The sequence below is a fragment of the Ziziphus jujuba genome, chromosome 2, assembly GCF_031755915.1.
Source record: "Ziziphus jujuba cultivar Dongzao chromosome 2, ASM3175591v1".
Classification (NCBI taxonomy): domain Eukaryota; kingdom Viridiplantae; phylum Streptophyta; class Magnoliopsida; order Rosales; family Rhamnaceae; genus Ziziphus; species Ziziphus jujuba.
Genome location: NC_083380.1, coordinates 13,101,657 through 13,173,745, shown reverse-complemented (window position 1 = coordinate 13,173,745; position 72,089 = coordinate 13,101,657). Strand labels below are relative to the sequence as shown.

The 72,089-nt window shown below is 30.9% G+C and overlaps 6 protein-coding genes across 7 annotated transcripts; 2 read left to right on the top strand and 4 right to left on the bottom strand.

Annotated features, from left to right (window-relative positions):
• Positions 1–15,235: 15,235 nt before the first annotated feature.
• Positions 15,236–15,964, bottom strand: LOC125422532 (Bowman-Birk type proteinase inhibitor). The gene is made up of 2 exons (XM_048474548.2): positions 15,825–15,964; positions 15,236–15,667 (listed from the first exon to the last, which is right to left on the bottom strand). Exons 1-2 carry the CDS (start codon positions 15,949–15,951, stop codon positions 15,423–15,425), a joined length of 372 nt encoding a protein of 123 aa, XP_048330505.2. The 5' UTR covers positions 15,952–15,964; the 3' UTR covers positions 15,236–15,422.
• Positions 15,965–26,576: 10,612 nt separating this feature from the next.
• On the bottom strand, positions 26,577–27,826 carry LOC107418542 (thaumatin-like protein). The gene is made up of 2 exons (XM_016027246.4): positions 27,638–27,826; positions 26,577–27,346 (listed from the first exon to the last, which is right to left on the bottom strand). Exons 1-2 carry the CDS (start codon positions 27,702–27,704, stop codon positions 26,664–26,666), a joined length of 750 nt encoding a protein of 249 aa, XP_015882732.4. The 5' UTR covers positions 27,705–27,826; the 3' UTR covers positions 26,577–26,663.
• Positions 27,827–38,603: 10,777 nt separating this feature from the next.
• On the bottom strand, positions 38,604–41,560 carry LOC112491581 (WUSCHEL-related homeobox 1). Its single transcript, XM_048473097.2, has 4 exons — positions 40,619–41,560; positions 40,204–40,518; positions 39,946–40,022; positions 38,604–39,340 (listed from the first exon to the last, which is right to left on the bottom strand). Exons 1-4 carry the CDS (start codon positions 40,809–40,811, stop codon positions 38,783–38,785), a joined length of 1,143 nt encoding a protein of 380 aa, XP_048329054.1. The 5' UTR covers positions 40,812–41,560; the 3' UTR covers positions 38,604–38,782.
• Positions 41,561–46,152: 4,592 nt separating this feature from the next.
• LOC107418539 (tubulin beta chain) lies at positions 46,153–49,550 on the top strand. The gene is made up of 3 exons (XM_048473399.2): positions 46,153–46,825; positions 47,867–48,136; positions 48,640–49,550. The coding sequence occupies exons 1-3, from the start codon at positions 46,432–46,434 to the stop codon at positions 49,317–49,319; spliced, it is 1,344 nt and encodes a 447-aa protein (XP_048329356.1). The 5' UTR covers positions 46,153–46,431; the 3' UTR covers positions 49,320–49,550.
• Positions 49,551–49,829: 279 nt separating this feature from the next.
• On the top strand, positions 49,830–53,899 carry LOC107418556 (uncharacterized). 2 transcript variants are annotated; one of them, XM_048473398.2, is made up of 7 exons: positions 49,830–50,502; positions 51,046–51,287; positions 51,646–51,801; positions 51,904–52,020; positions 52,138–52,320; positions 52,562–52,703; positions 53,255–53,899. In XM_048473398.2, the coding sequence occupies exons 1-7, from the start codon at positions 50,040–50,042 to the stop codon at positions 53,434–53,436; spliced, it is 1,485 nt and encodes a 494-aa protein (XP_048329355.2). In that variant the 5' UTR covers positions 49,830–50,039; the 3' UTR covers positions 53,437–53,899. The 2 variants fall into 2 exon arrangements, with proteins under 2 accessions (XP_048329355.2, XP_015882744.3); XM_016027258.4 differs by having other exon boundaries at positions 49,833–50,502; positions 51,646–51,768.
• An 844-nt stretch (positions 53,900–54,743) lies between these two features.
• On the bottom strand, positions 54,744–58,983 carry LOC107418540 (phosphoethanolamine N-methyltransferase 2). The gene is made up of 12 exons (XM_048473397.2): positions 58,735–58,983; positions 58,522–58,640; positions 58,024–58,161; positions 57,773–57,910; positions 57,280–57,423; positions 56,613–56,723; positions 56,384–56,525; positions 55,929–56,209; positions 55,415–55,576; positions 55,259–55,312; positions 55,085–55,159; positions 54,744–54,987 (listed from the first exon to the last, which is right to left on the bottom strand). Exons 1-12 carry the CDS (start codon positions 58,754–58,756, stop codon positions 54,889–54,891), a joined length of 1,485 nt encoding a protein of 494 aa, XP_048329354.2. The 5' UTR covers positions 58,757–58,983; the 3' UTR covers positions 54,744–54,888.
• Between the last annotated feature and the right edge of the window lie 13,106 nt (positions 58,984–72,089).

Sequence of the window (72,089 nt, the reverse complement as noted above, 5' to 3'; positions counted from 1 at the left end):
AGTCTATTGCATAAATGTAACACCCTGTCCCGAACCATGTCGGAATTTTTGCACGTTGACTGTTGACCGTTGACCGAAGGGGTCAAAAGTTGACTTTTTGACCCGGTTGGAATTCTAGGTTGACTGAGGTACTGTTACGAAGTACACGTTGGCACGAGTTCGTAGACTAGTAGCACGTTGAAAACGGAGCTACGGTTTGAAAGTTATGAGCAAAACAAGGTGAGGTCCAAACTGTCCAAGGGGTGCCGGAGTTGACTTTTTATTCATGCAAGGTTGAGCTTTGACTCATGCATGGTTGTGAAGTGCTCGTCGATACGAGTCCGTAGACTAGCGGCACGTCCGATTTGGACATGTGGTTTGAAAGTTATGGACCTGTAGAGTTTTTCAAACATCGTATTATTTTAATATTATTTTTAAACGCGTAACGATGTGCCATGTGTGACTTAATGAAGATGACCATGTGTCACCATGTTGAGAAGCCACATGTCAACCATGTGTAATATCAAATTATTTTTATTATTATTTTAAATAATATTATTATTATTTAATTATTAATTATTTTTATTTTATTTTCCTTTTTCTTTTTTCTTTTTTCTTTTCTTTTCTTTTTCCCCACGTGGGAAAACACCTTTCTCTCTTTTTTCCCTTCCTTCCCTTCTTCTTCCCCGAGCCCGACAGAGACAAAACAAAACCAGCAAAGACTTTTTCTCCCTCTCTCTCTCCTTTGACTCTCTCCCTCTCACTGTTTGACCGGCCGTTTGGCCGGATTTCAGTCGCCGAAAAGCCACACGCGCTGGCCACCGGTGTAGCCCATCTCCTCGCGATCTCGGCCTCCAAATTTCCAGGCCAGTCGCCGCCGGACGCGCCCAGATCGGGCCGGTGAAGTCGGCGGCAGCCGGTTATGTTTTTCCGGAGATTCTCGCCGTTTCCGACCAACCCAGTCCGACCCATACCTCTATCCCACCATTTTCGACCCCTATGAGTCCATTTCCGGGGTTAGATTGCCCAAAATCCCCACTGTTTGAAAGATCCCTCAAGTTTAAATTCGGCCGAAGCTTTCCGGCCAAATTCCGGCCACCTCCGGCGGAATTGGGGTCGATGGAGACCGGATTTGTAATCCTCGTCGCTCAAGATTCGATTTGGTATGTTATTCGCCTATTTTGGATAACGTTTGTATTTGACCCCCCGGGTACCGGGTATTATTTACCCGATTAAAATATTAATTTATTTGACTGTGTGTGAATTTTGTTCTAGGAGCACCGGTGAGTCGTGGAATTGATCCCATGGTGGATCATGGTTTAATTGCGTGCTCCAGGTGAGTGACCCACCTTTGAAAATGTTTTTGGGGTAATTAATTGTATTTATGTGGTATTAAATTGATATCTGTAATTGATGCTCATGTGGTGTACTTTAAATATAATCGGGAAATATATATTTACCCGTTGGTGCTAAATGGAATTTTTGGGGTCATTAAGAAATTCCCGATTATTATTTTATTGTGATTAAATGGTATTTATTACACATGAGCGAGTATTTTCAGTAATTTGTTGTGTTTGGATTTTATATTATTTTTCGGGCATAATTGGGTTAAATATTTTATGAAAATATTTGTTTAAGTTGGTGGTTTAATTTTATAAATTATGCCCGCGGTATTTCAATTGATGAATCTCGTATTACGAGAAAAGGTATGGTTTTATTTGTTATCGAAGTTTTCGTACCGGTTTGTTAAATAAAAATATGTGGGATGGTAAGTGTGAAAATTTGGTATATTTTCCACGGTAATTTTGGAAAATGGTACGGTTGGTTTAATAATTATTTTAGACGCATTCACACAGTATTGGTGTTCTGGTATATGTATATGTGGTTCAGCGCGCAAGTATTATTATTTCACCCGTGAGTTGCCATTGGACCGTGGGCAGGCAAGTTTGTTATTGCGCACAGCCTGGCAGGCAAGTTTGTTATTGCGCACAGCCGCCCCCCTCCTTGGCCGGGATGATGGTCTCAGCAGCGGTACTGTCGGGACGCCGAAATGCCGTTTGCAAGTTTCTCTCTTTAACCCCCATGCCAGTCGGTGCTCAAGACGCTGGGTATCGGAGAGCATCACTGGTATATGGTGTGGTGCGTCAAGTCAAGTGTAATTGTCAAGTGTAATTTTCAAATAAAGTTTCAAACCCCAAAAAGTACAAAATTATTTATTATAAATTATTGCAGTTTATTTATATTTGGGGTATTTATTTATTTATTTGTTGTTTGTTAAATTATTTGGTCCCTTGGTTTTTGGGAAGTACGAATATCGGGTTTTGTGAAAATGTTTTAAAAGGGGAACATTTCCAACAGAGTGAATAGTGAGGGTTTTGAGAGAAATTGTTACTTCAAATGTTTATTTATTTATTTATTATTTGTTCGGTATTCATTTATTAAATCCTTTTATTTGGTATATTATTAATATTAAAGGTGTACAGTAGATAGGGTCATTAACTGAGATGATTAGCATCTTACACTCTTAAATTCCGTTCCCCTAGGTCCAGGTTGGAGACGTTGATTGTCCGGGGCGAGCCCGACGTCTCAGTTCATTGCCGAAGGTTCAAGAAGTATTTCTTCCCTTTTTCCTCTCCATCCTGTATTACTTCTTATATGTCATTGTATAAATTCCACACTTATCTGTATAATGCTCTGTATACTGTATTGGACGTGTAGTTTTTATTTATGCACTGGGTTGCTGCTGTTGTTATTTGAAGTGCTGTGAATTTGTGGAATCAATTTGTAGTATTGTGGGAGGAATAAGGGGATGTTTATAGAAGTGTGTTTTCAGTGCAGGTAATTTTTTTGGTTAGTCTTACCCTTAGGGGAGGTGCTGCCGGATTTTCCGTTGGAAGGTTCGGTGGTATTTCCCAGGGATCAGGGCTTGTCTAGGGTTCTGGGGAAGGAATTCTGGACGGGTCCTGACAATAAATAAAACATAAGTGTCCCAATAGTATACAGAGTTTTAAGAAGTGCTAATCAACAGAAATACAACAAGGATGAAATAAATAATACACTTAAATGAAAGAGTACAAAAGTACTTCTCGAAACTCAATAGCAGTGGAAAAATTGGTTCGCTTCGGAAGAACGTCTACCACCACTTGTACCTAAGGGAACGGAACTTAAAAACGTGAGATGCTAATTATCTCAATGAGTGACCCTAACTACTGAACACTTTTAATGATAATAATAATAATAATAATAACAATTAAGGGAATTGAATAAATACCAACAATTAATACATAAATAATAATAAATAATAACTGTTGGAAACAATAATTTCCCTCAAAACTCTCACCAATCACTCCGTTTGAAATGTTCCCTTTTTAAAACAATTTCACAAAACCCGATGTACGTACTTCCCGAAAACCAAAGGATTAAACCATTTGATAAACAATAAATAAATAAATACATACATACCCCAATATAATTAAAATGTAATAAATTATATTAAATAATTTTTTTGAACACCTTTGGGGTTTGAAACGTTATTTGAAAATTACACCTGACGATTACACTTGACTTGACGCACCACACCATATACCAGTGATGCCCTCCGATACCCAGCGTCCTGAGCACCGACTGGCAGGGGGGTTAAAGAGAGAAACTTGCAAACGGCACTTCGGCGTCCCGACAGTACCGCTGCTGAAACCATCATCCCGGCCAAGGAGGGGGGCGGTTGTGCGCAATAACAAACTTGCCTGTCCACGGTCCAATGGCAACTCACGGGTGAAATAATAATACTTGCGCGCTGAACCACATATACATATGCCAGAACATCAATACTGTGTGAATGCGTCTAAAATAATTATTAAACCAACCGTACCGTTTTCCAAAACTACCGTGGGAAATACATTAAATTCTCACACTTACCATCCCACATACTTTTATTTAATACATCGGTACGAACCATCGATAACAAACAAACCATAACTTTTTCGAAATACGAGATGCAACCATAAAAATACCTCGGGCATAATTTATAAAATTTAAACAAATATTTTCATAAAATATTTAACCCAATTATGCCTAAAAAATAATACTTAAAACCACGTACAAATACTACCGAAATACAATTTGCTCATGCATGATAAATAAATTAAACCACAATAAAATTCATAATTAAATCGCACCACATGAGCATAATTTAAATACCAATTAAACATAATTAAATGCCCAAAATAATTTTTGAAGGTGGGTCACTCACCTTGAGGGCATAAATCAACTAAGATCCGCCGCAGGATCAACTCCACCACTCGTACGCGCACCTAAACAACCACAGTGTACCAACCAAAAATATTAATATTTTATTCGGGTAATTCCCAAATGGGTATACCGAATCGAAGCTCGAGTGATGAGGATCACTGATTCGGTCTTACTTTCCGGTGATCGGACCCGACGGGGTTGGAATCTCGCCGGAAAGCTTTTCGGATTTCGACTCCGCAATTCTCCCAAACCGTCGCGAATTGGCGGAAACGGATGCCGGATTCGGGTTCAGGAGATCGAACACAGTGGACAGGAGCTGGCGGTGGGACTGGGTACTCGCCGGAACAGTAACTTCCGGCGAGCCGTCGCGGTCGCCGGCGGCGGCGTGTGCGGTGGCCGTTGGCTGAGATTTTTTGCAGATTTGTAGATCGAGGGGAGAGCAATCCAACGGGACCGGCGATGAGGCAAACGGAGGCCGGATGGCGGAGAAATCACGGTTTGAAGATTTCCGGCCCCTCGCCGGAAAACGCTTCTATCCCGGCGCGTCGATGGTCCGGTGGCCTTGAAATTTGGTGGGTCGGCCGGACTTGAGGAGGTGGTGTTGGGTGTCTGGTGCGTGTGGCCAGAAAATGGCCGGAAATGGGTCAATCGGCGGTGGCAGGCGGTGGAGGGAAAAAGTCACCGCCGATTTTCGCCGCCTCGATCCGGGCGCGTCCGACGGCCAATGGCCGTGAAACTTTGAGGTTTTGCCGGAAATGGGGAGAGGAATCTTTCTGGCCGGCGCGTGTACAGTGAATCGGCCGGAAAATTTGAAAAACTCCGGTGGCCGGTCGGACTCTCTCTCTCTTTCTCTCTCCTCTCTCTCTTCCCCGAGATTTTTGTCAAATAAAAGCCACTGTGTGACACTGTTCATTCCACGTGGACCAATCAAGTGACGACACATGGCATTTTACTGTTTATCGACTCAAAAATATTAAAATATTACTGTACCCGGCAAACTTCACTCGTCCATAACTTTTTAACCGGATGTCCATTTTAAGCGTGCCGCTAGTCTGTGAACTCGTATCGACGAGCACTTCACAACCATGCATGAGTCAAAGCTCATTTCCCCATAAATGAAAAGTCAACTCCGGCACCCCTTGGATAGTTTGGACCTCAACTTGTTTTGCTCATAACTTTCAAACCGTAGCTCCATTTTCGACGTGCTACTAGTCTACGAACTCGGGGCATCGTGCACTTCGCCACGGTACCCTGGTCAACTCGAAATTTCAACTGGAACAAAAAGTCAACTTTTGACCCGCTCGGTCAACGGTCAACCTCGGTCAACGTGCACGGATTCCGGTGCGATTTGAGACGGGGTGTTATAGTTTATTTATAAATTATTAATAGATTAATTTTATGTTGAAAGCTTAAAAATTATGAAATTTTCTGAATTTATTATGATTAGTTGTATGCAAATTTATTTTAATTGTATGCATTAGGTAATATAAACTTATATAGATTTAAACTTTCAATTTTCATAGTATGTACCTTTTTTTATTTAATAGTTTTAAAATAATTAAAATAATAATAAAAATAAAAATGCCTGTCTACTCTTAGATTTCGCCTAAGTACGCCTAGGCTTTTAAGTGTCCCTTTTTTTTTTTTTTTTTTTTGGAAGATATTCTAAGTAATACCTCTTCATACAACTTCTCTATTTTTATTTTATACAGAACATAACGTAATTTTTATTTGTTTAAATTATTTGATGTAAGTTTTTTTTCTTTTGCAATTTCACTATTATATTTATTTACAAAACTCTGTAAACTTTTATTTTTTGGATGAGCTCACTTATCAAGACAAAGAACGACACCACTATTATATTTATTCGCTAAACTTTGTAAACTTTTCCAAATATTTAATACATTATCAAATTAAGTCATAATCACGAAATATGTCATTTAAAATAAAATCATGAATGCTCTAAAAACATAAATAATACAACTAAATCATACTAAAAACATAACTCATAGGAAATATATTAAAAAAAAAATTGTATTCATAGATTATATTATATGTAATCCCAAATGTAAATATTTTTTTCAGAATACATAAAATAAGGTCTTAGATTTTAGTCTAATCTACTTTGGGCATCTTATCAAACTAATACAATACATTCATTTTTTTTAAACTAATAGAATATATTCTTTTTTTTTTTTTTCCCCAAACTTCCAACCGATCCTAACTTTTCTTGATCACTTTCCATATCCATCCATAACTCCTAACTTTTCTTGATCACTTTCCATATCCATCCATAACTCACTCAATATATTCTCTCTTTTTGCAAAAGGTATTACTTATTATAAACTACAAGGGATTCTTATATATCATGGGGATTCGTCGAATCTTTGTATAATTCTTAATTGATGGTCATCTATGCTTTGTCTTCTCTAACACTTCTATTATTTTATATACTTCTTCATGAGTTCGATCCAAATTTTCTTTAATACTTAGTTTTATATACAATTAAACAATTATAAAATCTTCACCAAATTAAACAAACAATGCACCTTTATGTATTCGTCTCGTCTTTCATCTGGCCAATCTAATGCTTGGCATAAAATTGTAACGTCTTGTTGATGTTATCAATTTACACTATACGCCATACTGTTTTTTCATTTAATCGTACGCATTTTTCACTTGCTTTTGACTGAAACTTTTCTTTAGTTTCGTCTTCAATTCTTCTCAAATCCTAGTTCAAGCAACTGGTTTTAATATCACTTCTACTGTTTAGAATCACCTTAATTCCCTCTACAAAAACTTTATTGTTTTCACTCACATTTATAAAAGAAGAAACAAAAACTATCCATAAAAGAAAGGAATCAAACTAGTAATTAATAATAACAGAAATATATGTTTATAAAGTTACAATCATGTAATTGCAAATTCGTAATAAAATTGAATGCAGAACATTCCATTCCCAAATCAAAAGCAACCCATAATCAGTATTTTCATATTCAATAGGATAAGAATGGGTGGCTTGTGTGGCTTTTTCCATTCATAGTAAAGAATTTAAAGTATGTAATTGGACACAATTATGAACAAGAACCCTCCTCAGAAACAAAAACAATCTTCTTTTTGTGTTTGACCTCTTGTTCATGCAAAAAGGAGTGTACGTTGGCTACTTCAATGAGTCCAAAGGCAGTAGCTAAGAGTTTTCATAATTATGTTACTTTTTTTCCCCAAAAAACAAACCCAGACTCAAAAGCAATAAAGTGATGCCTCAAAAGAAAATTGTTGAGAGTGATGTCCTAAAATAAAATTGTATGTAGATATGGCGGGCCTGCCTAGCTTAGTTACACTCAAATCCTCCCACAGACATGCTTTGTTAAATGCATTACCCCTTGACTGTTATCGATTTTTATAATGCCAATAATCAGCATTGAGATTAGTATGTCTATGTTACTTACAATAATAAGAAAGTCCATTCGTTTAATGTGGGGTTCAACCATCAGCATGTATATGTTACTTACAGGATGAACTTGATTATATATATAGAAACCCTGAAGCTGATAAATATATATATATATATTCCATCTTATGCATCAGCAGGTAAGCAAAATTTGGCACATCAATCAAACCATATGTATATTGTAATATTTAGATGAATTGCTGAGAAAAACATGAAAGCAATATTCCTCAATCACTAATTTGATACCAAACAAAAGAACCAAGAAGCAGCAAGAATTTTAACGTACAACTTGAAAGACCCATAAATTTCATCAGATTCAGAAAATAAAGGGCCTTAATTTTTCCTCATCTTAAATGTGAAGAGGGCAACTACCCTTTAAAGCAAAAATCCCTTGTGGCCAGTTGATGGATCGTGCTTCAGTACCATTTGCCGTTTGATTTTTGCAATTATCATCAATTTTTTTTATATATTACCCCATATATATATATATATAGCCTATACTAATATTCAGACCCTATAAATAGTAAATACATAATGCACTTCTCCCACCGCGAAGTGAAGAATCTACCTTATTTGTTGGAGTTGTACTCCATTCTCTCAGTGGTTAAAGACAAATGACAGCATCAAAAGAATGAATATAAAAGCAAATAATATTAGAGACATAATTAACAAAAATAAAAAAATATTCTAATAAAACCAATAAGCCAGTGGTTAAGGATTTTCTACGCTACTAAATAGTAAAGCTGTCACCAAGAACATTTCCCGCCACTTCTAACTGGATGTGAAACCAATTAATAATCATTTAAGATTTAACACATAATATTGTGAGCTTCTAGTTTGGTTTTTTATATTTGGTTTAAATAAAAATGAAGAGGAATATCCTCTGTTTGTTTCCCGAGAAAGTCAATAGCAGAAACGAAATAAATTCTGAGTAATTTGATTTTCATGAATTGTCTTTTTGCCTCTGATTTCTGCTCTTCGCGCTTTCGGTTTAGTTTAGCAATTTTGGACATTTTCATTTCGAAGGAACTCAGCTCCAATTTTCTGTGCTCTGTGATTTGTATTTCGATTTTCTCTGCATTTGACAATTTACAATAAATTTCATCAATTTCTTTCATTAATTTTTACAAAATCATTTTTTTTTTCTTCGGTTTCATTCCCTTCTATGCAGCTAAAACTATACACTATCTGGATTCTAATTTTTTTTTTTTTTATTCTTTGTATGATGTTATTCTTGTTCAAGAATCAGCATTTGTTTAGTTAAGAATCTCTAATATTATTATTTATAAAAAATAAAAAAAAGAAAAGATAGTTAAATTTATTTTATTGAATGCCTATTTTGGAAAAAAGGAATACGATAGTTAAATTTGTTTATTGAATGCCTATTTTGGAAAAAAGGAATATGACGTTTATTTATGTTATGCAGGTTCACAATCGGTGAAGTGAAGGAATATGACGTTTATTTATGTTATGCAGGTTCACAATCGGTGAAGTGAACTAGGTCCAATACTCTGCTTCTTATTTTCTTTTATTTTTATTTTTTTAATAGGTCATTGATGTTACATATGAAATAGTAGATTCTTTGCTTTTTGATATATAGAATAGATATATGGGGACAAACAGGGGCATGTTCTAAATTTATATTAGAGGGATGTCTGTGTACAGAGAAGAAACCAAAAAATAATTGAAGAAGCTCTAGCTTTAATGATCATTTTCTGCATTCTTGATTCACATTTGCTATTTCCATACTATATTGTTGTAATAAAAAGTTCCTTGTGCAGCCAAGCATTTGTAACGACGTCCGGTCCCTTTTGGGTCAAAGCAGTCGTAGTAGGTTTATAACTGCTGCCTAAGTGACTCACAAATTTTCATATGCTGAACAATTTATTTGAAGCAATTTACAAATGGCATTATCGAATAGAGATGCTGATTTTGATGTTTCTCTCTCACTTGTTCATTTTCTTATCTTTGAGATGTATTTAGTTGACACTTACACTATGCTTATAATTAATATTTCTTGCCTTTTTCTTTTTTTTTTTTTTTTTTCCTTTTTTTGGCTTGAACAATTTTCATTGATTTACATTTTGGTTGCTGAGTAAATTAGGCAGATGGTTATCACAACGTTGACATCGTGGATTTTATGACCAGTTTAAATTATCTTCTTGCTCAATGAGAGATTTAGAAATCTGAAAATTTACAATAACTTCATACTTTTGCACATAGAAATAAACAGTATATTTCTTGATGCTATTGGAACAATCCAATTTAATCTAAATGGGAGGATCCCTCATAGGAAGCACCAAAAAAAAAAAAAAAAAAAAACTTGGGTATTTTCAATTATGATCCTTTTGATTATGGCAAATATCATGTAATAATGGGACTTGCAGGTTTCAGCTGACTGATATGTAAAACATGTACAAGAACGCCCTAAGTATATGTTTGAAGAACAGGCTGCGTAACTGTAAGACTACGATTTTGACATGTTTATGGAGTGGTATAGTTTTAAACGTGTGGTCAGCACCAAATTATTGTTTTAGTCCTGGGGATGTTGCTTCTATATTGTGCCTCAATGAGCATATCGTAGAAGCTTTTTGCATGATATCCTTTAATATTTGCTCTTATCTTGCAAAAATTACCTCAAACTGTACGCATATAATGTAGGAATGAATTGTAAGAATACTCTGAATTTTTCCACAAAGTGTAGTTTCGGGACTTGGATAAATTTAATTTGTTGTGCACTATTGCTTGGAGTTGGAGCTTCAAGAGTTCTTTTGCTGAGCAGTGGTGGGTGGGATTTAGAGCCTAAAGGGAATGAATAGATTAATGGTTTCTCCATTTTCTGACAAATTAGTCATAAATCGTAACATGAGCAACACATTTTATTTTAAATGTTTTGTTACTTCATGTTTTGGTTGCATATGAAGATGCTGACATATTAAAGGTGACTTATCCTAAAATTACTATTTGTTCTCTTGTGAAGACTACATGAGTTTTAAATTCTCTTTTCAGGTGGTCCCTGCTCCTATATTGCAAAATAGTCACTGCTTACACAGGTTTGTAGCTTTTAGGTTTTCGTAGTTTGTCCATCATAGTCTGTAGCTTTGAGGGTTATCATAGATTAATGTGTTTTTCTCTTATGCCTTTCAAAACTTATGTGCACTGTGCAGTCCAAAAGATTAGCTTTTACCTTAATAGTAAAAGCAATACTTTATTTGCTCTGTTATATTTTTGCTGTAAAAGTAAGTCACACTTTTTGATCTTATATGCAGGGGTCACTGCTAGATTTATTGTCAAAACTGGTTAATTCACTTTCTTCGTCAACTGAGGGGTACATGTTATTTTTTATCTATTTATTTATTTATTTTATTTTATTATTATTTTTTTATTTTTTTTTTTGGGTTTATCATCTATATACATTAGATGACACTTTCATGTTTCCTACTTGTTATAATTATTTTCTTTTATATATTTCCTTTTCTGTTTCTTTGTTGGAAACAACTGGAGTTCTCTTTATATATGTTCTTTTTTGTTTTGTTTTATTATTATTATTTTTTTGTTTTTTTATATTCTATAGTTATTTTTATTTTCACTTTACATTTTTCTTTTTCATTTTTCATTTCTTTTTATCTAATTGTAGGTCTCTTTATACTTCCTTTTTGTTTGAATATCCTTGAATCTTAATAGCACATATGCAGGGCAGATGCTGCAGCAATGGCAATAACAACAACTGACCATTTTAGCGAGAGTGTCACAATTGAATCTCAGGTATGCAGGAATTTGTTTCCCATATCATTTTTCTAGTATCATGACTTTGACATATGGATATTGGCTTGGACTCTTTCCCTTATTCATTTACCAATAGTTGAATGCAATATGTGTATATATATATACAGGGCTGTTATTATAGTTAAAATCGGGTGCCATATGATAGGTAACAACCGTATATAATTGTCAGATTTGTATGATATGCGTGATATGGTAATTTTGAATGGCTGCTGCGCATCAAGTAGTGGACAATTCGCCCCACAACAGCACTTTCATATATTTGGGATGAGGGTGTGTGTGTGTGTGTGTATGTGGGGCAGAGATAGGTGTGAAAAGTTCATATAATAGCTTCATTTCATATCTAAAGATCTCGAGCTCTAGAGTACTAAAGATGTTGGCTTCTTGTGATTGAAACTCTTAGGAATTCCTTATTAGAACTCCAGCTACCAGCCTAGTCTATGATTTGTGAATTACACAGGTTGCAGGAAGAAGTGCAGGAATTGGGGGACGGCAAAGGATTTTGGAATGATTCACCCAAAATATGGCTACCATGCAGTGTCATTTTTTTTTTTTTTTTATCTTGTCGATATAATTCGAAGTCATTGCTGTGGCAAACTGAAAATATCCAGCTTCTTTGTCAAAAGAATCATACAAACACTGCACAAAGGCAAAAGTTTCACAGGCAAGAATATATCAAGTTTTTCTAATATTAGAATGCTATATAAACAACCTTAGAAAAGCAGGTGCAAATGACTATAATGAGCAAATTAATATTCAAAATACATGCAATAAACATTCAGCAAGTTAAATATATAACACATGCTGGTATTACAATTCTTGCACTCAACATTTATTAGATCAAATGACAGAGAAATAGCAACAAAAATCTAAAACATGATAAAGAAAATAGACAAAATAGGCCCGATTCTCGACGAGATTTTAGTTCTTCCTTAATAAGTAGTCCACCTTTATGATACAACATATCAAATGCGAATATGCAGACATCAACCTCGATGTTGTTCAAGTCCACATTTTTTCGAGGTCGAGGGATGAGTTTCTGCTAAGAAATCTTTGTATGAGATACGTTCTAACTCAAGGCAACGGCTATGTATCAACTACCATTTCGAACAATGTGTAAGTAAAACAATCTTTCATGGAAAAAGAATCAATGCATTTGATGTACTTAATTCTTTCTTATATATGTATATATATATATATATATATACATATATAATATGGCTTCAATGAGGATGCTAATTTAAAGAGATTATGAGGATGTATATCCTTTAATATATTACGGAATGTTGCAAAATATGTATTCTCAATATATTCTTAAATTAATATCGTTATTGGAACCTGACTATATATGTATATATATATTGGATTTGATCCGAAAAAAGCCAAAAACAGTAGGGCAGATTTTTTTTAATTTTGCAGTCACAAGCAATAATGATCTTACAGATAAATTCTTTGACCCGTAAGATACCAAAAAATATTGAAAAACAGACCTGAGACAAACATTAGAAAACTGCTATATGTTCGCTTGCTACATTAAGAGCTCTCAGGAGAAAAACAAAAGAGCCAAGAGAACACTTCACATAAATCAGCATTGTAGCAGAGCCTGTGTCTTGATATACACACACAAACATACGCAGAGATTACTATACTTCAAATATTAAGTTGCACATTCCACAAAACCTGCACTCGAATAAACTTGTCTGGAAATTCCAATTCTTAGAATTTTAATATTTTACTTTCTCTAGTGTATTGATTTTAATGTTCTAGTTGAATTAATGATGATATAATACAACAAAAATTTCCACAAGCATTGTGAGATTGGATTAATAACAACCTGATGGAAAAGGATATACAAGGTCCATTCAAATTTGTTTCATACCAATGATATAAACTCTGGCATTATTGTAGTTAACAATTTTCCGCAGCAAGTCTCACACAAATAATCAAATTTAAAAGGGTGAATTGCATAAACACTCCTTGTCTTTTATAGTTTTATCACATACACCCTTTTGTTTTTTTTTTTTAAATAAAAATAAAAAAATATTACAAACAATTGCCCTTATGTTTTAGTTTCATTGGCAAAATACTTTTATGAAAATTTATAAATAAAATTCTAACTTGAAAACAAAAATTAACAATACTTAAAAAAAAAAAAAAAAAACTTTTTGTAAATACAAATAAAAAGTACAAAAATATTTACCTTCAAAAGTAAACAGTTTAAAGTTGTGTTTGAAAAATCTAGCTTAAAGTGGGTAACTAATGCTATAAATAATTTCTTTACAAAAAAAAAAATATATATATATATATATATGTTATAAATATTTTAAAAGGTGAAGATCATTTCTCTTCGTGCACACTAATTTTAACTTTTAAATGAAAATATATCGATATTAATGATAATAAGAAGACAACGATAACAGTAATAAATTATTATTATTATTATCCTTAACGGTTGTGTCCAACCCATCCATGTGATGGGTTTTTTCATCTTCTACATATGTTTTACACTGCCGCTGCTACAAGTCAACAAGTTTTAGTGTTTTTTTTTTCTTTTTTTTTTTTTTTTTTGGTTGTTGTTGTTGTTGTTGTCACGGTTATAAAATTGGTGATAATATCGATAAATCTTGGTAAGCGATTGGAATTTTCTGTTCATTTTTTATGTTTCGGACCCTATCAAAATGAACACGTCACTTTAAAATTTTTCTCAATTTTTTGCGGGACCCACCGCATTAAATGTAAAAGATTTTGTTATCTGTTTTTTTTTTTTTTTAAATTTTTAACCTTTTTATTATTTATTTATGCACTGTTCCTTTAGACAGCTAGTTTCTTCCATTTTTTTTATTTTCTATTTTTAATCTGCTAAGGCAGCTATTAAGATTAATGTGAGGGTTTTTGTTTCTCTTTAATGATGTAGACACATTAAGTCCTTAAAAAGAAGAAAAATATATAATACTTAATTGCTTCCCAACTTCCCAAGGGACCCCCAAGTCACATTAGTTAACGTACGTCGACCTCGTTGCAAGCTCAAATACAACCACCTACTCTCAAGGTTGGGATAATACCTTGCCACCACTTCAGATTTCTGATCTACCAATTTCCATTTATGATGTAGTACTATCTTACCCATCCTCGTTGGGCCATGTGGTTAATCGATTTTTGAATTTCATAAGAACTGATTGATCTTTTTCAAACACTACCTTTGATAGCTTGGAGGAGGAAGAATTATACATCATTTTCTCTAACAAACTAATGCTTGTATGTGTAATGTGGGAAGTACTTTAAGACTTCAATGTTTTAGAGAGAAACAAAATCCCTCAAGTTTAACCTTAATCCCTGACCTAGCCAAAAAGGGGAAGCTTTAATTGCTGCCTCAGTCTTAACATAAATAAATAAATAAAAGTATAATAGTTACGGAGTTCTGAGAGAAAAAAGAGGGTCTGAGGAAAAAATTTAAAAAAATTTAAAAAACAAAAAACAAAATCTTTCACATTATTTGCCGTGGGACCCAGAAAAATTTGAAAAAAATCAAATCCTGGTTGACCTGAACGACTGTTGAGCTATCCAGTGAGTGAGAGAGGAAACAGTTAGAAGAGCTGAAATTTTAAAATTACGTTTTTATTTTTAATTGATAGGATAAGATTGGAAAAATAAAAAATAAAAAAAAAGAAAGAGATAAATGATCCGATTGATGAATATTAATTTAGAAATATATAGGCAATAAAGCAAAGTTGAACTTTTAGAACCCAACATTAATTAATTTTTATTAGTCGTACATGTTTTTTTTTTTTTTATTTATATAGAAAATTAAAGCCTCAACACCAGCCAGCCATTGAAGCAAACAGAAGACATTAAACACTAGCTAGTAGATCATGGAGCACATGATCATGTAGCATGATACATAACATACACATATATATACATATATATTAACGTTGGGTTTATTAGTCTCCGATCATGTGTGTCATGCAGCCACTTGTTTGATGATCTGAACGGTAGAGGAGTATGAGCATGGTGGATCGCAGTAGTCCTTAATATCACGGCACTGACACTGCGGTGGGAAGCTGCGAGTGCATCTGCACTGTTCACAGTTCTCGCACCGCTCGTCGCCAGTAAAGATGTCGGTGCATCTGCACTGCGGTTGTATGCTCTTCGTGCAGACGCACTTATCACAGCACGCTGGAATGTCTGGTCTTTTGTAAACATCCACTGTTTATAACTATATAAAAAATAAATAAAAAAAATTTAAAAAAAAATTATAACAAGTAAATTAGTCTAACTTGGTAAACAATTCTGATTTTATAGAAGTATATATATATAATATATATATATATATATCTATATACATGTGAGTTTAATATTATACCAGATTTTTTATCGTTGGAAGTGAGAAGCTTGAAGAAATCCAACCTATCGGCTTTTGCGGACACAACTAGTACTGCAAGAACTAGCAGTGCTGCCTGCAAGACCATAATTTTCTTCAAGGCCACCATTTCTGAAGATCGATTTGATCTCTTCTTCTTAGCTTTTTTTTTTTTTTTTTTTCTTCTTCTTCTTCTTTTTGAGTGGGTGTGAGATTATGGAGAACTGGTTTGAGGGTATTTATCTACACAAAGGAGAGACAGCATCTAAAGAGATGAACATTATGATAAAACTAAAATGATACGTATTTCGCGTGTTTCACATTTTGTTTGATTGTTTCACTAAATGATACATTTTCCAATGACGTCAAAATCTTTTTTCATTTTAATTTTTTTCTATTTGTCACAAATGTAGTAATGGTTAGTACGACAGCTGTAGTCATAACTATAATTAATTGGTTTTGTTTAAAATTAAAGCATCAATCAGTTAAATAGTCATGTCTCTTGGATTCATTGGTGATATAATGAATATATGTTAAAATGAATATATTTTAAGATATAATATATATGAATATTATATTATCAATGTGATAAATGGCAATTTTTTTTAATGCAAATTGATCATCTCTCTACCATTGTATCTCTAGATCCAATGTAACTACCTCGTTGATACAAAATGGAAGTAATATTTAATGTTTTGTTCTTTATTCTTTTTTTCTTTCTAATATTTATCGTTTTATTAAATAATTAACCAAAGCATATTTTCACATTTTGTCCATGTGAAAATATGGACAAATTCGACCCACTTCTATTAGTTGATTGAGCTTGAGCCTTATAATGACCTTGATCAATCTAGCTATCTTCATCAATATATCAATATGATTTTGTTTATATATATCTGGATAGGTCAGTTCACTTTATAAATAAAAAATATTATTTATCATTGTTAATGACAAGAATCAATTGTACCGATATATTATATAGTGGTTTAATTGTTTGCTATGAAAAGGTAGATTTTAAGCATGTTTAAACATAAGACATGGAGAAAAAGTCTTGCATATGAGCTAGGCGCTAAAAAAAAGTGATCAACAATGTTTTGACCATCAAAAGGCAAGCCTAGACTTGAAAATGTCCATGCCTTTCCAAAATATATATATATATATATACATATATATATATATATTTTTTTAAAAGTTGATTTAATTTTTTTTTTTAAATAAAAGTATGAAAAGCTTTGATGCTCAAGTTGAAATAAAAAAGTTCAAAAAATTGATTTTATATCCGATGACATTGAAAATGAGTTAGATGAAAACGATATTGAGTTAGAGTTAAATAAAAAATATTATAAGAGATAAATTATAGTAATATTTAAATGGTCTAATTGTAAATTATTAAGAGATTTGTTTTTTTGTTGAAAACTTGAAAATTATGAATTTATTATGATTAGTTGTTTTTAAATTTAGTTTAATTGGATGCATTAGGATAATATAAACTTATACAAATTTTAACATTCAAAGTATGTACCTTTTTTATTTTTATTTTTTAATGTTCTTAAGATAATTAAAATAATAATAGAATTTTTTTTAAAAAAATGTCTTTTTATGCCTAGGTTTCGCTTAGGTATTCTAAGGCTTGAGGGTTGATCTTGTTGTCTTGCCACACCCCATACGTTTTAGAATCTTACTCTGAAATGATTCACATTAATATATTAGGATTTTAGCATTGACACTTGAGCTTGATTTGCTGAGGTCTATGGAAATAATCTTAGTTTCAAAGCAACCCCCAAAACATCTTTATACTTTGTCATATCACAAATCTTCAAAAACCTTTTCAAATAAGCATTGGAATCTACACTAGCTAAACCATAGAAAGGTTTCTTAGTAAGCAAGTTCATAGTAAAGCACTCTTTATTTCCAAATTAGGAGCGGCATTATCCAGAGTCCTTACGCAAGACACAGATCATCAACACTCACAAATGGGAAGACCATCTTCTCCTTGATTAGCCATGCATGATATCTCTTTTTTCAATTTCCCAACGCCTATAAACACGATCTTGTAGTTCCCTTAATTCTTGTCTCTTTTATGCTCTTAATGCTCTTTCGGAAGTTTGCACTTGTTGTTACACACTCATAAATCAAAAGTAAGCTCCTCGTAAAACTCAAAGAGAACGTTACTGTGAGAGTTAAAGTTTAGCAAATCAGCAAATCGAAGCAAGTAAAGGAACAAAATAACTAGAAATTTTTAAAATTAAATAAATAATGCTGAACTAATTTAACAACTTGTGAAAACACAAAGCTAAATCACCTAAATCTAAAGCAAACAGAATTCAAAATTGACAAAAATATCTTCTTTTTTTTTTTTTTGTCAATATGAAGTGCGGCTAGAACAAATAAAATAAAGACAAATAACTTTCGAAAGAACAAAATCTAAAATCCTAACTCTAAATGAACCTCAGACTTAAGCTAGACAAAGAAAAGAATTTTTCTATCTTATTTTATCAAATAATTAATAACACAGCATGGAATCCACCTCTAACTAATCCAATTTAATTACTAGTATGCTTATTTTATTAACCAATATTCATTCAACCACACTTAATTATAATATTAATCTATTTCATCTTTCGGTTCTTCATTGTGAACCCCAAATCAATTTCCAATAGATAATTGCCAAATAGATTTCATGTAAGCACCATGTCTTCATTCTTCGTCATTCCCTTCAACCAATCTTTAAGCCATCTTTTGGACATCCAAATCTATTTATTTTGCCTTGATTTTACCTGGAAAAGTTATCTATATCTTAGCTTTCCAAGCATATAACATTTTAAAAATTTTAACATTGTGAAAGGCATTTGAAACTCAATTTTTACATTGGATTGCAAATCAGCTAAACCGTGCACTTTCTTCAACTTTAAAGAATAAACTGTACTGGTTGGTTGGTCCGAATGCAATAAAATTTTCAAAGGGTAATTCATGTTGAAAGTTTTTCAACTAGAAGCACTTCAAAATTCCACATAAAACTCCAAATATAATAAAAATATATATATATTTATTGCATAGATTTCAACTTTTTCAGTATTTTGCTTGATATCTTTTTTTTGGCCTAAAATTTGAAAAAACACAAAACTAAGTAGTTTTCCATATAAACTGAATATAAAACAAATAAATATTAAGTATAAAAGATAATATAAAAAATCGCAAAATTTTAAACCGATCAACTAGCACTAAAATTCCATTCTTCTTCAATTATTTCACATAAAAATTAAAAAATTAAATAAATAAAAAAAGACGTTTTTGTCTGAATCTTGATTAGCACACATACTGTATTTAAATTTAAAAGAAACCACATAAGTGAACGACACCATAACCTTAAAACCATAAAAAGGTGAAAAATTTTCGATACCCCCTTTAAATTATATTTATTACATATATATATATATATATATATATTGGGGTCAAAGGAAATAGTTTATTCAAAAAGAAAAGAGTACATCAGGGTGAATCATTCTTGAGAATAGATACAAAATCATGAGATAAACTAGAGTTCCATTCAAGGAGAAGACATTTATTTCTAGCAGATTTTGCGATCCAATGGGCTGCTTTATTGGCTTTTCTAGGCAAAAAGTTAACCTTCCATTGATTTACCTGACATAAATATTCCCGCATATCTTCATTGATGCTTCACAAGTCCATAATAAGCTAGTATCCCCCTTCGTGAAAAAATCCACAAAAATTTTCGAATCACCCTCGAAAATGACTTTTTCCCATCCCCAGTCTATTATACACATGCATACAATGCTAGAATGAAACGGAGTAACCTGAGGCATGCAACGTAAGAAATGACCATTATTGCGCCGAGCAATACACCATCCCTGCTTCTTTGTTTTGAATACCCCCTTTAAGATTTCATAAGAAACGTGTTTCATTGTTTTCATAAAAAAGGCTTAGTTAATGTAATACACAAAAAAGGATTGCTACTCAAGCATTTTTAGAAGGACAATTTAACTTCAATATATGGACGATGATATAGATGAAAATGAGAGCAGCAAGCTTCAGGCCCGAAAGGTTAATATATAGCATTCAACTTATATGCATTGGATAAAATGACACATATGACAAAGAAGAAAATCTAGCACCAAGGCAAGGTTGATTTTAAGAACCACACAAGATTTAGTTCAAGTGTGGTTACAGCACTTAAAATACAGCAAGTCCCAGGCAATCGCAGAAGGAATATACCAGAAAGTTTATCACCATGCAACGATCTAGGCAAGAACAAAGATAAGATGATTCTTAAATCAAACTAAAGCGATGGCAATATACATCAAAATCAAGAGCAATCATATAAACTGCAAAGAGCATTCAATGTGGCACCTTTCAAGAACCCAATATTATTGGAATCTCTCCGATCAGCTGGTTATAGGTCTAATCCCTCCCAAGCAGAAGGTATAAAATATGATCAAAGAAGTCAGAGGACATACGTACAGGACCTGGTAGGAGGTGCAGTTCCCTATACTTCGACGAATGCTGGCGGTCAAACTGTTGTTTCTTATTCCAGTGAAAATAGGTTTAGGATATAAGTTTTGAGCACATTTTGAGCTTGACAAAGGGACAAAAAAAAAAAAAATTCTGATTTTGTATTGAGTGTTTTCTAGTTTCAAATCCATGAGACTAAAATAATATCATTCCCCCAAAAAAAAAACAATAATAATAATTATAGGAATATCTCATACAATTAGCAGTTATAAATTCTTATAGCTGAGATTCCTTGTTCAATTAGAGGTGAAAAATAAAAGCCACACGCTCTTGAGTTATCTTAACAATCTTTAAACATCATTTTATCTTCGAAAGGTCCATAATCTGATTTGATTAATTTCATTTTGATTTTATTTGAGGGACTTTCTATTAGATTTATTATCTTGCTTTTTTAGCTAAATATGGTTTCCCAACAAACAAAACGGCAATCACGCAACTAAATTGTACGGTAAGTACAAAATAATTTTGATCTTCAACATACACTACAAGGAATTGGGTTACCAATATTTATGTATAACGAACGCTATACTATCTGTAAGACTCACCCTAAGGTCACAATTGGGTTTATATATTACCTTATGAAGCCCTCCTAACACACAATGAGCAATAAACATTTTCAAACTAAAAGTTTTCAAGTGGATGATTCCTTTTTAAACCCCTCTATTGACATAATGAATGGGATCTAACTTTCATAAAATAAAAAAAGTCTAAATTTCGAATATAATCCTTTGAAGTCATGTTAGAAAATGCGTTCCATAAAAGTCAATGAGTTAAAAGAACAAAGCATGGCTATATCATATCTGCAATTTACTAGTTTTGCATCCAATTCAGTCAAAACCTCACTTACTGTGTTCATCCTTAGAAAATAGACAAAACATTAAGAAAATGAAATAGAAAGAAAACCAAAGTAAATACTATATATACATATATATATTAGATATATATATATATAGAGAGAGAGAGAGAGGTACTAACCTGTAAGGAGAGATAGGTCCAAACAGGGGAAGTCACATAAGTTATAACGAATATGAAAAAAGAATCTGCCCAAAAATCCAGGAGGCAGAAAATTTAAATTTCAACATTTAAGGGACCAATCGAGTCAAATTTTCTGTTATTCCGCCTCCTTGGCCCAACCAAAACATCATCTACAAATAGTGGCACATGAATGAAACAATATGCAAAACACAGGCATCACGCAGCTACAATTCTAGCAAACAAGTTAAGTGCCATAAAACTTTTTATCATAGATAGTTAAGTGAGATTTTTTTTTTTTTTTTCTTCAAAATAAACCATTACTCCTTCAAATAAGTGACAGAAACCATAGTTATGTCAAATAAATATACCAGACATCTTATATTTATGTTAAATAGATCCATAATGTCATGAAGGAGCCAAATTCATTGTTCCAGCTAACAAGAACTCCAGGGCCACAATTTATGACATAGAACAGAAAGCATAGTTCCATAAGCCACTTAAAAGTACAAGGTAGCTATACAAGAGCATCACTGAATAAACAATAACATCAATAGGACATTAACAAACCATTTTAAGGCAGGTGTTATATATACAGCAGTGCAGAACTCATTACTGTTGCCAGGGGAAAAAATCCTGCAAAAGAAGTCACAGAAAAATTTACAAGACACACCAAATTTAAATGCACTAAGGCAAAGAACATTATGCATTGTGTAATTATCGTTCACCAAATTTAAATGCACTAAGGAGAAAGAACATTATGCATTGTGTCATTATCGTTCACCATACATATATATATACAAACATACATTTTACTTCCCAACACTATCAAATCCTTTTGTATCGCGCAGTCCTCACTCCAGTGGGGTGTAATAGGCAAAATACACTGAATCAACACCCACATAATACCCAAAGTTAAGCCATTTTGTATCCATATGCATTTTACCTAAATAACCTGAACTCAGAATATCAATATCATGGCAATAAAAAGGGTAAACAAGGTAAATCACCTGACATACTTCCAAAAAGAAACAATACTATTTAATTCAAAGAACGAAGGCTAAGTGGTAGTGGTAGTTATCGAGGTGGGAGTTAGAAATAATATAAATTGAACAAAAACGAAGGCTAAGTGGTAGTAGAAAGTAAAATAAATGAGAAAAATACCTGTTATTGTCTTTTTAATGGCCAAAACAATTTACCTGTGACAAATCGGACAACATCTTCTTTAAAAGACATCGTTTGTTTGAGAAGTCAAAAATAAGCGGCAAACATGACATGCGATCCGACCCACCTGGCCCACAGATTCTTGGGCCAACCTGATTCGCTTTTCATGAAAAACAAGAAAAATAAAAAATAAAAAAAACAAGAACAAAAATTTTCCCACTGTAAATATAATATAAAGCCCGTGTAGCAATACATAAAATACGAACCATGAATTCACAATAACTTACGAAACTTGATCGAAAACATTATTCTAATGAATTTTCATCTAAATGGGAAAAGACAAGCCTAAGGGGGTGTATTTTTTTTCATTGAAATTAAAAATCTTTTCAAATATATATAGAGTGAAGTAAAAAATGCAAAATTTAGATTGGAAAGCAAAATAGTGTGGTAAAAACCAATAAGTGTTAGCTATTTGTAATCAATGATGATGGTGATGTTCACGAAATCATTATTAGCAATAACAATTAGTAATTAATAATATTTATTTATGTATTAATTTTTAATTTTAAAACTTTAATTTGGAGAAATAAACTTTTTTAAACAACCATTTAAATTTATTAAATAATATATGTATCTATATTAATTGCCACCTTTAATTACGAATAACATTTTTCAAAACAAATACCGCATGGTAATAAAAGATAAAAAATGATTTTGTAATGGCCCAATCAACAACGATTACTTCGAGACTTGATGATGAAAATTCTCTTTCATCCCTAATTTATAAAAATAAAATAAAATAAAGCCTGGAAAATGAATTTTTGATCCCAATTAAATTGGAGCTTTCAATAATAAAAAAATTAATATTATAGAAAATATGGAAATTAAGTAAATTATTCTATATAGGCTTTTTTTTTTTCCCTTGTAAATAATACTAAATGTGATATTAGTACTATTTGACACCAAATACCTTCTTATATAAATGAACAAGGAATATTAAAAAATTATTAAAGTGTATATTATAATACACAATTAGTCACGATACACAAGATGCACAATTTGTACAATAATTCGGGTTTCTACTCACGGTTTTGACCACGAGGTAAAGTAAATGACATTAAATCTTGACAAACATTAGAAGCAGAAATTTTTCAAACCTTTCTTTAAGATTGTTAAGATAAAATCTGGGTTTCATTGTTTTATTGAAAAAGGGCTTAATGTATAGGACTGCTATTCAAGCATTTTGTAGAAGGACATGGAGCCTGACCTCATGACCTTATGGAAGATGATATCGATGAGAATGAGAGCAGCCAGATTCAAAGTTCGTTTTCTAATTATATGCTACAACCAAGATTATTAAATTGGCCAATACTAATTAAGCTGATCAAATATTTTTTTTTTAAAAAAAATTAATTAATATGTGGATAATGGTGATGAAAACAGAAGAAGAATGAATTAAAGCAAAAGCCTAAAATGCAAAGAAAAGAAAAAGGAAACTTTCTCTTTTGTCAGTATGCATCACTTTGGATCCTTGGCATGGCTTTGAACATGGAATCATAAAATATATATATGAACACAGCCAGCATATTGTTAGTCAAAAGCAAGGACAATAATTTGGAAAAAAGAATATATATGTATATATATATATATATATACACACAAAACTTTCTTGCCAAAACATATTCAGAAAACAAAAATAAATGGGGATAAAATAATAAAATCGTCAATCACAGAAAGAGAATTAGGGCAAAAAAAAAAAAAAGGAAAATGTTACGTAAACAAAGCCAACAAATTAGAAACAACAGGACCCAAGGCAAATATTTAAGTGACATCAAATTCAAAATCCTCAACAAACTTAGGCAAAATTTAAGAATGGTAATCTGAAAAATTAAGCAAGGACTTGAAAGGTATATTTTTAGCTAGCTCTAGATCTGATTGAATCCAGAATTTGAAAATTAACCCAGTGGTAATTGTCAAATTTTAAAAAGTCAGTGATAGTTTAAGCTAACATAATAATAATTTTTTTTTTCAAATAGTGAGCCTTATTGATTCACATCCAACGTCTCCAATTCTCCAACTTTACCATATTAAACCTTTTTTTTTTAAAAAAAAAATTTGGCCCTTAAAATTCATCAGTGAAAAAGAAAGGGAAGAAAAAGAAAAAGGGCATATAACGGATAATGAAATGTCCTTCAAAGGTTTAAAACAACGGTAAGCTAATAATGAAACTTTAATATTAGAAAATAAGTAGTTAGTAAAAAGGGGGAAAAAAAATCACATGCATAGCTCCCACCAGCTTTTTCCGTGTTTTACCTTTTGAAGCATAGACAATTTCCACAATGGACAGTACACAAAATGGAATCAGGAAACAGTAATATGATGGAACATTATAACACAAATTGCGAAGCATATATATATATATAATATCTTATATGTGTGGAAAATATTTTAGAGTTTACAAAACATAAACAGTTAAATTATCTTCTTCTTTTTTTTCATTTCTTTTTTTCCTTTTTTTTTTTTTTGGGGTAAAGTAAACAATGAAATGATCAAAAGCATAAAAACTGGACTATAAATATGGAGCAGGTTTTTTTGGTTGAAACACTAAATATAATAGGTTGCAGTATGGCCGCAAAGTCCAGCAATCAAATAATGGTATCCACCTTCCATGACCCACCTGTGTAGCCCTTTATTTATTTTATTTTTTTTTCAAGTAGGGGAAACAATTTATTTTTAGCATGAGGGTGACCACATCGTCTTATCATGAACTCTATCTCATTTCAAACTGTTTATGAAGTAAAAATTAATTTCCTTTTTTTTTTTTTTTGCTGTTATTAATAATTACCATAGCATAGTTTTAATATGGTAAAAAAAATTATTTATAATTATTAATTTATAAGAATTATGCAGATTTAATAATTATGTTGTATTTCTCCGGATCATTTGATGTCATTATCTATATATGTTTATTATTATTATTATTTTAAAGAATAGAAATCATAAACATAAATATTAAGGAACAAGCCATATTTTTAATGAGAACAAATGGTACTTGATGAGTTAATCAAATGTTTAAAGGAGAAGTTCTGTAAATGAGTTCTTCTATTGGTCTAGCTCTTTTGTTTTTCTTTTTCTTTTTCTTTTCTTTTTTTTTTTCCTTTTTTTTTTTTTTTTTTTTTGGGGTAAATTTCTATTTGGGCTAAGCTCAGTTGTATTATTATTATTATTTTCAACTTCTTCTGCCTTTGTTTGATATATTCTGGCTAGAGTGGTAGTGTTTTAGGTAACAGATGGTGATGAAATAATTTACATCGTCTCTAAGCCGAATTAGCAGCGAACTTTGGTAGAAGTATCTTTTTTATCATATAAAGCAACCTTCTCCCTCGGATTTGGGGCTGTGTTTTTCTAAGTTCTGTTTGTTTCACTCTGTTCCATTTTCCAAAATCCCCCTCCCTCGAAAGGAAAAGAAAAAGAAAAGTTGAATATTGTAAACGACTAGAAAAGTTGAATATTGTAAACGACTCAATCTTTTTGGTGCATAGAAGTACTTTTGTAACCCAATCCCATGCCTATGCGCAAAAAGTTGACAATTAACTATCAAATTTACTATGTGACAAAACAGACACTGCCGATTGGTGTTTAATGACACCCCGAAAAAATGTCTTGGTCAACATTAAACATATGCAATTATATTAAAAGGCGTAAACTTTCTTTAATTTTCTAACTTGGTAACAATTAATAACTCAGTTTTCTGAAAACATTACTCATCGGAGTGAATATATAGTGGTTTGAAAAAGTTAATGTAATTAGTGGTTAACTCAACAGAAGTACTGACAAAGACCATTGAAAAAAAAAAAATGAAGAAAATTGATTAGAACCCGGTTGCAACATAGATTATAATTGGACACCCCAAATGGACAAAACTTTCAGCTCATAGAGAACAGGGAAATAATCATTCTACTTCACCAAATCACCATCTTATATTTTCAATCCAATTAAGCACCATTTATATATAGTACTAGAAAAGCAGCTTAATATATAAATGATATATGGTTAAAAAAAAAAACTACAGTAGCCAAACCCAGTCCATAAGTAATAATTAATAATATATACTATAATAATAATAAGTTGTATCTAAAATCATATAACTAATAATATAGGAAGATCTCTCCCCCTTTAGTGACGGTGGGGGCAAAAAGTGACAAGATAATTTCCTCTAGTACAAGTAGCAATGCTAGTAGGGTCATCGTAAGCATAAGAGTAAGCTTTTGGACAAGCCGTCTTGAATATCTTCGAATACACCGTCGGTTTACAAGACTGCGGGTTCCCAAAGCTTCCCGTACAGCAATACCTCGGCGAGTTAAAAGCGAAACAAGCGCTCTTGCATGCCACGACTCGCCGATTATCGTGGGATCTGACCTGAAGACCAACTGGGCACATGGTGTTCAGATCGCTCACGCACCCGGCGTAGCTGCACTTACCGGAGCCTTTGAAAGGCGTAATGGAAATCGCAAGATTGTAGCCGTCGACAAGGCTGACATCGTAGAAATCCTGGTCGTTTCCCAGGGTAATCTCAGCGAGTGTCGCCGGAGGTGCGCCGCCGATTCCGTTGCAGAAGAGGTTGCCTCCGCAGTCTCCGGTGGCGCAGCGTCCGCGGCCCGAGGCGTCGAAGGCACAGCCGTGGCGACCCCAGAATCGGCCGGACCAGAGCGGTGGGAGGCGGAGAGAGTAGGCTTTGTTCGGTGCGAGCTTGAAGCCTCCTCGGGCTAGGAGTGGCTTTCCGGCGCTGGGTTGGATTCCAGGCCATACTGGGTGTGTGCATTTATTGTAGAGAGTTAGCGTTGTAGCTCTCACATCCACTGCAACAAAAAAAACAAACACATTGAAGTAATATTGGAAAAAATTAAACATTAAAATTTTTTTAAAAAAATTGTGACTAAAATGTTTCAAAACTAAATGGGTGACTAAAAATTTTAGTTACGACAATAGACTGTTACACAAAAACTGTTTCAGTTATGAAAGTAAAATGTTGTAACTTTAAGCTCTATTATAACCAAAAAAGACATAGAGAAAATATGAGAAAAAAACCACATTGAGTCACATTGCTTTGTTTGCTAAAGCATTGTATAATATGTAATAGAGATAGATACCCAGAATGTTGGAGAAAAAGATGGTAATGAGCAAGAGAGTGAAAAGAGGCTTCAGCATTTCTGCCATGGCTGAGAACTTGTAAATGCAGATTGAGAACAATGAAGAAGAAAGTGGGTTATCCTCTGAAGCCCCCCTATTTCCACAGCTGAGTCGGGGAGTTGTTTGTTTATATAGATGGGGAAACGCCGAAACGCCAAAAGGGTAAGTGTGATTGTAAGGGATAAATGAATGCAATTACTAATTACAAATGTTTATTTATCTATTTACTTATTTTTTGTTCTTTCGAAATGTGGGTTCCACGCGTAATGAAGTTAAAAGCCAGCTAAGAAGCTTTGGTAGTGTAAAAATGGGTGCTCTGTGTCTGCACTGTGAAGGGAGTACATTATTCAAATAGACAGAGAGATGAGTGGGGGAAATTTGGACTTGGAAATGTGAATTTTGGGAGAGAGAGCAAAAGTGATTGATGACACAGTGCACAGCTCCCAACAAAATGTCAGAGGTTCAGTGGGGGAAGATTGTCTCCATCCAAAAAAAAAAAAAACAAAAAAAAGGGTGAATTCACATGTGAAGGGAATCAATTTGTTACCCAAGTGGAGCCCCCCCTATGAATTTTGCCCTTGCCCAATTATTATATGCATAACCACACTATCATTAACCTACTAATTTCTTTTTTAGCTATAAATTAACCTATTAATTTCTGAATCAATAGTCAGCATAAACTGGAGTTGAAAAATCTTCCTTCAGCCTTTGAATTGAAATTTCAAAAAAAACTCAAACCCAAGTCCAAAAACTTAAAAAAATTTAAGGACAAATATTTGAACTATTAAATTTGGAAAATGAGTTACTCTTCGATTTGCCTTGTTCTTTCTCTTTTCTCTCTCACAAACTAAGGCAACTCTCTCTCTAAGAAGCAATCTTTTTTTCATCGACAAAAGTCAAAAATCTCACCATCTCCCTTTGTCAACAATATATATGTATGTATGTATGTATGTGTGGGCTGTAACTCACTATTTTTTCATAATTTTTATGTTTGTTTTGAATGGGGTTATTTTAATTGTTCCACCTTTGAGAATGAGAAGTAGAAAGTAGAAATTTTGGTTGAAGGAGATTTTTGTTTTCAGATTAAGAGAATTTTGTCCCATACTAATGGGTTTTTTTTTTCTTTTTTTTTTTTTAAATTTAGGGAAGAACAGAAAGAGCACTGGAGCTAGAGGAGAAGAAAAAGAGGTGCTTGTGAGCGAGAAAGAACTTCACATCTATAATCTGAAAAATAAAATTCCATATGGCACAAAATGAATGGACGTAATACTGAGAACTGACTACTCCGGAAGCACTTGAAATTTTTCCCATTACCCACCCACGTGATTATGTCAGATAAACTGTGTTCAACTTTGTCATCTGGCTCATCAGTGATGGTCCATCAAGTTTTTGCACGATTGGCTCTAGTCAGTTCTACGGCTTAGATCGTTTTGTTGTACGCTTTGAAGCTGAACATGCATGTACAATAACAATGAATCTGCATCAACATTTGAAATATTTGTATATATATAAAAATCTCTCTGAGTAGTGTGACCCATGTTAAAAACGCTACAGAGATTCTCTAGGAATCGTGGTCGTTTAATGGAGTTTTCGCAGAGATCTAAGGAATAAAAACTAATATATTTAGTGCTCTTAATTAATAATTTGTTATAAAAAGACGCAGATCATCAGGGTTGTATTTATTATAAACGACAGAAAAACACTAGGAAGCTAATGCATGGGAAAAAGAGAATATTATAGCCCATGAGCAACCCATTCTACGCAACTCTCATGGTCTTTATGAACCATTCTTATAAAAAAATAAATAAGTAAAATTAAAAATTAAAAAAACTATTAGAAACCCTTGAAGCAACAAAAACAAAAACTTTTAGAAACCTCACTCAACCAAAAAATAAAATAATAAAAAATGCATGTCATAGAAAATTAATTTGGGGTATTAAAAGGTGAATATGATCATCGGTTTTAAATACACTTTGATTTGTGTTATTTATTCAACTTATAGTGGGATTGTATTTTGTCAATTATCAATATAATTTTTGAGGGGTGAAAAGGTTATTTTAAAATTTAATCAAACTAGTCTTTAATCTTTAAGGGATAGGCCAGATGAAAAGAATGGCAATGAGCACATCTTTACATTTGATGGATCTAAATATAATAAAAAATAAATAAAAAATGCCCCTCCTTCTCCAACATAACATATGTGTGAAAAATTCAGTATTTTTGAAAAATTATCATTATTTTTCCTTTAGTTAATATATATCAAAATAAATTTACTTAACAATTTTAATTTGTTAATTTTTAACAATTAATTTTAAATTATTGGTAAAAAATAAATTAAATATTTATATTTTATAATTAAATAACATTATAAAAATATAATTGTAACCTTTAATAATTAAAATTAATTAAAAGAACTGAAAAAACAAATAGATTAGTTTTTTTTATGGTTTTCAAAGACTAAAAAAAAAGAAATAATTTTTTTTTAATAGCATAGTATCTAAATAAAATAACAACCAAATTAAAAATTAAAAGGATGTAAATGAAATTTTTTTAAAAAATAATATATTACTATTTACACCGAAAAGAAAAGAAAAATAAAATTGAGATTTTTTGGACCATATTTTACATAGTTAAAGTACTATAGGCTGTTTGGTTTTGTTTTTACTTCTACTATTTTCAAGTGCTTGCCAGATTTTGTGAACTGTTGTCCAGCAGAGCATAGCTAATCTTCCTCTTCTTCTTCTTCATCTTCTTCTTCTTCTTTAATTAGTTTACAACTGTTAATATTGAAATAGTTATATGAAAATTTATTTTTCTTAAACAATTCTAAAAAGCAAAATGTAATGAAATACAGGTGATATTATTCTTTAAAAAATACATCAAGAAAATAAAAAGGCCCGAAAAGAATAATGTAGCAGCCCAAGACCAAATATAAGGAAAGCAAATTCAATGTGAAAATTATGGGTTAGAGCTCAGATAAAATGCAAAATTATAGCTGCAAAATAAACTCAGGAATCGGTGATGGTTAACATTCTGTCTAATCCTCAAAATAAAAATAAAAAGGATCCATTGATTTTTATTTTTTTCTTTTTTTTGGGGATTATTTAATATTTATGACCTGATTAATTGAGTAAATATTATGGGCTAGTTTGGGTTTTGTCTGGAAGGTGGCCTTGAGTTTGGACTCATGATCCTGTCGACGCAGTCTTTCAATTTAAGTGAAGCCCATGATGCAAACGTTTGGACTGCATGCAAACCCAGAACCCCAGGCTTGCCAAATATGATAAAACAGAGAAAAAAAAAAAAAAAATAGTAGATTTTAGTTTTTAACCTTGTTAACGTGTGCCACGGCTTGCCAAACTCATTGTCAACTCCAAAGTGAAGTTCAATTTGAAAGGAATCCCCGTGGGTATTCTATCTCTTGGCTCTAGCCATTACATTTTTTCCAAAGAAAAAAATAATAATAATAATAATAAAATTTGTCTTCAAGTAATGAATAGGTTGATCATCATGAATTTTAATTGCATATCCTATTCCAAGTATGGAATTTTATTTCTCAATAAGGCTAGTGTTCTCCAATAACATTCTACTTTATGTCAATTGAGCTTGTTTCCAATGTAGGGAATGCTGGTTGGACTAAAATAAGTGGATTCTTACCAATCAGGAGGAAGTGACAATGGACAACAAAAGCAATAGGGGTGTAAAGGTTTGTTATGCCTTTATGCTGCTAAAAAGCAATACTTTGAATCATAAGATTTATGCCAGAACTCACTAATGCTTCACTGTTTTCTTTACAGGGTCAAGTTCCAATAAATTGGATTGGCACTCTATGCATCAGTCAGCGATCAAGTCAAGCGCTCATGGATAAGTTTGTGGCTGTCTACAAAGTAACCAATCATGTAGTCAGTAAAATTTCAAATTGGAGGGAGAGGAAGAACAAACTTTTGTGAGAAGAAATTTTTTTTTTTTTTTTTTTTCAAATTGTGAGAAGGTTTTTATAAGCTTTGGTGGATTCACAAAAGGGATTAATATAAAGTTAGATGTCTTTAAGATATAATTTGTAAATAGTTTTTCTTTTTACTGTTTTAAACTTTGTGATTAATTGATTAGTTAATCAATTATATATATATATATATATATATATATACGGTTTTAATTTTGTTTCATCTTTATGTATAATAAAAAGTATAAATGGCAAGCATTTATAAAAATGTATTAAAAGTAACAGTGTAATTAACAACTATGGCAAAAAAATATTTTGTTGTATTTATTAAAATGAAACTATTATTCGCTGTAAAAATTTTACATCATTTATAAAACCGTTAATAATTTTTTTTTTTTATATTGATAAAAATGAGTGGTAAAAATTTACAAAACTGACTTTGTGAACTTTCTAAATATGCTGCAAAACAATGCAACGAAGTGTTTTGTGCCATTTTACGGTATTTTTGTAATGTCATAAGAAGTAAAATTTCTAGTAATGTTCCAAGTTCATTTTAGTTGAATTATCATTTGCTCCAAAAGTTTAAGTTTATGGAAAATAAACTTTTATTTCATTTATATTTTTCTCTAATACTCTCCTCATATATGGGCCCGCCGTTTTTGAATTTTTTTCTGAATCCTTATATGTGTTTTTTTATTTATTTTATTTTTGGATGGATGGAGTTGTTGAATTTTAAACTCATGACCTCTTGGATCTCTGGTTCTGATACCATATTAAATTACTACTCATTCCAAAAGCTTTCTTGTATCAGAGTCCGAGATCCAAAAAATCCTGAATTTAAAATTCAACAACTCCACCAAAAATAAAAAAATAAAAAATAAATATAGAAATGACCCAAAAAAAAATCCAAAAAAGACAGACCTATATGTTAGAGAAAATGTTAGAAAAAAATATAAATAAAATGAAAAATCCATAAGATCCACTTTCCATAAGCTTAAACTTTTAGAATTAGTGATAATTTAACAATTTTAAATAGTTTTAGTTTGTATTTGAATTTTATTCTTTTTTCTTTTCTTTGTTCAATTTGAAGATTTTTGCAAAGCACAAAGCATTTGAGCTGTGTGATGGTATAACTCAAATCACCTAGTTGTTTTAATAGCAACAAACAAATTTCAATTTCAATAAAACCTAATTATTATTATTTTTCCTTTTAACTCAATAAAACCTTATTGTTTTTTTCCTTTTAAGCCATGAACTCAATGCATTCTTGAAGATTCACATTTTAATAGAGTATTTCTTTGTTAATTAGGCTTTTCAAGCTAATATCATAACTAGGATGATGATTGGACCCTTTTATACCGAAGAAATGCTGCAAGAAAATAAATCTTATAACAATGTAGTATTCCTTTTGATCCATAAAATTTCACCATTTTCTAAAACGTGAATTAAAATTCTAAAATATAAAATTAAATTTTTCATTTTCATTTTATAAAATTGATTCATAAAAATTAATTTTGAAAATGTTACCTAATAGATTTTAATATTTGTAATAATTTTGTAGGTACAAGTATGATGATATTCATTTGATGAAGTACTATTGGCCTAATTTAAAGTAAAACTATTTGTTGTTGGTGAGGCTTTTTAAATTATTAGAAAATTTCATGGGAAATATTTTGTAGGATGCCAAAGACAAACATTACATACAATTTTTGTTTGGGATCAAATTTTCTTTTTGTTTTCGTCTTTCTTTTTTTTTTTTCCCTTTTCTTTTTGTCTTTTTTTGCCGTTTCAATTTTACTTACAATTTTGTGATAAGATATATATTGTTCATAATGCCACCAAACCATCAATTAGTGATGTTTTATGAGCTAGTATAAGTACGCATCATCCATTTACAACCGATAATTAAGTTTATGGAAGGATTTAAATCTTTAATTTTTTTTATAGGATGAAAAAAATCTATATTTGGATTAATCATATTATGCCATCTATATATACAAAGATTAAATGATTAAAATTGTACCCAAAAAAAATGATTAATCATTCCATGCCATCTAGATGGGAGAGCGATGGAAGTAATATGAAATTTGAGAGTGAAGATTTTTAATTTTTCACTATGAAAGCGGAGATTATATATGGAGTAAAACTTAATAGAAGTTAAAGAGGTAATTAAATTGTCACGTGTCATGTAAGTCCCACTGTTTTGATAAATAATATTTTTTTTGAAAAAGAATAATAAGTATTTGCTCTATTATTATTATTATTGGATAAATATAGGCAAACTAATACATATATATATATATATATATATATATATATATATATATATTTGTTGAAATAGACAAACAAATCTTATGTTTACCTAAAAAAACAACAAAAGACAACAAATCTTATAATTGGGAAAAACATGTTTTCTAAAGAATCTTAGCCAGATTACAAATCAGCTTTGAGCATTGACCTTTTCACAATCTTATATATTTCTTTCATTCACAAGGATATAATATTTATTTAAATTAAATATTATAATCTGTATATGCCACCTAGCTCCATAGACTATTTCATCCACCTCTCCCGCAGTCCCAAGGTTTGAAGAATAAATCGCGGCTAAAAATAAAATAAATTAATAAAATAATTTCTTTTTAAATAAATAATTATATATATATATATATATTTATCGAAAATGTAAATATTTATTGTTTTAAATAATTTTAAAAGGATTTGGTGATTTATACATTACTTATCACCCATGTTATAAAACTTATAATTTGTAGTACGTGATTAACATTATCATTAATAGGCCATTTTTGGATTTTGATCTGAAAGGTGGGCTTGGGTTTGGACTGAGCCTCCTATTTGATCCAATCTTACAAGTTAGGCTTGCATGCAGTCCAAATGTTCCCAGCTTGGAATTCGCTTTTCTGATTAAGAAACTCAGACTACACTTTTGTTTTTTTTTTGAAGGGTAAGAAACTCAGACTTGCTTTGTTTACCTTGGTGTTGGTGTGGCAACTAGAATATTCGTTCTTCATTATTCCATCATCAGCTCTAAATTTGAAAAAACAAAAATTGATGAACTTTTAAATTAATTTTTATCTAACTTAAAAATTTAACTCCACATTTTTATAAGAAGGCAAATGTTACACAGAATATGGTCTAATAAAGCATCTTACTTTGTTTGGTTTGCTCAAGAATATTTGAGGTTTTTATGAAGATGATTAGATGTAAAAAAATATGTGTACAAATATATATTCAAAACATATGTATATATATTCAATTCACCCCAGTAAAAAAGGTAATTTTTATGAAGATATAAAATGTGAATTACAGAATTAAAAAAAAAAAAAATTTGAAAATATTGATCGTGGTCTTCCTAAAGATCTATGTGGAAGTGGAAGAAAGAGGTATAACACATGAGGAGAGAATTTATGGTGATAAAGTGAGAGAGAGAATCACATGAGGAGTTTAACTAAATAAGGTAAACTTGTGGTCTTCCCTGACTCTTCATAAAATATATGTCTAACAACTCTAGGTATTGTCAATTCCCTGCTCCTCCTGCTCTCTCTCCTCTTTCTTGCCAACCCACTCTCTTCCATATTCCTCCTCTCAATTCCATTCTTTTATTTTCTTCGTTACTATAACTCTCCATATATTATATTCTACATCTATATCTATATATATATATATATATTTATAATATTATGTATCTATTTAAGACCATGCATGCATTTTCTTGATGGGTTTTTGAATATTTACATGTACATGATTCTGGAAACAATTTCCCAGTTTATATAATAGGCAGCATTACCAACATGGCAAGTAGTATTAGAGTTACACTTCATTAATGTTTTAAAATAAAAGATTATTTAGGAATGCAACAACTCTAAGCACATCAATACAAGCGCTAATTGGATTCTTAAACTAAAGTTAAAGTTCAGGAACAAACTTATTAATGCTACCACGAATAATACAGACAAATATTAACGGTGATGCAAGTCTAATATTTTATTAGCACAAATAGGCACCTATTAAGACTAATGGGAATTTAATTTAACTTTGGTTCAGGATTTTGTCTATACAGAATAATTTTCATATGTAGCTATATATATATAAAAGGTTATGAAATTATAAGCAGGATTTACAGCCCTAGGGTTTTGAATAGTGCAATTAATTTTTGCCATACAAACTATATAGCTAGCTAGAGCCAGCCCCAAATAGCTTGAATACAACTGGAAATAAAAGGGGACCATTTGGGACGACATAGCTATAGCCAAAAGCTTTTGCCTGCAGCAAAATAATGTCATACAAAAGACAATACGAGTATATATAGGACAACTACTCATGAGGCAGAAAGATATAAAGAATTTCCTCCACCCTTTTCTACGAGATGCATACATTTCAGACACACACACACACACACACATATATATATATACATGCTTATGCATATATACATATAAAAACGATGGATCAAATAATTGAGAAAGGAATTGAAGACAACACAAATTGAGTAGGAAAAAACTAAAAATTTCACTAGAATGTGATACTGACACAGCCTTGCTCTGGATTCAGGTTTTGCATGTACTTTGTACCATTTGGTAATAATTTTTCTTTTTTTTTGTTTTTAATTGTCCAATTAACTATGGCCAGCAGGTTGATTTCTCAGCTGGGTTCTATCGATTTGTCTTCGATACAAAACGTCAAAATATACTGAAAAAGAAAACTCCTGCTTATATTCACACTACTTACTAGCTAGTCACACACACACACACACACACACACACACACACACACACACGCAATGCCTTTTGTGTGTGTATAATATATTTCCCTCAAGAAATATACACAATCATATGAAAAATGTATTAAGGATTTTATTTTTTTCATATGTATTTTTCCAAATGATATTCAAATTTTTTCAAACACAGTTTAAATTTAAAACAATATTTGTTACTTTCAGTGAAAAGCATACAAATTTTTGTCTGAATGTGCTTTTAGTCAAAAACCAAAAAATTAAACTAACAATAGCTACTTTAAGCAACTTTTATTGGGCTCAAAAGTCAAATGCATGCAGCTTTTCAAATTAATTTCAACACACACATGACACATGCACTAATTAAGTATAAGGAAGATTAATAACAATAATGCAATAATTAATCTGATCTTTTTCCCCACCTCATAATAAAAAGAAAAAGCTAGCTGGGGTGGATAATAACATTCTTGTTCTTTCCGTACAATATTATTTCCTAGAGAATCTATGATATAATATTATATATAATATATTTATATAAATGTTAGTATATAAATTTGACTCACTTTTATGCGCTTTGACCAAAACCCTTTTAAGAGTAGTCCTCATTCCAAGGTGTATATATATATATATATATAAATATATAAATAAGAGAGAAGAGGGTATGAATTCTCATGCATGAAATCAAGAGAGAAGACAGGTGACCTCCTTGTTCATGGTCTTCTCTTTATTTCTTTTTTTCTTTCTCGTCTGTGTCTCTCTCTCATGAGTTTGCAGAAGCTGAAGAGAGAGTACGTACGAATTACACAGAAAAAAGGAAGAAAGGAAAAGAGGATCCATGCGTATTGCCGAGGAACCGACCGTGATCTTTCTTTTTTCCTATATATATTTATATATAAATATTATTATAAATTTATAAATTACACATTGCAAATATAATAATATAAGTACTAAACACCCTTCTCAGTGTAAAGCATTTACTGCAAACTCTTAAATCTAAGTCGGCTTTCTCTCTCTCTCTCTCTCTCTTCCCCCCCCCCCCCCCCCCCCCCCCACCCTTCTCTTTTTTCTTGCTTTGTGTTTACTATGGAGATATATAACAAACAAAACTTACATCACAGACAATACGATCCTCATCATCACCCGTCAAATATGTCTGATTCCCTTTCTCATTCTTGCATTTGTTTATATCCCAAAATATCAATATTTTAAACTGTATATATACTTTTTTTCTGTGTCTCAATTAATTCGGAGATCCATATATATAGAGCAATAGATTAAAATCAAAAAGGTACATCTTTTGTTTCTTATTTTTTATATATATATATATATATATATTTATAAATAGTTATAGATACATGTTGTGACCCATTTAATTTGGAATGCCCAGCTATCATTTAGCCATTTCCCAAATGTCCTTAAGATGTGAAAAAATGCATCATATATTTGATTAATTTTAGTATATTTGTCCGTATAAATTAGAGTTATATTATGGGCAAAAGTAAGTAATTAATTTCAGCTCAAAATGCTATTTCATTATATTTCAATTTTTTTTTAACTTAACATTAATGAACAATTAATATGTCAATTCATCAAAAGGAAGAAGCATATATCGTCACATGTGTTATTTAATGCACGCACTTATTTTTTTTTCATATTTTCTTCATGAATATCTCTTCTCTGTTAGAGAGTATGTAAGTAAGCTGTTGGTAAGTTTTTAGAATGGTTTGTAATTAATTTTCAATGTCCATTTATGTGTAGTAGTTATATATTTTTTTTATTTTTATTTCCCTCTATACATAATTGTCATATACATAAATATAGTATAAAATTTTGTTTTCCGAGAATTAATTGAATGGACTGTAACACAGATATATATACATATCATCATATATATGCTAAATGTGTAAGAAAAGAACAAAACTACTGTCAAACCTAAATTCTAAGTCACTTCAACATCAGTCTTTCACATCTAATCCCCAATATTTCAGATTCCTCATATCAACATCAAACTCTTACATTTAATTCCATTTTCAAAATCCCTCTTATATACTCCTATTCCCTTCCTTCGAGGACCCTAACTCTCTCTCTCTCTCTCTCTCTCTCTCTCTCTCCTAGTTACTTAAACAAGGCCTATATCTGTCACCATTAACAATATCTATAATTATGCTCAAAGTTAACGTTAGTGTTTCATATTGATATTCAACCAACATGGTCCAAATGCATTTTCAGGCAACCCTTTCCTTCACAGACCCATATACCATTACACCTCATCTATGAAATGTAAACATCAACAACAAATAAAATAAAAAATTATAATAATTAAAACATTCTCGTTTTCCAACAAAATTATAAAATCTAGACTTTTCCCCTCCCAATATAGCATAGCTACATGGTAGAGAGTCAAGGTTAATTTTAGTTCTTCAATGGAAGGAACTCAAAGAACTGAAAAGGTGTACTAGTACTAAAGCTACCATTCATGGCTGAAACCGATATCTCCGTCTCTTTTTCTCCAAGAATTTCATTACCATTCCCGCTACGAAGTGGAAAAAGTTGAAGGGTTTGAGATTCTCCACAGCAATCTTGTTCACGATCACCAGCAACATGACTGTTTACTTGGTCATGATAAAGTCGACCATTTTGTCTATAAGGTGGTGCTATAAAGATGCTCAGATCTTGGTCTGTTGTCTTAATGAGCTTCTGGTCCGCTGTTCTTAATGTTGTTAAGGTTGGAGGAGTAGTAGCAATAGCACCATTAGTAGTAGTAGAAGTAGTAGTAGTATGAGTGTTTATGAGGTGGTTGTGACAAGAAGAAGAAAGAGGAGGACAAGACAACTGCATCATCTGCCATGTGGCATTCCTTTGCACAAAGTTCTTTCTTTGCTGCAATTCTCCTTCTCCGAATTGGATCCATCCATCTGTCCTACATTCTGCCACTGTTGCTTTTGCTGTCCTTTGTATTGAAACAGATTCCTGAAAAATATTTTTCCTCTTTTTTGAAAATTTTTCAAAAGCATGCAAAATAAAAATAATAAAAAATGAAATCCCAAGACCAAAAATTTTATTTTGGGCACTCCCAAACGAAATGGTTGTTCATTTCTAGAAAATATGATTTTTGGGTGGCTGAATCAATTTGGTTTTTATTATATATACATATATATTATTTTGGCCTAAATGACATGAATAAGCACAAAACCCAAAATCCCTCCCAGCTAAGTTTCATAACAGCAGCCCCGACAGAAAGGAAGGAGTGCAGCTTTTAGACCCTTTTCATTTCCCAACAAACAAAGCTTTTGCTGTTAGCTTCTCCCTACATATAAATCAAATCTTCCAAATATATACCTTACAAAAAAACTTTTAAAATCTAAAATATATATATATATATAAAAAATAAAAAATAAACAATTTCATAATTATCCTATAATAATTGTTTTATTAGTAGACTTTTTTTTAAGAAAAATATAATAGAATAAAAAGTTATAGATTTGAATAAGTTGGAAAAGGTAGAGTATTTACCATTTAGTATATGAGAAAGACAAAGACAAATGTAAAGAAGATGGAGAGAAAAATAGAGAGACCTCTGTAAGAATACTGCAGTTTGTAGAGGGTGCCCAGTTCTTGGTTTGTTCAACTTCAAACACAGTCCTACTTGCGCCTGTTGACAATAAGTACAAAAACGATTCAACTTTTTTCTTACTAACAATTGGAATACGTCTAACCAAAAAAGCAATATTGCAAAAATCAAAGAACAAAACAAAACAAAATGGAAAAACGAAAGCCATACAAAAATTATGTGATGTGGGTTATTTTATTTTATTTTATTTTTTGTATTTTACCCAATTCTTTTTTATCTGACATTTCGAGCTCATCCGATGGTTGTGGTGCGGTCGTCGATTCCATTTGACGACGTCGTTTCTGCCTTTCTCTTGCTTTGTGGTTTTGAAACCAATAGAAAACGTTTTTCCCTTCGATTTTTCCATATCTACGAAGCTGAGCGGTGATGTGCTGGATTTGCTCCGCCGATGGAGTTCGAGTACCTCGTCGGTACAATTCTTCGAGAGCTCTCAACTGCTCCGGCGTCGGATTCCACCTCGAGCTCACCACAATCTGCGGTGTGTTGAACTCTCTCTTGTTTTGCTCCGCCATAGACGCTGTTTTACCAAAGAAAAATCGCCAAATTAAAAACCATTTTCATCGAAACAAAAAAGAGAAAAATGAAAACACGGAGAGAAAGGGAAATATAATGCATACCCAGATGGTGATATTGTGCGAAGAAGTCGGATCCATGAATGCGGCTTAAACAAGGAGGAGCAGGGTTTGAAGCTGTAGTGGTGTTTGTAGTAGAAGAACAAACGGGTCTTGGAATGAGAGGCCTAAGCTTCCTTCCATTGAATGAATCGGGCATGTTGAAATCACCACCCTCGTTATAACCCATCATCCACATCTTTTAATATGCAGAGAAAAACAAAACAAACTAGTTAGGGTTTTCTTCTGTTTCTTTTTTTTTCTTTTTTTCCCTCCAAGGTCAACCAAGATGGGTATCTATATAGATTTCACTTTGTTCTTTTCTCTTTACCCTTTTGAGGGAATTGTGTATTTGCTATGATGGGATTTTTGTTGCGTTTGGAAAGATGGATGTCCCTGTAGGTTTTCAAAGTAGTTAATCTAAGAGTAAAGGTTTTTTTATATCTAGAAAATAATATAAGATGGTATTAAGGAAGACAAGCAATGGGAATTGGGGGCGGGGGGGGGGGGGCCTTTACTTGAGGGGGCGAAAGGTAGTGTATATGTTTGATGAGTTTCAGAGAGACAAACAGAGATGGGGATTGATCAATCAAGAAAAGAGAGAAAGGGGTAAGAGTGTGAAAGAGTTGAAGAAGAATGGGTGTGTGTTGGTTTAATATGGAACAAGAGTGAGAGAGAAAGAATATGAAGTTGACTAGCTAGGACATACTTTATAGATACATATATATAATATTATATCATATATATGTTAAAAAAAGAAAAAAGAAAATAGAAAAGCAAGGAAGAGGAAGCGTGGAATTCTGGGAGGGAAGAGGAGGGAGGGTTATTGGGAGAAGGAAATGAAAAACGACGTGACGATCATGAGGGTTATCATAAGCCTCATCACCTCTCTTTCTTTAGTTCACACTCTCTCTCTCCTATTTATTGTTCTCTTCATGTCCCGTGCCTTTCACACTTATTCTAAATCCGAACTGCCCCTCTCTTCTCTGCTCTTCCTTACCTTTTTCCTTGTCCCATATACCACCCTTTCCCTTCCCTTCTTCTCTTCTCTATCTCCATGCACCATTTTTCCTACCATTCATTTACCCTTTTCATTATTTTTATTTTCATCTTTTTTGCATTGCATTTCAACACCCTCTTTTACTCTCTCTCTCTCTCTCTCTCTTTCTCTCTCCCCCTCTAAATTACAAAAGAGACCGATTACATATAATTCATAAAATATATTATTCTAATTTATATGTAATTCGGTGCTATATAAATTACACATAGAATTTTAATCTATTGGAAGCATAATTACCATTTTATATGAAAATTTTATTAATATAATAAATATTAAAGGTTGTTAGTTTTTCCAATTAAATTTTATTTTAAATCATATTATAACTCTCAGCACTTTAACATGACAGTAATTTTACATTTTATATTGGAACCATTCTCCCAACAAATTATAACTATGTATGTGTTGTATGGATCTTTTGTTCCTCACCATGCACTTTTCGACACTTTGCATATCCATCACAGATTTGGATCCAATCCCGCCAACTTCTCATTCTCCAATCACATATTACGCATATATGATGAATTTTCTTGGTTGTATATATATATGTGTGTGTGTATCATGATTAGTTACTAAAATATATATATATATATATTATATATGTATCATGTTTGTCCCTATATATACATACACAAGGATGATATATTGCAGGTCTACGTGATTTCAAAATTACTGTGTCTTATTTGGAATCTTGTTCCTCTCTCTCTCTCTGTGTCTGATCTGTGTATATATCTGTCACTATTGAATAGTAATAGTAAATAAATTGAAGAAATAAATATGTAAGGTCCCAAATATCTGAGTCCATGTCCTGAGGCTGAGCTGAGATGGATGGATTCAAGATATAGTCCCATGGTCATTATGATGGAATGACTCAATTCTCGAGTGCCTGTACCTCTGTCCCGTCTAGAATTTGAATGCCATAATTGTTTAATTATTTCTAGTTTTTTGTTGGATAGAGGGCCTACTTCTCTCTCTAATCTCATGCCTCCTATATATCTATTTAGTATATAATATATATCTTCTCTCTCTCTCTCTCTCTCTCTCTCTCTCTCTCTCTCTCTCTCTCTCTCTCTCTCTCTCTCTCTCTCTCTCTCTCTCTCTCTATGTATAAAAATATAATATACATAATCCAAATCCCCAAATATATAGTCCGAAAATGCCTTTTTTATTTCTTTGGGAGATAACAATTTAGGCCCCACAACAAAATTTCTAATAGCACCTTTTTTTTATGAATAAAATTTCTAACAGTACCTCAAAAAATGACTTGACCATATCTACATTTGCGTAGCCTAGTTTTACTGTTCAGATATGTATTAATGAAATTAATGATCCAAGGTAATATTATAATATACGCTCTCCCTCTCTCTCTCTCTGTCTCTTTCCCTTTGTATATATATTTGGACTTTCACTTTCCAAGCAATTTTTTTTTTTTTTTTTGGTTTTAAAAAACTTGTGATAAAAATTTAAAAAAAAAAGAAAAAAGCATGTGATGAATTTCAACATGTTCTTACTCATATTTTAACATTAAATGCTAACTAACGTGGAAAATCAATAATATATCTAATTTTGCATAAACTGAGATTGCCAATCAGACTCATTTATCATGTACTTTACTGCACATACATGTGTTTCTCCTAAACTATTTGATAATTTTTACTTGTCCTATCCAATGTGAAAGTTGCTACTTGATTTGAATTGAGATGCTAACTCAACATTGTTTTCTCATACAGTGCTTCAACAATTCTCAATGATCGCAATCCATTTTTATATTTTTTTTTTAAAAAAAAAAAAAAAAAAAAAGGTAGCTTAATTTTATTGTTTTTCCCAGCAATATTCCAATAATCACCTTAAATGCCCATGCACCATTATACCTGTCAACAGCTGGGCCCAAGAAGCCCACAAAAGAAATTAAAGCCCAACATAATCGATGCCTTGATTTCTTGAATAGGAACTAGCAAAAAAAAAAAAGGAAAAAGGCAATGCATATATAGATTAATTCTTCTTTATATCATTCATGCTTAGCCGTTTCATATAAACCAACCATGCAGAAGTAGTTTTTCATGCACATACTACTAAGCTATCAAAAAGGTGAACAACAAAATCCCAAGCCCTTAGGGATGGTTCACGTTTCTTTTTTGATTTGCATAATATGGGTTCTACGCCCTCTCTGTTTTTAGATATTGCTGTTAAGGGCATTATGGGATCTTTCCATGTCATGTAAGCCTTTTTTTGGCTGTCTTTTTGTGCTTAATGCACTATTACCCCAAAAAAAAAAAAAAATCCCAAGTCTATATATTTTATATATATAAAATTTAAAAAAATTAAAAATTAAAAAATTAAAAAAAAAAAAAAAAAAAAAAAAAAAAACCAAACCTATGACTGCTAGCTAGCCCAAACTTTTAAGCTGGCCTAAGCATTGCATAGATTCAGAAACATAATTTATGACAAATTAATTTCCTGACAATTTTATTTTCTTTTACTTTTTTTTTTATTTCAGTTATTAATAGTCCCTAGAGCGTTTCTAGTAATCCCTAGAGCGTTTCTAGATCACTCTTTATTTAAAAGAATATGTCTTTCATTTTTCTTTTTTTTAATTAGTTAGGGAGGAGATTCCATCATCAAATCTTGAATTTAACATCTAAAAATTATCACTAATCATAATTATCAATTATCGCTAATCATAATTATCAATTTAACTATTACAAGGGAAAATTGTATAAGGTTCTCTAACAATATTTTTCTACATCCTTTATTTTGTCTTTTCCAATAAACATTTTCATTCTACATCATTAAATAAGAGTGTGTATATATATATATTGTCAATTGTTCTGAAAATGGTTTTGGAATTTGTGCAACGTTAAATAAAAATAATATAAAATATAAATAAAGAGTGAGTTTGACTTTGCTTTTAAAAATAATTTTATGAGTATGTTGAACTATTTGAGCGTTGGACCCAATGTAACAAAAAAACTTACATGTAAGCTCATTATTGGTGATGTACATTATTATTATTATTATTATTGTTTTTGGTAATGATCGGTGATATGCATATAGTAACAATAGTGATACAATATCCATGGTAGTGAGCCAAATAAATATTGTAAAATTTATAAAATGTTTATCTATACATGAGGATAGAAGTGTTTTATCATATATTTCAATTTCTTAAGAAGTGTTGCATCCAAAGACTAAATTGACCTTCTCTTTTGGCTTTCTTTCTTTTTATGATATATTAGTTGTTAAAAGCATTGGGCTAGTTTGAACTAACGATGGCCGGGAACCGGCTGCGATTAGGACAGGAGAGAAAGATATTCCACATATAAAGAGAAATGCTTTGCAGCACAATACAGAAGCCCCATGTGTATATATATATATACATATATATATATATATATATATATAATATAAGACAACACTAACACCAATTTGCCTCCCCATGACCCTTTCAAACTGCTAAGAAGGATATATGACAGATTCCTTTTTGACTGGGTGTGGCACCTCACACACTTGATTATATGTACGTAATTAGGGTAATATATTTCAAAAATTATGTATAATGGGAATTTGATAGCGAGCCCAACATAAATTTTTTGTATGTATATATATATCTTTACAAATACAGAAATAATTTATTGGACCATGTAAAACATGATACGTTGTCCGATTGTTTTTTAATTCATGGTTGGAATATTTTAAATTAAAAATTTGTCAGGTATCATACATATTTGACATCATCCAGTAAAATATTTTCATTTATAATTATATATATTAAATTGGGATAATTTTTGTAACTCCATAATTATTTGTTTTTTGGTAATTGTCATTCCCTAGTTTAAGTTTAAGACTAAGACAACAAAATTCATTGTCATTGAAGCTTTTTAGTGTAACACAATCAATTATCATCGTATTAATGTATATCAATGTTTAAATCAATAATAATAATAATAATAATAATAATAACAATATTACCAAGCAAGATGATAATTTAACGGTAAGAAGGCTCAGCCTTCACGCCTGTGATTTTAAAAGTTAAGATTCGAATCTTGACAAATTTTATTATTATTTTGGATGATCTCATCGAGTTTTGACAAGTCCCATAATTGCTTCGAATGGTCTCATTGAATCTTAATAAGCTTTGTTATTGTTTCGGATAATCTCATACCGTGTAGTGCAGGGCTACGATTTGATACTTATAACACTATCAGAGATTTTTTTTATTTTAGCAAAAAAATAATAATAACAACATCATAATTTAATTTTTTTTCTTCTTTTTTAAACTTCTATTTATTTATTTATTTATTATTATTATATTTGCAATGGCATTTATGGTATAATCTACAAAATTCGGTGCATTTCCAATTACGCAACACCAGATCACGACAATATCATAATCAGCCATCCCTGCTAAGCCGGCGATGCTGAGTAAAAAACCCCCAGATGGCAATTATTCCAACACAAACATACCACTACCACTAGATTGACACTTTTGTCCTTCATCAATCCGACAACTCCTCGGCCGTCCCTCCACAATTCCACTCTCCATGTCCACAACAAACAAAGGGGTAGAAAAGTAATTTCACCTTCCCAACAGATCAATCATCACCGTTGGATCATTCCCATCCCTCTGTATAAATAACCACCTCCACCCTCTTCCCTCCGATTCACACCCCTCCGAGGAAAGAGCTTATCAAGTCCGTGGCAGTTATTAAAAAAAGCCCATTTCCATTTTTGCCATCGGACACTAACTTCTCCCCTAGGCAAAATGAGAGAGATTCTTCATATTCAAGGAGGGCAATGTGGGAATCAAATTGGATCAAAGTTCTGGGAGGTGGTTTGTGATGAGCATGGCATAGATCCCACCGGCCGGTACACCGGGAATTCTGATCTTCAGCTGGAAAGAGTGAATGTGTATTTCAATGAAGTCAATAATGGAAGGTATGTGCCGAGAGCGGTTCTCATGGACCTTGAACCCGGCACCATGGACAGCGTCCGGACCGGACCGTACGGTCAGATTTTCCGGCCCGACAACTTCGTGTTCGGGCAGTCCGGTGCCGGAAACAACTGGGCTAAAGGGCATTACACTGAAGGTGCAGAGCTTATTGATTCGGTTTTGGATGTTGTGAGGAAGGAAGCAGAGAACTGTGATTGCTTGCAAGGTACGCATATGTGCTAGATTGATGTACATATATATACATATATATATTTGTTGCGCTTGATTAAATTATGGGTAATTCAAAAAATGTTAATGTTTATGAATGGAATTGGAATTGGATATATTTTTTACTGTTTTTTGAACAACCTTACATATAGGCATGCATACATTATTAGATTAAATTTTTGATTAACTTTTTCATTCTTATTTATCTGTTTCCTTTTCTGTTTCATCATTTTTTCATAACTCATCAATTTTTACATCTAATTTATTTTTTCATTCATATTTTTCCTTTTTTTTATTTTTTTTTTATTTTCAATGACAAAACAGAAAAGATATATAATAAATATGGAATAGAATATATAGATAGATTTATTTGGTTCTTGAATCTTATATATAACTTCAACATAATCGAATATATAGATAGACTTATTTTGTTCTTGAATCTTATACTTAACTTCAACTTTATAGGATTAAAAGAATTCATATATAGTACAAGTGCTTGTTATTCTTATGATATTTACATGTATAAAAGCCTGTTTACATCATAGGAATAAACAGTTTGGAATTAGGAGTGTTTCTAAAAAGCAACTCCTTAGGATATGCAGAATTAATTTCTTTACCATAGGATGCTATTTTACATTTGACTTTACTGTTAATGAAAATTTCCAATTGATGGCTCTAAAGTTTTTTTGTTTGTTTGTTTTTTGAAAGTCTGGCTCTACAGTTGTGAATGAAAAGATTTGATGTTTTCATGATTGTAAAGGTCAATTTGACTTTGTCAAATTGCATGTACAAGAGAGATATAGGTCATAATCTTAATTAACAAGAGCAAAATCCTTAAACTTTGTACTAGAGTCAAAATGAGACAAATAGTTCATAATCTCCAAATTAATATTGTGTTTAAGATAATATGGACAAGTTAAAATGCCCTGAATTGAATAAGAAAGTAATGCAATTTATATATATGATGGAATTCATATGTACTTGGCGTTAATGATGAAATTGATCATACAGTTTATTTAATCAAATAAATTAAATGCAGGATTTCAAGTATGTCATTCACTTGGAGGTGGAACTGGGTCGGGAATGGGAACTCTACTGATTTCAAAGATTAGAGAAGAATTCCCAGATAGAATGATGATGACTTTCTCAGTTTTTCCATCTCCAAAGGTTTCTGATACAGTTGTTGAGCCTTACAATGCAACACTCTCTGTTCATCAACTGGTTGAGAATGCTGACGAATGCATGGTCCTTGACAATGAAGCTCTTTACGATATCTGCTTCAGAACTCTCAAGCTCACCACCCCTAGCTGTAAGTTAGAACAACCAAATAAATTAACCCCGTCCCAATTTGGCAACATTTATATTTTTTGATTTTCTGTTTTTCTTTTCTATTTAAAAGATGGTTAACAAAACTAGTCTCATTTTATAAACAGTTTAAAACGGTTTTCAATTTTGTGTTTCTCTAAATAACATACACAAACACCGCCAAATGAAAGCTAAACTTTTATATATTTCAGCAAATTATTTCAATGGGAAATGGTTTTCAATTAACCCCTTTTTTTTATGACCTTTTATGTTTTTGATTTTCTGTTTATTTATTTATCTAAGAGATCAAACATACATATACCAGAAAAAGAAAAACGATTATATTATATAACAAAATTAGCCTCGTTTTATCAACCATTTGAAATGATTTTCAATTTAGTGCTTCTATTTAATAACACACACAAGCATTAAACTCTCATATAATAGCATACACTAAATTGTTATTACTTATATTTATTATTCTTTTTTAATCATTCTGTTTTACAGTTGGGGATTTGAACCATCTCATTTCTGCAACAATGAGTGGAGTTACTTGCTGCTTAAGATTTCCCGGCCAGCTCAACTCTGATCTTCGAAAACTTGCCGTGAACTTAATCCCTTTCCCAAGGCTTCACTTCTTCATGGTGGGTTTTGCTCCATTGACATCAAGAGGATCACAGCAATACCGTTCTCTCAGTGTCCCTGAACTCACACAGCAAATGTGGGACGCCAAGAACATGATGTGTGCTGCCGATCCTCGCCATGGACGATATCTCACTGCTTCAGCAATGTTCAGAGGCAAAATGAGCACTAAAGAAGTAGACGAGCAGATGATCAATGTGCAGAACAGAAACTCATCCTACTTCGTTGAGTGGATCCCAAACAATGTGAAATCAAGTGTTTGTGATATTCCTCCAAGAGGGCTTTCAATGGCTTCCACTTTCGTTGGGAATTCGACATCCATACAGGAAATGTTCAGAAGGGTGAGTGAGCAATTCACTGCTATGTTTAGGAGGAAAGCTTTCTTGCATTGGTATACTGGTGAAGGAATGGATGAGATGGAGTTTACTGAGGCAGAAAGCAATATGAATGATCTTGTTGCGGAGTATCAGCAATATCAGGATGCTACTGTGGAAGAAGATGTTGAATACGAAGAAGATGATGGTGGTGATGTCGTTGAAAACTGAAGGTGTTCTTCTTCTTTGCTGTTTCGTGTGATTCGATCAGTAATTAACCAATAAACTTTTTGCTTTCCGGTTAAGTGCTTTTATATATATTTATATATATGATATTATATATTTATATATATATATATATATTAATGTCATATTGGGAATTGTATGAAAGAAAAATGATATGTATCTCTCTATTGGAGATATTTTCATTATCGAATTTAGAATTTTTATATTCGAACTAGACTATGATGTTTTTCAATAATAATAATAATAATATTGGCGCTAAGGACTTGAACTATATATGGTTAATAATTCATACAAGATTTTTAACAGGGTCCCCTAGCTTTGACTTGTGAGACTTTAAACAGTGATTCACATTCACAACGTGTAGAAGGTAGAGTCTTTGGACCTCCACACAAGTCTGAAAAGACAATGAAAATCCCATGTGCCACACGTTTTTTGTGTTGTTTTGGTCGGAACCCCTATGGATAGAATTGTACAAATATTTGTCACCTTTGCTCTGTTTTTTATTATACCAATTTTCCATTCATTCCAAAATCTCCCCTCTTAAAAAAAAAAGGGAAAATTTTTCAGTTCAGCCATTGATAAATATGAATTTGATTAGCTTCTGAAACAAAAATTCAAATTTTTTTGCTTACATGCTGCGTATTTAGGCAGCCAAACCAGAAAGAAGCTTAGCTAAGCCTTTTAAGTCTCTGTTCCTTTTCATTCATGGCTTGCCAATTTTCAGCCACATGGAGGACATTGACAAATGACTCTGCTTCCCAAGTTTCATCCCACCTTAATATTAACCACTCCATGTTCCATTTCTTCTCTACCGTTCCCATCTCACAGAGCAAACGACAACGTTTTATCACGTTTTCCTTAGACCCTTCTTCAGATTCACCTTCACCATCCTCTTCTTCTTGTTCTACTTCTCAATCAGCTAGTATTAGACAAATAAGAACCAAGAATTCTCATGAATTTGAGAGAACCCATTATGGGATTTTCGACATTAACCATGGTAGGGACTCCAATACGTTTGAGAAAAAAGAAACCGAAGCTCATAAACAGAATTTTTCATATATGGGTTTGAAACCACTTGCAAGAAAGAAACCCTTTTGGCGGAAGATCTTGTTCGCATCCAATAAGTTTAGGAGTATTATATTGCTCAATGTCATTACCGTTGTCTATGGTATGTCTCTTTTCTTGAGATTCACTTCCAAGAGATTTTGATCCAGTTTCTATAAGAATTTTGCTTTTTTTATGGTTGGATTTTATATGAACATATATTTAGTAGCTTCGCGGCAATGATGATTCTGTACTCATAGATGCTTAGATAATGTTTCGAGGCTGTTTGAGTTACTTGCAAGGCATAAATTTTCACTGTCTAAGAAATTCTATAATGGGTAATCTTAACCTTGAACAAATTGATATGTGTCGATGTCCCCCAACTTGAATTATGACCTGCCGAGAAATTTTCTAATATGGATCTTTGCTAATATGCTTTATAGTTTTGATGAAATTTTTAGATGAGTATTTGAATTAATTTATGGGTATATTTTTACATATCAATTAAGGGAAGGTGCAAAAGAGTGATTCCTCAATTAAAGCTGTTGTAAATTGTGTTACTGAGCTAGTTGAGGAATTATGCTTCTTTGTTAGTTAATGAATATTGTCTATTGAAAATTCTATGATCAGACTAAAGATGATAACTTTTTCGACTTTAAAACTGCAGCAAGTGATATTCCTGTTGTTAAAGGAGTTGAAGCTTATATGGACCCAGCAGCCTTCTCAGCTGTGCGATTTGTCATGTCGGCTATCCCATTTTTGCCATTTGTATTTCAGGCACGAGACGATGTCAAGACCCGAAATGCAGGGATAGAATTGGGGTTTTGGATCAGTTTAGCTTACGTTATTGAGGCAATTGGATTACTTACATCTGATGCTGGGCGTGCATCGTTCATTTCTCTGTTTACAGTAAGCACAAACTTTGCAGATACATGAATTTTTTCAGCAATCTTTATAAATGCATTACATCTTAGAAATATCTGATTATTGTTCTCTTTGTCCATTTAGCTTGAATGACTAGAGTTGATTCCCTGTCGGGAAGATAATAGGGAAAAACTCCACACTGTTATCTAATATTCCTATGCAGCCATTTAGCTGGCTATTATCCGAAATTGTATGCTATGCAACTGGTATTTAGCATCATAGAAACATATTCCAATGTAGATGAAAAAAATCCTCCATGATTTTTCTTTTCCTGAAATAAGCAAATGTTATGTGTTTTCTTCAAAGTTTGATTAGTTTTGTATCTAACTGTGCTATTGAACAGGTTATTGCAGTTCCATTGTTTGATGGTATGTTAGGAGCAGTTATACCTGCCCGTACCTGGTTTGGAGTTCTTATGTCTGCCCTTGGGGTTGCCATGCTGGAATGCAGTGGATCTCCTCCAAATGTATGCCAATGGATTTTGAATCAGAATATATTAGTTAAGAAGCTGATATTACAAAATGGAAATTAGCAAGTTGATAGTACAATTCTTTTTGTGGCTCTCTTTGTTGATGGATGATTGCACTATTCTTTGTTTCAGCTTGGTGATCTTTTGAACTTTTTAAGTGCAATATTTTTTGGAATTCACATGCTTCGAACTGAACATATTTCACGAAGCACAAAGAAAGAAGACTTCTTGGCCCTTCTTGGTTATGAGGTATGTTCTATTCGGAAGGAACTCATGCCTTTTTCATGCTCAAACATAGTTGTAATATGACATTCAGAAAGTTTAGCTCTAATTTATGCAGTTGAACAAATCTGTGGTTTCATCTAGGTGTGTGTCGTTGCTGTGATATCCATGATGTGGCTTTTGATTGGAGGCTGTTTTGATGGTGATAACAATTTTAACCTATCAACATGGACTTGGACAGAGTTATTGGATTGGATTGTTGCATTTCCATGGATGCCTGCACTTTATACTGGTCTATTTTCAACTGGGTTTTGTTCATTGATTGAGGTACTAGAAGATTTTCAAGTTAATTCTATTTTGCTTAGGAAAACTAATATCTTGGATTCTTACTGGAGGATGCATGCTGCTAAACTTTTGAGCTGTCCTCTCAAGCAAGTTGCATTACTTAATTTGTTTTTTGTAGACCACATGCACCCTTTCTCAACTAATTTCCTTGTTGAAATAACTTGGTGTACAAACTACCATTTGCTTTCCCATAATTCATCATTGAAATTTCCTGTGCCTACAGATTTCAGCCATGCGTGATGTTTCAGCGACAAAAACTGCCTTAATTTATGGTCTTGAGCCAGTTTGGGGTGCTGGATTTGCTTGGTTTCTTCTTGGTGAAAGGTGGGGTACGCTTGGATGGATTGGGGCCACTTTTGTCCTTGGTAAATCTTCCTCTCTCCATAACTTCATTATGAACCTTTGCAGTTTCTAAAACACAAAATAAAACTGATATCCTTCTGAATCTCCGTTTGTGCATGTTAATATTTGATGTATATATCTATTGAATAAGAAGTGCCTGAACCATGGACATAAGAAACTACTTAATGAATTTCAGCAAAAAAAGAAACTACTTGATGAAGGCGTTCAGAAATTGTTATTGAAACTTGAAAGTATTTTAGCAAATCATGGTATACCAAAAAGAATTGCCAACTAATGAAAGATGTAAAAGTATTTTTTGTGAAATTGGTTAAGAGGTTAAATAAGTTGGCATGTTTAAGAGAGTTTTTTTTCTTTTATAAATGATAATTATCAGTAAGATCATCTATGAAGAGTTATGAGTTTTGCTCTTCACGTAACTGTTCTTTTTTTTTTTCTTTTTTTTTCATTGCATGCCAACTTTTCATCTTGGTTGGTGTCGTGTCACCATTACAAGAAGTAAACACAGTTCTTAACGCAAGTTTTCCAAAACTTACTGAGCTGCATTTTATTGCAGGTGGAAGCCTAATCGTGCAGATGTTTGGTTCTTCACCTACCAAAAAATCAATAAAGGCTCAAGAGGTTAGTCAGAAATGTGATCTCCTAATGGTTCCTCACAAGCAGATGATAGAAAATGGTCTATCTACTTCCCCAGTTGTTGTCAGATCCGGAAAGGATGTTATAGATATCCTAAAGTAATCGATGTTAAATATTTTCACTTTTGGTCTTTGGGCTCTAGTCACAGAAGAAGATCATAATGCATCTTGCTCAGCATGCCTAGCTCCCAATACCCAAACGTATTCCACAAAATAGTATAAAATCCACGGCTGAAGATCTTGGAACTCTCTCAACAAGCAGGACCAAGAACACCTCCCAATACCCAAACGTAAGATATTGTCAATGCATTTGTCTTTTTGGGTAATATATTAAAATGAAGGTACACAAAAAATAAAATAGAGGTACATGCAATTCTATAGTGTTTTTTTTTTTTTGGCTGAAAATATGTAAGTCTATAGTTATACCACAGTTTGATTGTGTATGTTTAATCCTTTGGAGTTCCTAAGAAATGATTTTTTTGTTGTCGGCAGAGGAAAATTGTTCTTTGCAGATTATATATACAATGTTTACGATTTGACAAAAGACTAAGAAATTCATGAATTAATGCCATGAGTTAAATATTTAAATTTCTTGGCCACTGGGTCCAAATTATACAGCATCTATGAGACTCTGTGTGTGGTTCAACGAGTTTGAGAGAGTACCTTTTTGGCAATATATGAGACACCTTTCATCATTGCTCACGTAGACAAAATTTTTCTGATGGCCACGATGAAATGGAGGGGTTTATTTCGTTTTTGGCCAAAACCTCTAATTACCAAAAGTTATTCAAGTACTATCACCAAACTAATAAAGACATTCATGAAAATAGCAAAAGCAGATACCATCATAAAAATGGTATCACATGCAATAATGTTTTTGGGTCAGGAATCAGGATCTGGAAAAATCTGTTGGGATTTGTAATCTGGCAATCCTCAATTGTTGATAACATTCACCACATTTATAACCATAAATGGGCCCGACAGAAACACAGGGTCAATTTGATTTTTTAACTGTTTACTTCCCTTTTAATATGTATAATCACCTTTTTAGTTAGCTTTCATATATGTAGTAATTGGTGCTTTTTCTTTCTTTCTATAAGTATTGAGTAGAGGGAAATCTTTTTTCTTTCCTTCTTTTTACTTTTTTTTCCTCAATTTTTATTTAGAACTCCCAATTGAAACAATATAAATATCTCTTTTTTCTTTCTTTCCTCTTGTACAGAACTCCATTTGAGACAATATATATAGGATCTCAACTCCATATTGAGACAACATGAATGGGATCTCAAACAAAACTCCATTTGAGACACTCTTAACAAAGAACCAAGCAAAGATAGCAGCTCAATAGGCATATTTTTTAGTACAACAATCAAACGGTTGTCCATCTTATTATTATTACTAGCAAGAACATCAAGAAGTAAATGCATACATAGATAGGACTATCTATTAGGACAACACAACATCAGCTAGCAACAAGAAACCTCCCATGTCTGACGTTTCCAAATACATAATAGATAATACAGATTTAACTTAAAGCATGGGACATAATCAATCTTCAGTTTTTCCTGGCAATGAAGAGACCCCAGCGTTGCTCACCGCATGTGGTCCTGATTAACTTAGCCTTCCATCCACCAACTATGTCATTATAGTCTCCCTATAGATGTTTAAAAACCAAATTAGGATTAAGAAAAACAAAAATATATTTAAGAGAAAAACAGGAAATAAAGCGTATAGCGGAGAGTGAAACGCACTTCAGAGAAGTCAGAAATGAAGTCCTCCTTGTTTTTCTCGACCGCTTTCAGTTCCCGTTGCAAAACTTGTATAAACTGATGTGCAAGATTAAGGAATTGGTGTTAGTCAAGGACGGTCAATGAAGTTTATTTACAAACACAAACATGAGAGTAAAAAAATGTCTTTGTGCAAACCTGATCTGTACGATCTTCTGCAATGACTTCATTAAAGCCAGCATCTCTAAGCATCTGTAGTCATTACAAAGACACAAGGAAAATGTTGTACAGAATAAACAAACAAAAGATCTGAAAACAAATTTAATTGATAAAATGCTTCATATGAATTTATACCTGACCATATGCTTTTACATCATGGAGATCATATCCTCTCTGCTTAATATACTCCGCAAATTCTGATGATGGAGTTCCAGCACTCTTACAGTAGTCACTGATGAGAACCTTGCCTCCTGGCTTCAACCACTTATAGAAGGATCTGAATAGTGCTGGTTTGTCCTAATTGTTCAAATGTTGTATATAAATAAATATTTATGTGGATAACTATAAGAGAAACAAGAACAAGCTGTAACTGGATTAATCAACCAAAACCCATTTGTTACGAAGGTCTATGTCTTAGCATGTAATGTTTTACCAAGCTCATACAAGCATTTGCACAATACTAGAGATGTCTAAAAAACATGAGAGATCCTATAGATATACAAAGACTAAGAAGGTATTGCAAAATTATTCCATGACATTAGCTACAGGAAGTCTTAAAACTTGGCTGGTTGTCAACAAATAATGTAAAACAGCTAATACAAACACTACCAAGGATACATTCCAAAGGAAAAAAGGAAAAATGCCTTACTTGAATGTGTAATATAGTGTCCCTGCTATATATTACATCAAATGTGTTCTCAGGATATGTTTTTGCAGTGCAATCAGCAACTTCAAATTCAACAGAGCACTTAAGTCCAATGGCACGTTCAATAGCAATTGAAATCATATTTATGGATAGGTCAATGCCGACAACCTCAACATCAAAGTTCTCAGCCATATAGAAGTCACCTCCTCCAATACCACAGCCGACATCTAGAACTTTCTGGCCAGGCTTAAGTTCCAACGTTGCTACAAATTCCTTAGTTGTCTCTGCATAAGTAATCTCAAAGATTAGGAAAACAGATTAATGCCAATTATTGATAAAATGGTAGCTGACAGACCTTTGCAATGGGACTTTAAGGCAACAAAGAAATCATAATCAGAAGCATGTGTTAATACGATGTCACCAGACAAATGAAGGACAATGAACGATAAGAAGTATACCAATCCCTCCTGTGCTAACAAAGCCGGATCCAAACACACGTTCATAACGTAATATGCCATTACACTTATACTGAACATTATCTAAAAACTGCTGGAACCCTTTGTCGTCCTGTGATCTGACTTTTTGCCATGTCCAGCAAATCTGCATCATGCAAACATATTGTTAGTCTGTCTATTCAGCTAAACGAAAGCGCTACCACTACAAATCTAATGTTTCCAATCTTATTACCTGATTTTGGTTCTTTTTGTTTCGCACATAAGCTCCAATACATTTGCAGCCAACAAGAGAGAGCTCAAAAGAATTTCCAGATTCATCACGTGAACAGCATTCCTTAAAAACCTAGGTATTGAATGTAAATAGAAATAAGAAAAAGAACGCTTGAATATCAAAAATTGCAGGCATCACATGATAAAAACTGAAGAAAAGTTGACAGGAATTTTTAGTTCATAAACAAAAAAAAAAATTGAAAAATAAAATAAAATAAATAAAAAATGACACGGAACTTGCACTTTGTTGGAAAGGATTATAGCACCATAAGTTAAAATTGAAAATAATTTTTCTGGTAACATTATAGTCCAGTTATGGAATTCTAAAAGAACAACAGTGAACTTCAGCTAAGAGGAATTATTAGCAATTGATTTTTAGTTTTCTTTTCTAGGAAGTAAACTCCTCTGGTTGAATGTAAGTTTTTATGTATACTCCTCTGTATGAATCTCAGTGTTTCAGTCGAAAGAGTCAAATCAGAATCTACTCATTGCATAATCGACTTATCCAAAGTTCATCACAACTCATCAATCTCGGTCCTCCACAAGCAGGTCTACAGGAGTATGAAATATTATCCAAAATTGAGTACTACAGTGAACAGGCTTAACATATAACTAAATCAGAGGCAAACCTTGGTATAAAATCTAGGCTCCCGGTAATGGGTTGGATTGTATTTTCTCTTTGAATCTCCAGACTGGTGGAAGCAAGATTCTCTGAAAAAAATGAACCCACCAACCTTCAACCATTTTAGCATCCTTGCTGCCAGATTCTCCACCTGCAATGCATGGCAAGAAAATTTCACCGAGCAGTAACAAAACAAAACTGATTTAATAATGATCCAAAAGCCTGCATAAAAGCAAATATAGCTACTATGCAAAATGATGAAAGGAATCTTCAAAACCCAGTATAATTGTACACCAAAACAACCATTAAGCAACACCTACATAATAAAGAGATAAAAAGAGTAGCTAACATGACAATCATAATGCTCAAGTGAAAATTAGAAGTCCTCAGGTACATGCAAAATATAGTATGAATTCAACATTAAGCAAAATGAACGATAAATCTCCTCCTTACACAAAGACAATGGAAAAGGAGAAATTCTCAATTGCAAGATTACTCACTTCTTTATCTGATAGATACATGAGAAGCCAATTTGAGAATATCAGATCGACGGATTCATCAGATATATTAAGGTCAGGTGATGTGACATCAGCACACATAAACTTGACATTCTTGTAATGCCCATTAATGCTCTCATTCTGTAAAGTAGAAAAGATTTTAAGTAAATCATTCTTAAAAATCCTACAAACTAATTTCAACGAAAGAAAAAATGACATAATTTTGAGCAAGTAACACTGTCAGCCACATTTACCTTCTTGATGACACTGTCAATGAAGTCCAAAGCAAGAAGCTGACCAGCTTTCTGGGCTAATTCACCAGTAAAACGACCAATTCCTGCTCCCAATTCCATAACTGATTTACCTTCATAAGGTGGGAGCAGAGACAGTACCTATAGCACACACAATCCAATCCCACTATCATTTCTACAACCAAAACAACCACTTTCTCACCCAACAAATAAAATATATATATATATATATAAATATACATATATAATCTTAACCTTTTTCTTTAACAAATAAATAATAACAATAAGAAAACAATATTTTTTTGCGCTTCAACTCTTTTTTGTAATATTTTACTTTAGCAAACTTAAAAGTGAGCATAATTAATTATTATTATTATTATTATTATTATGTATATTTTTCTTAGTTATCGTTAAACTCCGAGCTTGTGCTAGAGACAAATAACGAGAGCTTATTATTGGTCCTTATCAATAAAACATAAACAAACAAACAAAAATCACAACCTCAGGCCGCTCTTCTTTATCAAGATCAGAGGCTTTGGAATCGAGCATCATAGCCTCCACCGTCAAATCCACCGAATGCTCCATCCAATAATTCTTCTGTATCTCACGCTCTTCTCCTCCTACATATTTTTTTTCATTTTTCTTTAATATCAAATTCAAATTCCACAATTACTTATTCAAATTAAAAAAAAAGAAGCATGCAGAGTAGTCTACCTTTAGCAATAGGAGCCGCCATTGGAATTTGCAGAGGATAAAGAAAGCGAGACAAAGAAAGAAAAATGTTAAAAACGACGACGATTCTCTAAGAACCTTCAATGGCAATGCGAGATCTAGAGAAGCTCCTGGATCTTCGGTTGTAAGATCTACCTCTCTGCTGCATATAGATATATATAGCACACCAACACACTCACATACTCAAAACGGAGAAGCTTTTCTGGTTGTGTTTGGCTCTGAAAATGCCGATGAAGTAGGGCTCCATTTTATAGACAACTGGGGCCTCGTCAGAGGCCCCCAGCCAGTGGCAGTTTTATGTAAATATGAGGATGAATCCAAATCTGCATTTTTTTTTAAATATTATTACTATTATTTTTTTAATTAAAAAATTTTTACTTTTTTAATTTTTTATATGGTATGAGTTGCCAGATTCCAATATAGAATCATTATCAAATTGTCATCATTTCTCATCTTTATTTTTTTTTAAAGAAAAAATAAAAAAAAAATTACAGCATATTAATAGAAATGTAGTGTGCTATTTTTAGAAGGTAGACAGGTTAAAAAATTTTATTGTTTATGTGGTATGAATATTTTTTAATAGATATTTAATTTAATCAAAATCAATTATTTATAGTTTTATTTAAATTTCAAGATTAAATATTAATTAATAATAAATTTTTCTTTTTCAAAAAATGATTTTTTTAATAAAATTTGTCTTTAAATATTTGCTTAATCGCACTGTCTGACAGGTCTATTAGCTTTGCAAGTAAATCATCACCTTCACAGGTTTTTTTTTTTTTTTAATCACATCAATTTGATATTTTTTTTAAAAAAAAATTGCATTAGAAAACTTTTTTAAAAAGAAAATTTATGAAACTGTTTTAATTTTTATTTTTGATGTTTAGTTTTTTTTTTTTTTTTTCTACTTCATCTATGTAATTTTTTTTAGACAATATAAAGGAAAAGAGAGGAGAAGTGATTTAAATTTACATTTTAAAATTATAGATATAAGAGATATATTATTATGCGAACCTCACTCATTAATAATGTGTAAATGTAGAATTCATTCGGTTGATGAAAGAATTCTCAATTGTTTAAAAGTAATTCTTAAAAATCATCTAATTAATGTTTTTTTTTACAGATGGATGATGTTATAATTTATAAAAACAAAAATTATTAAAGAGTAATTTCACAAAATTGTTGTCAAACAACAAATTTTCCCTTTTTTATTTAGTCATTTTAATAATTTCGAAACCGACATCAAATTTATTTTTTGATTTATTAATTATTTTTAATCGATTTCAAGGAACACGTGGACTGTAAGATTTCGCCACGTGATATTGGGCTCCATTCTGTTATTTGGTCTCCTTAGGCGGTAATAAGAAGGTAAGAGTACAATGGAAGGGCCGAGTCAGTTGACATCGTCAAGACTTCTCAAGCTTTGATAGAAGGAGTGGTATTTTTTATATATTTTATTGTAAATCTGAATCGATGTGGTCCCATTAATATCAGCAACAAGATTCGGTAAGACAATGTGGCGATTTCTCACCAAGAAAAAGTGGTGCGTTTTGTTTGGCTTCGCAACAATAATTGTTCTCATTTTCTCATAATCTATTTTCAATATTTATATGGTGTTGATATTTAAAATGGTTTTTACAATTTTGTTTCATATTTTGTGTTTTATGAAAATAAATAAAAATAATAATAGTAATGTGTATATATGTATATATATGTAGCAATTTATTTCTTATTTTTATTCTACTAAATATATGTAATCCGAACATATATTGTCCAATAGGAGTTAATTATGTTAGTATTGCATTACCAAATTCATTAAAAGTATCGATTTTAAATTATGTTCAAGGTTAAAAATGTTCTTTTTAAAAAAAACATATATATAATAACCAATTTATATATATATATATATATATATACATATATTTGGTTACTCAGAAAATTCAACTCCGAGTCGTTGCCAATAAAACAATGGTTTTCACTTTTTGTTTTTCTTTTATGGTGTGGAATAAGTGTTTGATTATGATAAGGACTACGTGTCCAATATTGATGGTTTGCATGAATCACATCCATCGTTTAAGTGTCAAGTGTCCAATTTTGATGGTTTGCGTGAATCACTTCATTATTTTCTTATTAAAGTTCCAATAGCAGTTTTTTATAGGAAAAGAAAAGTAAAAATGGCTATTAAAGTCGATAAAAAATAATTAAAAAATAGATTTCAAAAAAAAGAAAAATAACAAAAAAAAGATTTTCCTTTTGATTAAGCCACTGCTTTTATGAATTTGCTAAATTTTATAAACTTTCATAATTTCATGGCCCATTGAATGGTATTATGATGTTTCATTGGCAACTTTATAGACTATATAAAACTTTTCTTTTCGTTTGTTTTTAAGAAATATATAACTATCCTTGTACATATATATTCTAGTCTGCAGGGCCTTATTAAAGACGAAATTAAAAAAAAAAAGGTTTTAGGGCCTTAATTAATTTGATGTTCAATAGTCATTATCATATTTTATTCATGTGACTAGTATTTTTTTTGTTTTTATTTTTTATTTTTTTACAGTAGGTGAAATTTGAGAATTCAATTATAAGATATGGACAATGGAGGGAATATGTGTACCTAATCATTATGCTTATGTTTGATGAGATGATAAAATAGTTATGAATGAAAAAAAAAATGGTACAAATAGAAAAATTATTTATTTTTCATAACCTTGATTCATAGTTTTTTTTTTTTAATATATATTTTGAAAAGTAATATTTTCTTCCTATATTTGCTATGTGTAAAAAACCTCTTTCATTTATTATAAATTTTTAATGCCAAAACTTCCTCTTATTTTTGTTACTTTATTTCGAATTATATTATCCATCAAACATTACTTACAAATTTGAGATATTAAAATGGAGAAAATTTATTGTAAATTATAAAATAAATAAAAAAATATTACCCAAAAATTTATATTTACATTTTTTATGTTAACATTACCGTGAGAATTATCCAATAGTATCGATATCTCTTATTTATTTATTTAATTTACATGGTCATAAATCTCTTTTTCTTTGAGACTATTTTGAATTCAAATTTCTGATCTGTAATAAGACCTAGGAGAAAAAAAATATATTTCTGGTCCATGATGACTATAATAAGACTATATAATGGAAAATAGCATTTTTTTTTCCTTTTTGTTCTAACATATGTGTTGCATAAAATCAAATATTAGGAATTTCTCACCACCCCACAAAAAACAAAAAAGAAAAAAAAAAAAAAGAAAGAAGAAAAGACTTTCTTCTTTAGATACAATATAAGCAATTTTTTTTTTGGGTAATAATACAATATAAGCAATTAAAAAAAAAAAAAGGCAATTGAACCAAAAATATATATATATATATATATATAAAAATCCAACTGAATGAAACATATTATAGGACAACAAAAGTATCTATTATGGATTTCCTCGTTTTCGATGACAATATTAATTTATGTTATACCTATAAAATTGGGAAAAGAAAGATCCAAGAACATTGAAGTTGTTTCAGATTCATATTAGTTTACATGTGCCAATGCCAACCCATATAATAAATCTATAATATTAGAGAACCAAATAAACAAATTTTTTTTTTAAATTGCGGTTTTACACTCCTTGATATTAAATATATAAAAAATAATTAAAAAAAACTAAGCAATTATTTAACCCGATTTTCCTTTTATAAGTTGATTTTCTTATTCCATAAAAAATTATATAAAATTTATATACAAATGAATTTTAAAAGAAGACTCAATAAAGTATAACAATTATATGGTTAAAATTTGAGAATTTTAATCAATTGGATGAAAAAGAAAATCGTATTATTCCTTTTCTGAAAAATAAGATTTAAAATCTACAATATAATATTAGGAAAAATGAAAGAAAATAAAAGTATTGCTTTTATAAAAAAAAGAAAGAAAAAAAAGAATAAAACTATATAATTCATCGAGATTCGCAAAGCTAGAGTCTATAGGGAGGCTAAAGTCCAATTGGATGCCATCCAATTTGAGTTTGGAGCAACAACAAGCAGAATCACGGAGCGAGCTCGTGAGCTGGTTGGTACATATTTGTTAAATAATTACATCATTCAATTGAAATGACAATTGTAACCTTTTAAAACCCAAACATTATCTCATTGGTGAAGGATATAATGGGTAGAAGTGAATGTTTAGTACAGAAATCACGGGGGCCGTTATTCTTTTTTTTTTTTTTTTAAAAAAAAGAGAAAAAAAAAGGGGAAAGAAACAAGTTCGGACTCCCTTGTTTATGTGCGGCGATACGGTCACCTTCACGTGGCGCCGGCCCTGCGAATCGGAAAAATATATTTTCCCAATTGATTCTGAGGCTTTGTTATTCTCAACGACTGTCATTTAGGAAAACAAATTTCTTTTTTTTTAATAAAACATATATGTATGTATTTATATACATACAATCAATCTCAACTAACATTTATTTTTATTTTGATAATTATTAAATTATATCAAAAATTTAAAAATATAAATTTAATAATGTATTAAAATATTATTTAACAAAAAAAATAGATTATTAAAATCTGATAATTAACAAATAAAATATTAATTTTTAATTTTTAATACAGTTTAGGATAATAAAAAAATTCATCTTTATTTTTTTATTAAAAAATTATTTAAAACTGATTATATATATATATATATTGACAACAAAGCATCAACTTGCATTTTTCCTATTAATTAATGATATATGGAGGATCTAGAGTGATAAAATCTGATTTTATCTACAAAAAATTCCATAAAAGCATATATATATATATATATATATATAAAGTATCCTTACTTTACCAACATTGTTGATATTTACCACTTGCTTTTTATTTTTCATACCTGATTATGTATAATTTATTTTTCTCAAATATATGCTAGTGTTAATGATAGCTATAATTTATTAGATATCTTAATTAACTTTAAAATTAAAAAATATTAAAAAAAACATAAATATTAAATTGAACATAATTTCAAATTGTTTTTTTCTTCTCCATCAAGTTTTTGATTATTTAAGATAAATGACAAACCGAGTAACATTAACAAATATTTAAGATAAGTAAACTACATATAATTAAATATAAAATAATAAAAAACTAAAATAATAAATTAAAAACCACCCACATTATGAGATAACACCTAGGTTAAGTATATAAAAGGATTACGAATTTTTAAATAAAGTGGGATTTTATCACCTATAACATAATAAAAAAAAGGAAACTTTATTTTAGGGACCAAAAGTATTAGTAACTAATCACATAACAATATTATGACAATATTTAAGTTACATGAAATATTGTTGTAAATTATAAAAAGAAAACTACATGAAAAATTTACTCACTCATGTAGGTGAGGTTTTTTGGGTGAATGATTCTCATGTAGGTTCACCAAACCAAACACCCAAGCTTATTCACAGGTCAATTTTTTTTGCCACACAAATCACTTTTGCTTTAATTCTTTTGCCTTTTTTTTTATTATTATTATTATTTCTTTTTTCTTTTTTTGGTGCGCGTGTGGTTCAGTCTTAATTTCCAGGTGCATGATTGGTTCCACATTATTTGAGTAGAAAGGCGACTACGACTTGACAGAGGTGAAATGATGGAGAGAGATCAAATGGCATTATGTAATTTACACATTTTAATAATATTATAATTTTTTAAGATATATAAATTTTTTTTTTTTAGTACAACATGAAAACAGTTTAGCAAAAAAAATAAAATAAAATAAAATGTCAACATGAAAATGTATCACTATCTTAGTAAAAAAAAATAAAAAAAAAAATTAATCTTTTTGTCCGTGTTACCGTATGGTTCTTACAATACTGTTATTCCCTCAGCTATTATTCAGACGAATTATCATTCAGTCTATGGACAATGGCGTCAATAATATTATAGTTTTTGTTTTTTTTTTTTAATCATTTGCATATTAACACATTATTTTTTACTCCAGTGGGTAAACAAATTTTGTATGGTCACATTATTCATTATTTTTATAACCATATAGTGACTACTTTTTTCCTTTTGAAACTAAAAATTGAATCCATAAATTCAAAAGAAAGAATGGTGGATCCAAAATTATATAGTGAATAGATGTGAATTGACATCTTACTTGTTTTCTACAAAGACAATCCAATAATAAATTGATTGTTTTCTCAACCAATAATTAGTCCATTTGAATCATCTTATTCCAATATAATAATAAGAAAAAAAAAATACATGCTAGTTTCACTTTAAGCTTTAGATAAAAGAGCTTCCGTATGATTGTAATGATATTTATTTATGTTAGTGAATCATCATAATATCCTATGAGAATAAGTAAAAGACTAGTCATGTTTCAATTTCTTAAAATTATAGTCTAAAACTTTTTTATTATTATTAATAACCATGTTAGATGATTATATAGCTTTGAGATTAACCATAACTGATAAAGTTTCTCAAATTTGGGATGTTTTTCAGTTTAGCCGATCTTAGTTAAGAGACCCCTTACCTATAAAATAGAATGAAAAAACATTTTCCATGCTTTTCTAATTTTTTGTGCAATAATATTATAATTACTAAAATATTTATCAAATAATATTATAATATTTAATTGATTTATTTGTTTTTATTTATTTATGATTTATTTATTCATTTTTAAATTATATAAACAAGTAAATCAATAATATGTTAATATACGTTATTTGATAAATATTTCTAATAAGAATTTTCCTGTTGTAGCTATTGTTTTTTGTGTATGGAAATTAGTTTGGTCAATAAAAACAACTATCTCAATCAAAGAGGAAAAAAAAATATAAGCAAATTTTATTTTTGAATGGAAAAAAGAACTTATAGGGACATAAAAAGCATCTAAAAGGATTATTTATTTAAATAAAAATAGATGGCTTTAAAAAACTGTCACTATAAATGTTTTGCTTTTCTCTTTTGAGGTAAAATGAAGAAATTCTATTACTATTTCAAAAAAAAAAAAAAAAAAAACTTCTATCCAGCCATTTTTATTTTTGATGGTAATGCCAAATTTGTTGATTAGAAAGGCCAAAGCATATTCAGGAAACTTTTTGTATAAACTCATCTCTTAATTTTCAAGTGTAACACAGAAAACGCTACAAACATTGGTTTCCATCAATACCATTTTTTTTTTTTGGGGTAAATATATATATATTTTTGGATTGTTATTTAGTTTACAAAATAGATATCTATGCGTATTTAGTTAATTTAAAATATAGTTTTAAATGATATTTTTTCAAAAAAATTATCATTAATAATAATAATTCAAAGGATAATTTTTTAAAAAATTGTCATATAAAATATCGTCGGCACTGTATGTATATATATATATATATATATACAAGTCAAACAATCAATTTCCATCATTATCTTGGTAACTGCTAGCGCTTTACAAATGCACCCCTTACTTTTCACCTCGTAGTTTTCTTGTTTTCCAAACAGTTTCATTTTCTTTTTGCAATATATATATATATATATATATAAGTCAAACAATCAATTTCCATCATTATCTTGGTAACTACTGGCGCTTTACAAATGCACCCATTACTTTTCACCTTGTAGTTTTCTTGTTTTCCAAACAGTTTCATTTTCTTTTGGTCAAGTCAAACAACAACGATAAACACATATATTTCAATGAAATCAAGCAAACATCCTTTTTCTTTTTTTCTTTCTTTCTTTTTATTTTCATTAAGAAAACATCATTTTTGAAGATATTTTTTAATTCCCGAAATAATCCATTATTAAAACTAAATGTATAAAACCATGTATTAGAAAGTAATCAAAATTAAAAATTGGATACTGGAAATCGTTATTTTCAGTTTTCAAAAATATATGTTCTAATTTATTTTTTATTTTAAAAAAAAAAGGGTCTAAATTTTTGAAATTTTTAAAAGCATTTTTTTTTAATATGAATCTTTGTGTGTTTTGTCATACTCCAATCAAAACACGAGCTAAAAAGCTAGCCAAATTTCAAACAGAATTTGTCAAATTATGGGCTTGGGACTGTAATGCAAACTGTGAGGCCCTTATGCCTTTTGAGACTTTTACATCATGATGTGGTTTGGCTTGGGTCGTTTATTTAGTAGGCCCATTGTCCAATATAAAGAATGGGTCCTTTATAAGAGTCCAGTCTATCTTGGAATGGATCAGTGTGATTCTTTATACACTGAAAGTTAATTTTGGTCGATCTTGTTTGTATTCTTAAAAATATTGGCTGTATGGAATTGGTTGGGCATTCTGATAAAGCTGGACATATAGTGATAGATGGTAGTAAACATGGACCGTCCATTTAGCAAGTGAAAAATAAACAAATATATATATATATATATACTGATTTTTTAAAAATCAGTATATATATATATATATATATATATATGTGTGTGTGTGTGTAAAACAAAAATAAACACTGCTAGACTTGGAGGTTTATTTGGTAATATTTTCAGAGTAAAAATTAAATATACTAGACTTATCCTCTATAGGTGTTTTCCATTAAAATATATAAATTCTAATTTATTTATTTTATATTTTATAATTCATTATTGTTTGGTATTTAGACTACAATTAAAAATGGTCTTACTTCCTCTTTTCTTTTCTTTTTTTTTTTTTTTTTTAAACTAACAATTATTTTAAATATAAATATAATTTGGTCTTCTTTTCTAATTGTTCTTTAAAAAAAAAAAAAAAAAAGTGACCCATGTGGATGATGTACATTCGTGCTTTCAAAAGGAAACATGAAAATTATTCGTTAATAAGTCGATAATAAAAGAAGGCCTATCGGGCTAATGACTTTTTACTGACAAAAGCCATACTGCCAAGCCTTTTTAGGGGTATTTTCTTTATTTCTTTCTTTTCAAGATTTCCTTTTTAAAAAAAAAACAGTGTTGTTTGTCTCTGCTATAAAAAAGGAGGGAAAAAAAAATAAAGAAAAGAAAAAGGACAATGTTTAAAAAAATCAAAAATATTGAGGGAGGGTGTATATATATTAAAACCGAATCGTAGATATTTTCTCCAAACTTTACAAATAGATACCATACTATTATTAATTTCATCATTTCTTTAACTCTTAGTCTATTTTATTTTTATTTAACAATTTGTAAAATTTTGATTTTCTTTTCATAAAACCAGCGCGCCAAAATTTTGAAAAAAATTAATTGACCTTGACCGCAATGTAATTAGTAACAAAAGTCATAATCTTTTTTTTTTTTTTTTTTTTGACAAAACAAAATCATATTGTTAATGAGGATAATTAATCATGGTTTACGAAAATTTTCTATTAACATGTCTATTCTAAAATATAAAACATTATTTAATAGTATCTTTCATTGTCACATAGATTGCTTCCAAGGAAATGATAATTTAACCTACCTGAAATTTGTTACTAAAAAAACATGCACGTTTAATTGGAGGAAGAATTAGGTAGAAAATGATATAGGCAAAATAGCCAATTAAGAGTTGGCTAGAGATAATCCATATTTGGTGGGCAAAGCGTGGTTCTTATTTGGGTGTCAATTTGTTCATATCATTTGCCACATCTCTTTTGCACCTTCTTGTTTGTCTCTTATTAATCAATCACTTTCATAGCATGCCTAATCATTATATATGCATACATATAATAAATTTTCAAATTTATTTTATTTATTTTTATTTTGTTTGGTTGCATATATATAATGCAGGATATATATTTCTAATTAATGAGGATGGTACTGTTGAGGAACCTAATTAATCAAAAAACCCTTGTGTTATTTTATTTTATTTTTTTTCTATGTAGACAAACAAGACCAGACTGCTAAAGATAATTAACTTCCAAGCAGAAAGTGGGTGGGATAGAATATAAAAGGAAACAAAAAAAAAAAAAAAAAAGGGAAAAAGTTTGTGAATTTCAATAAAAATGATGATGATTAACTGTGAAAGGAAACTATTTTCTGTCCCAAAAGATTATTACACAATCTTAGTGAGATCTTGATTATGTGTTAGTGGTCAAATATTTTAACCATTTTATGTACCACAACAGATTATATTAATATTATAAGCACGCACGAGTGCATACCTTGTATATTTATAACTATTGAAGATCTTTCCTTCTTTTTATATTAACTAGAGGAGCCAATTACTAAAATGGTCATGTGCTTTTCTTCTTTTTTTTTTAAAATATATTTTTTTGGGTGTCATATTAAACTTAATTATAATATATATGACTTCTAAATTTAAAGGTCTTTAAAATCTATAAATTTTAGAGTATAATTACTATTTGCTTTTAGTGATAATATTAATTAGGCATGACAATATGACATTTATTTGGTGATTAATTAATATTAAATAATATTTAATTTTAGACAACAATCTTCTTCTTCTAATCTGATTTTTCTGTATTATAAATGAAAACTATTTATTTATTAAGTATGATAGCCAACCCCTTTTTTTTTTTTTTGACTTAATTTATTCAGACGTTTGAGATTGAGAACTTGATCCATGTTCCATTCCTTTTTAAATTACAATACATACAGAAAACAAAAATGTTTTACCAAATAAATATTTTTCTATTAGACGTCATAATTTGAATAATTACTGTTGTTGTCAGCTTGCAGAGGTTATAAAAGAAAAAGGAAAAACCAAAAATACAAACGAATAAAGAGAGAAAGAAGATGTGACACACTCGAAATCATGAATCATTTTGTCATAATCAATATCATAATATTTCTACTGTGGAAATCAATTAAACCCTGCTTAAACACCAACAAAAATTCCAAAGAAGCATGCAGGGTTTCATTGATATCCATTTATACAAAATCATTATCCTTAACTTTTTTTGGAACATTTCCTTTTTCTTTTTTTTTTTTTTCACGTACTGGTCCGTTCTTTTTGAATTTCAATTCCCTATTCATTCATTTTTCGTGTAAATATGTTTTCTACTTTGATGATTTCATTTGATTTTAGTCGTGTAAATTAATTCAATTTCTTTATTGGGTTTTTACAATGTTGTCTTTTGAAATATTTGACGATATATTGGATTCTGTTTTAAGTTCAATAACCAATTAAAAAAACTTTAAAGATTTATTTTAAAAACTTTAAAGTATTTAATCAATGGTATATATAAAAAAATTATAAGAAAAACACAGTTTTTTTTTAATATTATTAATTTGCCATAAGAAAAAAATTTAAAAAAAAATAGGGAGAGAGAGAGAGAGAGAGAGAGAGAGAAAAGAAAGCAAAAGAACTACAAGATGAAATATTTGGACGTTAGTTGGACTGGGCCATAAAAAAAACTTTGCCTCTCTCTATAAATTTGGCAATTTATAATTTTCTTTATTAAAGTCATGCTGTTCCAATTACTTTGTCTACTTTTTTTACACTACATTTTTTTAATTTTTTTTTAAAAAATATTTGCTTATAATTTATTCATACCTCCCATCAAATAATTTTTTTTTTTTTCAATTTCAATGCCAATTATTTGCCATTTTAAATTTCACTTAATTTTTTTCTGCAATAGTGGCATTGCAAAATATGTTTGATATTTGCAATGAAATTTATTAACTTCAAAGCTAGAACTTTGTTATGCTCTTAATCACCATTTTCTAACATATATATATATATATAGAAAAGTTCTATACGGATCACATTTAAATCGATATTTTTTGAAAAAAAATATCGGTTTTTACCGTGTATGTGTACACCGTGTACACAGAAAAATCAATTTTTTTTTCAAAAATCGTCGGCTTAGGTATGATCTGTATTGTAGAATTACTAGATATATATATATATATATGTATGCAGTCCGTCTATGGTGCGGACAATCCTCATGCGGACCAAAGTATTGGTGACGGTTTTTCATAATATTAGTGACAATTTTCTAAAAAACCGTTATTAATACTATGAAAAACCGTCACTAATACTGTGGTTCTCATGCGGGCCATCCTCATCATAGAATTTCCGTATATATATATATATATGTATATATATAAGCTTAATAAATATTCTAATATTGTAATATTAGCTAGATAGGCAGGTCACGAGGATTAGAAATTATGTTAGTTCAAGTGATACTATTTGACCTAATAGTCTTTCTCATGTCATTAATTAGTTTCTGTTTAACGTATAAATATATATATTATATTAATAAACAAGAGAAGAGACTGGACATGTCTTTAATATTAGTTAAGAAAGAGTCCAAGAGAGCACTTAGACAAAACCTATTATTGATGATATTGATTCCAATTCAATGTACTTTTCACGTGCAATAGACTGTCCGCATTCATATCTTAATCAAAAAAATTGGCTATATATAATAATATATATAATTTATTTATGTATGTGAATGTGGGAGAGAGGTTAAGGTGGGTGAAGGTTTTTTTTTTTTTTTTGGGTAATAAGGCTGGTGAAGGTGTTAGCCGGTGAAAAAACAATACAAAATTTTGATTGTAAAATTTATAAAACAAAACTTTAAAATAATAAAAAGACTGCATTCACTATGGTAAAATTTAAAAAACAAAACTTTAAAATAATAAAAAGACTGCATTCACTATGGTATGGATATCCCTATCTCAGTGTTCGAGAATCCCTTCACACAGGAATAAAACAACAGACACCTACAAATCCCTTTTGTACTGTAATTATATTAAACGAAGAAACGTAGATATAAGAGCCTGCTTGGTATTCAAGCCAAAAAATAAATAAATAAATAAAAAATAAAAAATGTGCCTGCTTGGTAACATATTGGTTTTTTATTTTTGTTTTATTTTTTTACCAAATAATTGCCTAAAGTTTACTGTATTTCCAAATGTTAATTAGACTTCATTAGATACTTTGATTAACTAAACAATGAAGGGAAGAAAAAAATTAACAGTCTATGAAATGGTTTTCAACTTTTGTTTGTAATTTGTATTTTGTTTTTCTCATCAAGTTTATTGTTATTTTAAATGTCTAAAAAATTCTAGCTACAGCTAATTAATAATAACTAACATATAAAGTAAGTAAACTACTCAATAGAGAAATTAAAAAAGAAAAAAAAACAACATATTATCAAGCAATAGCAGTATAAGTTGGGTGATTCAAATGAAAAATCCAATTAATTATATGTAATTGGATATCAATTGTTCAACATAAACTAAATGCTTTAAAAGATCAGTCCTTAAAACAATATAAAAGAGCTAATAACAAAGGCAATTTTTGTGCATCTAGGTTTATAGTTCCATATTTACGACTAATCTCCAATCTAGACAATGATGTATATATACTATTTAAATTTCTAAATTTTTTATTATAATTTGATATTTTTTATTATAGTCTAAATTCTT

Excerpts from the sequence above, each read along its gene's own strand:
- LOC107418542 (XM_016027246.4), bottom strand. The coding sequence starts at position 27,704 with ATGGCAGAAATGCTGAAGCCTCTTTTCACTCTCTTGCTCATTACCATC. Across the intron at positions 27,347-27,637 it reads CTTTTTCTCCAACATTCTGG|TGGATGTGAGAGCTACAACG; the intron begins GTATCTATCTCT and ends TTTTTGTTGCAG.
- LOC107418539 (XM_048473399.2), top strand. The coding sequence starts at position 46,432 with ATGAGAGAGATTCTTCATATTCAAGGAGGGCAATGTGGGAATCAAATT. Across the intron at positions 46,826-47,866 it reads GAACTGTGATTGCTTGCAAG|GATTTCAAGTATGTCATTCA; the intron begins GTACGCATATGT and ends AATTAAATGCAG. Across the intron at positions 48,137-48,639 it reads CAAGCTCACCACCCCTAGCT|TTGGGGATTTGAACCATCTC; the intron begins GTAAGTTAGAAC and ends TCTGTTTTACAG.
- LOC107418556 (XM_048473398.2), top strand. The coding sequence starts at position 50,040 with ATGGCTTGCCAATTTTCAGCCACATGGAGGACATTGACAAATGACTCT. Across the intron at positions 51,802-51,903 it reads TTTTGAATCAGAATATATTA|CTTGGTGATCTTTTGAACTT; the intron begins GTTAAGAAGCTG and ends TCTTTGTTTCAG. Across the intron at positions 52,021-52,137 it reads TGGCCCTTCTTGGTTATGAG|GTGTGTGTCGTTGCTGTGAT; the intron begins GTATGTTCTATT and ends GGTTTCATCTAG.
- LOC107418540 (XM_048473397.2), bottom strand. The coding sequence starts at position 58,756 with ATGGCGGCTCCTATTGCTAAAG. Across the intron at positions 58,162-58,521 it reads ATAAAGAAGAGCGGCCTGAG|GTACTGTCTCTGCTCCCACC; the intron begins GTTGTGATTTTT and ends TGTGTGCTATAG. Across the intron at positions 55,577-55,928 it reads ACACTATATTACACATTCAA|GACAAACCAGCACTATTCAG; the intron begins GTAAGGCATTTT and ends TTGAACAATTAG.
- LOC125422532 (XM_048474548.2), bottom strand. The coding sequence starts at position 15,951 with ATGGTGGCCTTGAAGAAAATTATGGTCTTGCAGGCAGCACTGCTAGTT. Across the intron at positions 15,668-15,824 it reads TTCCAACGATAAAAAATCTG|TGGATGTTTACAAAAGACCA; the intron begins GTATAATATTAA and ends AGTTATAAACAG.
- LOC112491581 (XM_048473097.2), bottom strand. The coding sequence starts at position 40,811 with ATGTGGATGATGGGTTATAACGAGGGTGGTGATTTCAACATGCCCGAT. Across the intron at positions 40,023-40,203 it reads GTCAGATAAAAAAGAATTGG|GCGCAAGTAGGACTGTGTTT; the intron begins GTAAAATACAAA and ends TATTGTCAACAG. Across the intron at positions 39,341-39,945 it reads ACTGCAGTATTCTTACAGAG|GAATCTGTTTCAATACAAAG; the intron begins GTCTCTCTATTT and ends AATATTTTTCAG.